At 51.3% G+C, this 70,882-nt stretch overlaps 2 protein-coding genes across 2 annotated transcripts in view; one reads left to right on the top strand and one right to left on the bottom strand.

Moving 5' to 3' along the window:
• Nucleotides 1-24,238: 24,238 nt before the first annotated feature.
• On the bottom strand, nucleotides 24,239-54,737 carry LRRC74A (leucine rich repeat containing 74A; the record flags this gene model as incomplete). Its single annotated transcript, XM_080809762.1, has 14 exons — nucleotides 24,239-24,257; nucleotides 24,952-25,034; nucleotides 25,523-25,630; nucleotides 29,066-29,212; nucleotides 31,687-31,782; nucleotides 35,085-35,279; nucleotides 35,735-35,820; nucleotides 40,849-40,930; nucleotides 41,304-41,353; nucleotides 46,309-46,405; nucleotides 47,596-47,703; nucleotides 49,657-49,829; nucleotides 52,965-53,093; nucleotides 54,701-54,737. 14 exons carry the CDS (start codon nucleotides 54,735-54,737, stop codon nucleotides 24,239-24,241), a joined length of 1,410 nt encoding a protein of 469 aa, XP_080665888.1.
• A 12,098-nt stretch (nucleotides 54,738-66,835) lies between these two features.
• Nucleotides 66,836-70,882, top strand: part of ANGEL1 (angel homolog 1) — a 25,921-nt gene continuing 21,874 nt past the window's right edge. The window contains exons 1-2 of the mRNA XM_080809506.1: nucleotides 66,836-66,944; nucleotides 69,947-70,522. Coding sequence (XP_080665632.1) covers nucleotides 66,881-66,944; nucleotides 69,947-70,522 — 640 coding nt within the window. The 5' untranslated portion in view covers nucleotides 66,836-66,880. The remainder of the gene's footprint in view (nucleotides 66,945-69,946; nucleotides 70,523-70,882) is intronic.

Genomic DNA, 70,882 nt, shown 5'->3' on the forward strand with positions numbered 1-70,882 from the left:
TGGGATTTGAACAAAGAGAATCGAGCCAAAGGGGGAGAGTGGGGAGGGTAGCTAGAAATGAATTCCTGTTCAGAAGCCCTTTGTGACTCATCCCCAAGATAACCAGGAGATACTGGGTGGTTGGGGCGCGCTGACTCGTTGCTCTGTAATTGCTTTCGAGTCAGCTCATGCTTGTGCATCTTATTTCCATGCAAGCTCCGCGGCGAAAACTATTCATTTTGCCCCTTCTTCCTCTGCTCTGCCTGTTCCACCCTCTCTTCCTGATCAGTGCCCTCCTGCATCCGGGGTGTGCCCGCCCTGTGGACGCAGAGGGAGAGCTGGCTGGGGAGGGCTGGGTGGCTTGCCGACTCAGGAAGGAGACCCACCCTCTCTGCTCCCCCACCCGTCACAAGCAGCCTTGTTCCCCGCTGTCTTAGGTCGGGTTGCCTAGCAGCCACGTGAGGTGGGGATTCTTGCACAAATGAGTTCTGGAGGGAGGGTTGTCGGTGAGATCGAGAGGGAGCGACGGGAGCAGAAGAGGGCGGGGAGGATGCTTGGCGTCTCGGTGGGTTCGGCTGACGTGTCGTGTCACCTGTTTCTTTGGGGAGCTCTGGAGTATGAGCAGCGCCACAAAATTGTCACCTCTTGAGGCAGGGAGGCTGGCCTTACGTGTTCCGGTCTTGTTCGGTCATGGCCGAACTGGGCTCAGCACTGGGGAACAACCAGCATTCCAGGTTGGGCTGCTCCAGTAGGCCGCGGTGGGGGTCACTTCTCAGAAGGGGTCCGTGAGGAGCATCTGACACTCTCTGCTGCTGTAGGTGGGGTTGCCATCCTGGTGCAAGGATCTGGGTCACTGTGCCCAGCACCTTGGATGTGCCCCTCCTGGCCTGATGCTGCCCCTCTGGGTCCACGGGCACCCAAGGTTCAGGCTCCCAGAAGCCCAAGGTTTGGGGTTGGTGGCCCAAACAGTCCTAGAGTTTACCCAAGGAACCGTTTGCAGAAGAAGGCTTTGTAGGGGGCTGAAGAGGGTCCCTCCCACATTTGCAGCCACCTGGAACACCAGAACGTGACCTCATTTGGAAACAGGGTCTTTGCAGATGTAATAAGTTAAAGATCTCCAGGTATAATTGTCCTGGATTTAGGACGGGCCCTAAATCCAATAGCTAGTGTCCTCATACGAAGAGAAGACACACAGAGACACACAGGAAAGGCGGCCACGTGACAAGGGCAGAGATCAGAGTCATGTGTCTACATGGCGAGGAATGCTAGGAACCATCAGACTGGAAGAGGCAAGGAAAGACACAGCCACCTCTCACCTCCCAACCCTTCCCCTGGGGCCTTCAGAAGGAGAACGGCCTTGCCAGCATCTTGATTTTGGACTGTTGGCTTCCTTTTTCGTTTGTTTGTTTTAAGATTTATTTATTTATTAATTTGACAGAGACAGATCACCTAGGATCATGACCTGAGTGGAACAAAGGCAGATGCTTAGCCGGCTGAGACACCCAGTTGCCCCTGTAGGTTTTCAATTTTTTTACCTTCTACATGTATAACTTAAAAAAAAAAATCAACATGTTTTATTTATTTATTTTTAAAGATTTTATTTATTTATTTGACAGAAAGAGAGATCACAAGTAGGCAAGAGACAGGGAGTGGGGGGGGAAGCAGGCTCCCTGCTGAGCAGAGAGCCCGATGCGGGACTCAATCCCAGGACCCTGAGATCATGACCTGAGCCAAAGGCAGCGGCTCAACCCACTGAGCCACCCAGGTGCCCCATCAACACATTTTAAAACAAAAAGAAAAATGTTCTGGTGCTTGAAGATAAACATGGGAAGAAGGGAAAGGAGTTTCTTTACTCCGCCCTGGGCACTTCCCCTGGGAGGCTTTTCATCTGTTTGCGTATCTCCCTCCAGCAGCACCCCGTGCCCAACAGGGCGGGATGCTAAGGGTGGCAGGTGAGCTCAGCAGCGCCCCTGGAGCCTGGAAGCCAGGAGTGGGAGAGTCCAGGCACAAGCAGTCACGTGTGGGCCGCAGAGGCTGAAAGCTTAGCCGCACAAGCCGACACACAGAGGCCGGCTGGAAGAGTTGCGTGTTCAATTTCATAGCACAAGGCCTTGCACTGGATTTTTTTCCTTAATTAGCTAAATCACCAAGTGGGTGGGGGAGACAGAACCCCTTCCAGGTGAGGAGAGAGGGCTATGAATGGGCAGCAGGGAGGGCTTGGCCAAGGGTGGGAGCCGGGGGCGGGTGAAATTCTGATCTGGGCAGCTGACAGCTGAGCTGTGGCGGGGAGCTGACCAGGGTCAGGTGCGGTGCTGGGTCGTGGGAACGGGGCGTCCCGTGCCTCCTGGGCACCAGCTCTCTAAGCGACACATGTTAACGTAATATGTTGGTGTGAGGGTTTCTAAGACCAAGATGAAAAATCATCCGGAGCAGAACTTCCCCAACTCTCTGCGGTCAAGAACCAATTGTTTTCTTAATGTCTAGTCCATGATGGGCCGTTTCTTTTGTGAAATATAACACAAGAGAATTGCTGGAAAAAAGGAAATGAACAAAGGACATAACATACAAGCCAAAAAAATTTTTTTTTATTAGATTCAAGGGACATAAAACAATTCTGTCGAGTTGCCATGAAAGGATCTAAATGCTTGGGGACAGTTGCAATACTTACCCGGATCTGAGCACGCAGCTTGCACAGGGGGCCCGAGCCCAATTTGAGTAGCCCTGCTCCAGAGGGAGCCTCGGGGAACAAGACGGTGAGAGCTTCAGAGAAGAGGATGGCCAAAGACTGGGGCCTTGAGCGCAGTGTCCCAGCCACCCCCTCCCCGGCCCCTACCCCTTCCAGGCTTCTCCCACATCCTGGTCTGGGACACTCCTGGGAGGAGAAGGCCCTGGGGAAGCAGGCAGGCCAGGCTGGGATCAGTGATGTCCTGGCATGTTCATTCATCAGAAGGCCTACATATTGTGTTATTTAAGTGTTTGTTCAACATTTATTTGGGGGAGAGGCTGGGCTCTGCCTGGGGTGCAGAGTTGCAGGAGGGGAGGCTGTGGGAGGCTTCGGTTTCTCCCTGACTCCCCTGGGCAGTGTGGCCCTGCTCCCGGTGGCTGACCTCCTCTCTTTCCCCACAAACCCCCTGCCAGAGACAGGACCATCCTCTTTGGAAGGAGGCTCAGGAAAGAGCCCTGGATGGAGAATGTTCCTGGGCGGCAGTCTCTCCCCACCCCTGCAGGCAGCTTGTCGCTTTGCTTCCATGGGCCCCGAGGAAGGTCTCCAGCCCTTCCCAGAGAGGTGCTGGAGAATTGGGCTCACTCAGTCCTGTTAGGACTGGCCATGTTTTAGCAACCAGCGTGGGATCCTCCTCCTGGCTTAGTATCTGGACAGCTGCCCGGCAGGCCTCCTTTAATTAGCTCTGTGAGGGAGCAGGTTATTAACCTGTTTCCCTGCTGCGATGGGACAAGGATAATAGGAATAAAAATAGCCACCCTCTCTGCCTCTGAGCCGGCCGCAGGGCTCCGCACCTCACGTGCATGCTCTCCTCTCAGTCTCACAGCCCTGGGACGGGATGTGTGCACCATGCTCCCATTTTGCAGATTAGCAAACCGTGGCTCAAAATTTTAAGCAAGCTGCTGGGGTTGCACAGGTGGAGCTGCGAGAGGTTGAGAGAGCCAGGTCTGTCCTGCTCTGGGCCCACGTTCTGCATGGGGGCCTCGAATGAGCGGTGGGGAAGAAGAGCCCAAAGTGAGATCTAGGAGTTTGTCTGGAAGGAGCCGGGCCAGTGGGGATACAGAAAGCTGAGCTGCAAGGTAGCTGGGGCAGGTCGGGTCCATCTGGGCTCTGGGGAGGGGCAGGGCTCCGAGCAACCATCATCTTCTCCAACCCCATGGATGGGGCGTGGGGGCGGGGGGATGGGAGCGGGCAGCCGGCAGCTAGCTCTGGGCTGAAGGGACGCTGGTGGGTGCCCATTGCTGGGCCTGGCTTCTGCAGGCGCTTTCCACCCAGCCCTCTCCCGGGGCTACACGGTGCCAGGCAGGCATTCGCCAGTGGTTTTACCCTAGGACACTCCACAGCTGTCCCGAAGCAAGACAGTGAATCCACTTGGGGCTTTGACATTTTTTTAAAGATTAAAAAAAAAGGAAATGATTTGGGGTATATGACCAGGCAAGACTAATGACCCCTTCCTTTGCGCCTTTTCCCAGGAAGACCCGGAAAGAGAAGGTCTTCAGATCAGAGGGAAAGAAGGCAGCTGCTGTGAGACAGCTACCATCTGGGCCGGATGCGGGGTGGGGAACTCTGCCTAGACCGTGTCACCTCTTCCTAGCAGCACTGAATTCTTAGCAGGGCAGACATGAGAAGCCCCACTTAGGTCTGGATCAAGAGTAGAGGGACGGGTGCTCTGCTTTCCAGCTGTAGCTCTGGGAGGTCCGCCAGCCCCGGAGATGTCGTGACGGCTGCATGGGGTCCTTGGGTGGCCTCACCCGGAGTCCCCACCCTCCCCCCATGAGGTGCACCCCAAGGCTTTTCTGCATGATTGAGGATCGTACAAAAATGAGGCTAAGGGCTGGAGGGCCCTGATGAGGGAGGCAGGCCACGGGGATGGAGGGTGAGCCCACACAGGGCAGATCCACACTGAGCCATGAACCCCAAAACACCGACCCTGGACAATCAGCCCGAGAGAGGAGGAGGATAAGAAGAGAAATCCTGATTTTATTGGAGTTTAAACAAGAAGCAACTTAGAGATCATTGCAATTACTAAGTTTATCTGAAAGTTATCAGATTAAATGTTATCTGAGATAATATGGGGCTGAATGCAGCTTATGATAAAAATAAGCTGAATAATGAGAAAAAGAAAACTCACATGTTTGCCTGTCAAAGCATGAGGAATGTAGAATGATGTCCCTGGAAGACTGAGGCCAGCCTTCTCCACGGATCCTCGAGGCTGAGCTCCCGCTCAGCCCCAGGACAACCGCCCTGGCCTCCCTGTGGATCTCCTGAAGCCAAGGGAACTTCTGAGGAGCTAAGCTAAGGGTTCCCCCATGATTCTTTCCGGCAAGCTGTAGGGGAGGCTTTCTGGCCCCCAGGGGAAGGAGAGAGTGACCATCCCACAGGGGGACGCCTCAGTAAATCTGTCCCTCAGGAACTCACATGTCATGGCAGCCCCCGGAGAGAAACCTAACGCATCACTGCGTTTCAGAACCTTGCTGGACTCCACGTGACCTCAATCCTCACAGATCACGGGCGTCGCAGACAACGTAAAGGTTATGAAGCAAAATCAACAAATGCCACAGGGGAACTCACCACCTCACTTGAGGACCGCGCACCGCATCTACTCCTCGCCACAACCTGTGAGGTCCCATTTCACAGATGGAGAAACAGAAGCTCAGTGAGGTCGAGGTCACAGGAACCAGTGAGTGGCTGAGTCAGGATTTACACCCTGTTGGTTTGTGCCCTTCCTGCCCCCTTAACTCTCTCACGAGGGGTCTGAGTTCCCTGCCCAGGCCCTCTGTGCCCTCATTTTCTGGAGGACTGTAGGCTCCCCCCACCCAGGTGTCTGCATCCCCCTGCATCACAGAGCTTGAACGGAGCTCCCCCACCATGTTGAGCTGAGTCACCCCAGCCTCTGGGCACCCCCCCCAGCGTCAGGACAGCAGAGGAGCCCGCAAGGTCTCACTCAGCACCCCCTCAGCAGCCTCACGGGGAAGCCAGGATTGCCCAGAGTTGAGAACACCCGGTTTATCAGTTGTTTCCAGGCCGAACACACAAAGCGGCTGCTGGCCACAGAGAAAGGAAGGCTGGGGCTTGGATGGTCCGTTGGTGGGAGACCTGGCCAGGTACCCAGAAGCTAAAGGCTTGTCCCTGTCATTTGATTTCTCTCATCTCCTCCCTCACCCCATGTAAATGGCAAGCCAGGGCCTCGGTTCCCAGAGAGGGTGGGAAGTGTCGCACTTACCTTCCCAAGGGACCTGTTCTAAAGGGTGAGGTGGGGAGGGGCGTCTGGGCGGCTCAGTCGGTTCAGATCTGCCTGCGGCTCAGGTCATGGTTCCAGGGTCCTGGGATCCAGCCCCGCGTCGGGCTCCCTGCTCAGCGGGGGCCGGCTTCTCCCCTTCCCTCTGCTTCTCCCCCTGCTTGTGCTCTCTCACTCTCTGTTAAATAAATAAATTATGTCTTAAAAAAAATAAATAAATGGAGGGTGCTGGGGCTTTCCTACCCTTGGCTCCCCTGGTTAACATTTAACTGGCATGGCATTGAAATCCTTGCCACCCCCCAACTCCAAACCCTCCCACTATTGTCCCAGTCACTCCCCCGGGAACCTGAGGACCTCTCCCAGATCCCACAACTACAGGGACACCTCTGGGGCCTCCAGGACTCTGACCCCATGCCAAGGACAATGCCCCATTCTGACTACTGAGCCTGTGCCCTTGGGGTCGATAAAGTATTTGAATATCACCCCTCGTGGGACCTACTGTCTCAGTGTTGAGACAACACCATTTTGAGGAAAGTTAGGGACTCTGACTTTAAGCTCTGTCACCAGTGAACAATGTGACCTTGGACACACAGTCTTTCTCCTTTCTGGGTCTCAGTTTCTTAATCTGTAAAATGAGGGCGCTGGATCAGGGGAGCTCTGAAGGCTTTGCTAGAACCCTGTGATTCCATCTCCCCGAAGCCGGTGTGTACGTATGTGGGGGGTGGCGAATCCCCACTTTCCTTGCCACGGAGCCTCATCGCCAAGAGGGACAAGACCCGCTGCCTTCCATACCTTCAGGCTTTCAAACGAGGTGACCCCTGGTGTGATGGTCCCTGAACCCCTTTCTATGTCCCCTCCCCATCCCCCGGGGCCAGTTCACAACCGCAAGCGCCTCAGATCCTCTGTCTGCTTCGAGGGCTTCCCCAGGCAGAGCCACAGAGCCGGGCAGGCCTGCTTCCCCCTGAGCAGCTCCCCTTCCTCACTGTCACCTACCTTCTCCCCCAGGCCCAGTCCCAGGCTCAGCCCCGCCAGATCCCAGCTGGGGAGCCCCCAGTGAGCACAAAGATCAGAGGCTCCCAGAATGCGGGCTCAGATGAGGGTGGACTGGAGGGACATGACCAACTACGAAGGAGCGCTGGTGTGTGGCAGCGCGAGGGGAAGACTGGAGGGGGCAGATGGCCCCTTCCCTCACCCTCCTGAGCAGGCTGTCCTGGGGTGCTGGCAGAGACCTAACTCCTAGCTCCTCTGTTCCATGAAAGCCAGGCAAGTCAGGTGGTCCTGCCTTCACCTTTCCATGAGAAGCCCCAAGTCCCACTGTCCAGGAGACAGTGGGCTTTCCCATGGGAAGACGTGGCAAATTATGTCTGTGCCATGTCGGGGGAGGGGATCTGTGATTAGCACCCAGAGAGAAAGGGAGCCCTAACAGAAGAATCCCTGTAGATGCGGGAGCTTTCTTCACTCAAAGGGAACACCCTTGGTCTGCAGATTGGCTGTACCAGCTGGGTGTTCTGAAATGCGGACCCCTGGACCCCAGGATGGAGGGGGAAGGGATTATTCCTGCACTTTTAACAGGCTTCCCTTCCCCTCTGATTCTGATGCGCACTGAGGTTTGAGAACTTTGGAGAAAGTGAACATGTGCTCTAATAAGCTTTCCAACCTTCTCCCCTAGGACATCCAGATGGAGCTCTGTCTTTGCAGCTATAGTCTGGAATTCTCCAGCCCTGCAGAGTCCCCAGGGCCTGTTACCTCCTGCTTCCCTCTCAGCTCAGGGTGGACCCCAGATGCTCAGCAATGCTGCATGCAAACTGTGGCCTCCTTGTCCCAGAACTCGGTCTGGGGGGGCCAGCCCAGGCCAGCTCCTCCTGGTCCCTACCGCGGAGGGTCGTGCCTTCCGAACTACAACCTCACGGCGCTCTGCTTCTCTTGGTACGTAGGGCTTGGTACGTCCACGTGCCTTTGAAATTCCCATCTGGTTGTTCTTCCATGGATGATTGGAAGCTGCCTTGAGGAAGGATTCCTAACCCTGGTGGCATGCACCCCTGGGAAGTCCAAGGACGGTCTACGGAAGGCCAGGAGACTCCCTAAAATTGTATGCAAAACTGGGGGAGGGTGCATTTTTCTGGGGCACATACCCAGTTTCCATCAGATTCTCAAAAGCATCTGTGTCCCAGAACATACTAAGAAACGTGTTAAGGACAGGGACTTTCTCTTGGACAACCCTGTGCACCCCGAGGTGCCCCCTCACCGTGGAGCTCCCCATAGGACACATGTGATCATAAAGTTAGCTGGGTTTGTTTCTGGAGGGGCGATGGTCTCCGCCTTCTAGATGTGCTGACACGGGAAGGGCCATCACCATGGTAAGAAGAGAGCGGTCCTTTCTCTTTTTGAAATATCTCTAAGTCATTTTGGGGAGTAAGCATACCACACCCGGGCTTCTCCCCGAGATGGAAGGTATGGGGAGTGCGTGGACGAGAAAGAGGTCCCTGGGCAGGTCTCCCATTTAATTCATGGAAAGAAGGAGCGATCTGCCAGGCTTACAGCTCGTGTTCTGCACTGGCTTTTCACCCTGCACAGCAGTGGATGCCATCCTTGTGTCTGGAAGCTGCTACGTGGGGAAGGACATAGTACACGGGAGAGACAGAAACATGGACAGAGAGGGGGAGGGGGGGCATCAGATGGGGAATGAACATGAGATGTCTGGGATGCTGAAGGATTAAGGACTGGAGCCCCGGTGGGGAAGGAAACATGGAGGTGTGAGTCCGGGACAGGGGACGGGGCTTGGAGCCTTGGAGCAGGGCTGAGCGGTGGGAGTGTAGCAGGGTCCCAGCCTCAGCCCAAGACATGTCTGTGCAAGAAGGCCTTCTAGAAATGTGTTTGCAGGAGCAGTGGAGGGGTGTGTGGGATCTGACTCATCTCCAGGGAGAGGGTCGGGCCCCAGATGCTAGGACCTAGAGGCGTCCAGGGGTAGGGGTAATTCTGGGCGCCGGGAGGGGCGTGACAAGTGACAAGGATTCTTCTCACATTTGAGTCATGCGGAAATCTGAAGCCGACATGGAGCGGGTGTGGAAAATTACCACGGGAAGCATTCTCTTATTAAAAATGGTTGCGTCCCTGGGAGCAGAAGCAGCCCTGTTTTGGGGGGTTTTTACAGAGTGAGATGCAGCAAGGAGAGAGATTCTCCCCCCTGCAACCGGGTGTGTGGACAGCAGCACGACTGTAACTGCTGGAGGGGCGGTGTCCCTAAGAATAGGGACAGAACAGAGTTAACGCACAGGTGCCATATGGTGATGAAATGGCCTGGTCTGCAAATGCGTGCAGGATGCGTGGAAGTTTCCAGAAGTTGTTGATAAGACTTGGGGCACTTCGCAGAGGCCTTGGGTCCTGCATTAGTGACTAGAGGTGAGTACCAGGAAGATCAGGGCCTAGGTGGGAGGGGTCACCAAGTGTGTGTGTGTGAGAGAGAGAGAGAGAGATCAGATGAGTAGAGGTCGTGGTTGGAGGTCTGGGACCAAGGGTCAGGCCTCAGGCAGAAACAGAGGCCAAACCAGGAGACGTACACAATGAGGGGATGGATCAGTTTAGGGGAAACTGAGTCAGGGAGCTAGCTGAGGTTTGTGAGAAGCAGGTGGGGTGGGGGTGGTGGAGGTCAGAGGGCCAGGCCAGGGCCGCGGTCGCCGAGGATCATCTGGTCAGATGGGAAGAGCCAGCAGGGTTGTCTTCTGGGGTAAGCAGAGGACTGTGCTTTGTGCTCAGACCCTCAAAGGCTCTGGGAGATGAGGGCTCATCCAGGGGACCCCTTTTAAAATGAAAGAAGATGATGAATGAAGATCTGTGTTCTGCGGCTCTTGCAGAAATGATAGACCCAGGGACGAGTGCAGTCACCTTTGGATTCTTTCAACAATGGAAGGAGCTCGAATCAGACCTCCAGGGAGGGAAAGGGGGATGCCACTGTGTTGGTGGCCAGAGCTGCATCAGGGCCTGGGGAGCTCTTGCGAGGACAGGTTCAGATCCCCTATGGCTTGATAGGGCCAAGTCTGAGAAGAAGGCCTAGAGTAGGTGCTGGGCGTTGGAACGTGGGGGAGGCAGCTGGGTTGGGGGGCAGAGTTCTGCCACAGAAACCACCACGGAAAGGGCAGGACCTGTTGACTGAAGACTTCCCCGCAGCCAGCCCCCCTCCCCCATCACCCTTATTGAGGTCTGGGTTCACAGGATCCCCAGCAGGGGGCTGTTAGCTCTCCCCTTACAGGTAGGGGGTGTCAAGTGTTCGGCCCAAGGCCCTGAGGCCAATAAGTGGCAAAGCTGAGATCTGAGTCTAGAACTCTCCTTGGTCCTGTCCAGGGTGGCCCCCCAAGAAGCCGGCAGCAGGAGCCTTGCTCTGCACAGACACTTAGCGGTCGGCCTCACCCCGCATGTTGGGGGCTTCAACTTCCCTGTCTGCAAACACCTGGTCCCCAGGGAACCACAGTGCCAGCCTGAGCCCGGAGAAGGAAGGGGAAAGGAGGGGAGACCTGCTGTGGTTGTGAGCCTTGGGACCCGGGCCCACAGCAGGAAAGCCTGCCCGGGACACAGGTCTGAAATGGGAAAGTTCACCTCCCTTTCTGCCCATCCTTCCTCCCTTGCAAAAGCAGGTCTTCACTGCCAGTGTCACTGAAGACCTCCCTGGTCCTTTTCTCCGGCTTTTACTTGAGGCTGACCCAGCACAAGCTTCCCACAAGTGTGAAGGATGAAAGCCTGATGTGAGGCCCGCCCCTCTTTGGCCCTCTCCAGGCCTCCCAGGACAGTTTGCATTTTCATGGGAGGGGATTAGCAGCCTGGGATCTGGGGGCAATGCCAAGGAGGGAGTCTCCAGTGGCCCAGATCTCAGCCTCAGGGACAGAAGGTGGGGGTGTTGAGACAGGCGCTGCCCGGGCTCCTGGCTCCTGCCTAGCCTGGCCAGTCTTTGCCAGGGAGGGCGGACTTCTGGGCCTGGCTTCTGAGAGTCAGGCCAGCCTCCAGGCTGGGCTCCAGGCAGATCCCCGAATCTCCTTCATTCCCCCCACAACACACCCAGGGTTGGGCCCCCTCTCCACCCTCTTCTGGGGAGCCTGGATTCTCCCCAGCCCTGGCCCGGGACCCAGGGCCACTCCCCCTCCGGCCAGTTCTTTCCCGGCACCGGCTGACCCTGGACCAGCTGTGAGCGAGGTGGGGAGGCTGCTGGAGCCGCTGGCCAGCCTCTGGGAGGTGGAAACCAGCAGTCTGCCTGGACCAAGCAGGCAGGCTCAGGCTGGGGGCGGGGGGGGCAGGGCCAGCAGGCCCCGGCAGCATTCTAGAGGAATTTCTGAATTACTTACTGGCTGGAGACCAGAGGCTGGAGCAGGCCTGGGCTGGCCCTGCTGGCTGAAGACATCGAGCAGCCTTTCTCCTGGCTCTCAGGCCTGACTGCCTTCCGCCTCCTCCCTCCACGCCCTTCTGCCTGAAGCCTCCTGCAATGGCGTGTTCCAGCTGAGGGGTTCACCCGGGTGCCCCACGACCCCATTTGTGGAAGAGGCAGCCGGGGCTTGAGGAGGAGGGACTGGTCTTCCCCCGGCCCCTGCCCTTCTTTCTTCTTGGCCTTTTGGGCAACGTGTTGAAGTCAGGGCCGCTCTTGAGCTCCCCGCTCTTCTGAAAACATGTTCCATCAGTCCAAGAGACGAGGCCGCTCCAGTTTCCGCGTCTTCATTGAGTTGTTGGGGAGTGGATGGTGGCCTGGCTGTCCCCACCCCCTCCCGTTCGGTCTCCCAGACGGGGAGGCCCTTCGTGTGCAAATGTCTTCTCCCTCAGACAGGACTGGCTATGTAATTTGCAGGTCCCTTTGTCAAAAAAGTGAGCAAAGATTTTAAGATGGTGACAAGAGGCCATGAAACCAAGCCCCACGCCCTTCTGAGTACGGGGCCCCATGTGACCGCACACATTGTTCCCATAAAACCAGCCCTGCTCCCAGCACACTCTTGGCCCTCCTTGGCCCCTCCCCAGCTCCCTCCTGGACCAGGGCCTGTCTGTGGCTGGAAGACAGGTCTGAGCAGACATCCACCCACTCGGCCCCTTTATAGCTTATGCTGTCCTTAGTGGCAGTGTCTGAGGTCCCACACTCACGTTTCTCCTGGGGAAACTGAGGCAGCAAGGAGACTGGGGCCTCATGGGCCCATGCAGTGCTGCCCGTCTCAGACAGGAGGGAGGGCTTGGCAGCGACGGTTGGGCCCAGGGGCTCCCTTAGCTGCCGTATGGACCAGAGCTCTGGGCGGGGGCGAGGTCAGGTGTCCCAGAGCCTGCCCTGGCCTTCTGTCCCCCGTGAGTGGCATCCTTCCTGAGCGGCGGGAGTTGGGAGAGAGGGTGCCACTCTGGCAGCTCCAGACCAGGCCCCCGTGCAGCCCAGCTGGGTTGCTTTGTCCTTTGTCACCACTTCACAGAGGCCGACCAGCTGCCACCTGGCAGGGGCCTGGCCTTGGGGCCACGGAGTCCCCCAAGCCAGAGGAACGGTGGGCCTGGGGTCCAGGAGTGCACTGACTTGGGAGTTTTGTTTCGACTCCAGTAGCCGAAGCTCAGCTGAGGTCAGGGAGAGCAGGCAGGCCCTGCCCAGGGACAGCTGTCCCCGTCCAGCTGCACGGAAACGCCAGGCTGGAGGGGAGGAGGGCCTGAAAGGAACAGAAACCGGCGCTGCTCTGCCCTGGCAGGCCCCTAGGGCACAAGCCTGTGCAAGACCCTTCTTTTTCCGTAGCCTCATCCCCAGGCTTCCAGGCCGGCCGTGAGCCTCCTGATGGGGACAGCCGCCACCCCTCCCGTGAGGAAGCACTTGGTCAGGGCCTGGCCAGGACATTCGTGGCCTATGGGCCGTGTCCCATTTCTTCTCACAAAAGCCACAGAGGTGGGTCCTATTGTTCCAATAATGAGAGTCTGATGAGCTGAGCGACTGGCTACTGTCCCCACGGCAGCCACCTCGACCCCGGACCCTCCTCCTTGGCGGCAGCCCGGCTCGGGTGGCTCTCTGCTCCTGTGTGCCTCCCTGATTGGGGTTTAAGCTCCATGTCACGGAGAGGAGCTGCTGTTTGAATTCACATCTTGTCGGTTGTCATGCTGGTGGTGCCACACACAGGGCCTGGCATACAGTGGGACCGCCACAGAGGATGAGGGGGGAGGAGGTGAGCAAGCATTCCTGCGCAGGCCAGCCTGACACGAGGCTCTGCCCCCAGTGCTGGACTGCACCAGCTCCTCACCAGAGGTCCCCCTGACATACTCCTGCCAGGCTAATGTGGTTCCCTGCGGCAGACCCGAAGGGGGCAGGACTGAGCTTGGCATCATGGAAGGAGCTTGGGAAAAGGACTTGGGACCAGTCTGGGGTCCTTAGCACTGAGGTATCAGGGGACAGCCCACTGGGCCAGTTTGTTCCTGGCTGACTTCTTGCCCACCCCCCACCCCCCATCCCCCAGCCCTGTGAGGCAGGGGTCTTGGCTGTAGGGGTTGGATAGCAGGGTGGGTGTCAGCAGGGAGGCCTTTTCTAGAAGAAACACATGCATTTATCGCCTGCTTCCAGTCTGGACCCAGGGAGCCATTCAGTCCTCTGTTCCCCTTGGAATATCTGCTTTTTTTGGAGCTGGACCCGTGGCCTCTGGGCTGATACTCCTGTCATCTGAGGCATCTGTGGGCATGTTTACACACGGGCACTGCCAGGCTGTTGGAGGGCAATGTGTCTGCTGAGGCAGCTCTCAGGAAACCCAACAGCCGGGGTGCTGAGAGCCGGGATCCCCTCACTCTGTCTTCCATTCTTCAAATGTATCCATCAGATATCTCTGAGTCCAGATATACTCTGTCCCAGGCATGTTGCCAAGCCTGGAGATCACAGATGGGCGCACAGCCCCAGATTCAAGGGGCTCCTAGTCCCGTAGGGGAGGGACACCAGTGATAGTCGGGACAGGAAGCATGGGAAGGGTGGCCTGAGCCTCCTGGGATGCCTTGGTTCAAGTCACAAAATTCAACTCAAAGAAGCCTGGGCAGAAAGACATTTGCTGGTTCACTTCCCAGGGCGGGTGTGCGGCAGGGTTGCCTAGCAACTTAAAGATGTCATTAAAGTCAGGCTCATCCCTGTCTTTCTGCCCTGCTATCCTCAGCATTTTGGGTGACGCCACCTCCAGCCCACGTGACAGACTCTGCATCCTCGCACAGTCATGCCCAGAAGCAGAGTGGGGCGGGGTGGGGGGCAGAGTCTCCCTGTGCCTGTTTCCTTTTATCCAGGAGGAAGGATTTTCCCACAAGCCTGTAGCAGCCTGCCCTCACATCTCGCAGCCCGGCTGGGTCACGGGAGCATGGCTAGCTGCAAGGGAGGCTGGGAGAGTGTGGGCCAGAAAGTACGGTGGCAGCAGGTCTGTGGTTGTGAGGACCCGCTTCCTGGTGTGCAGGGGACCGTCTTCTCTGTCCTCCGTGGGGGAGGGGCAAGGGAGCCCGCTCTCTGGGGCTTTGTTTAGAAGGGCCTTATTCCCACGCATGAGGGCTCTACCTCATGACCTAACCATACCCAAAGGCCCCAAGGGTTTCACCTTGAGGGTTCGGATTGAAACGCCAGGACTTGGGGGCGGGACACAAACATCCCCCCATAGCAGGGCTCCTGTGTGCATCACGTGTCTGGCAGCTCCTGGGCCTCTACCTGCTCGATGCACCCTTCCCCAGGCTATGACAACCGAAAACCATCTCCGGACGTGGCCAAATGTCCTTTCGGGGATGCGGGGTCACCCCCGTTGAGAACCACGGGTCTAGTCTTTAAGCCACGCTGAGGAGACAGGGCAGGTTTGCCCTGACTGAGCTGTGGAGAAGGACGGCTTACCTGGCTGAGGAAGGTGAAGGGCCCCTCCCTCCTCCTCACTCATGTCAGGCTTCCAGCAGACAGGGAGGGCTAATCCCTCACATTTGTGTACAGCTTTATAGTTCGAAACGCGCTCTTGTTGATTTAATCTTACTTATTCCTCATCATAGTCCCGAGAAGTAAGTGCTCGCCCCTCACTTGGGGGTAAGGAAACTGAGGCTCAGAGAAGCTATGGATGGTCACACAAAGGTCTGACCTCAGCAGTTCTCCCCACTGTTCTGGGTGCTTCTGAGATGGTACAGACAATGGCATTGCTACGTGACTGATGACGGCCACTGTGGTGGGGGCCACTTTCCGGTGATGTGGGCACAGAGCCGGAGGGAGGGGTCCTGGGCAGCTCTGGCAGCCTTGGAGACTGTGAGGTTCACGACTTTTGCCTCAGATCCCCTCCCAATCTGACAGCCCACAGTCCCATTGGCTGCTGGTGTGACAGCACGGAGCTAAGACTCCTGAGGGGCCCTGGCAGATTTGCCATCGAGGACCCTCTCCTGTCCCTTTCTTCCCTGGTGGCTTTTGCCCTCGGCCTGCCTGAGCTCTCTTTGTCCTGCTCACCCACACACACTGTTCTTGGGAGAGGCCTTGGGGTGAGTCTTTTGGGCTTGACCATTTTCCTCAAGCACCCCGTGGGCCCTGCACTCTGGGGACCCCCTTCCTCCCGGCTGGGGTAGCCTCCCACAGTGCCCCGTGCCGGTTCTGCTCTCCCTCTCTTCTCTGTCCACGCTAAGACCCGAAGGGGCCTCCGCTGTTCTCCTGCCATTAAACGCCATCTGTCTGACACCCAGGCCTCCCAACACACTCCCTGCTCCTGATCCTTCCCACAGAACCCATTCTTGGATTCTGAAAGCCTGCGTGACTCCCCCTACAACAGCTCATAAACACCCCTGAATAGGGGCGCCTGGGTGGCTCAGTGGGTTAAACCGCTGCCTTCAGCTCGGGTCATGATCCCAGGGTCCTGGGATCGAGCCCCGCATCGGGCTCTCTGATCAGCAGGGAGCCTGCTTCCCTCCCTCTCTCTGCCTGCATCTCTGTCTACTTGTGATTTCTGTCAAATAAATGAATTTTTAAAAAAAATCTTAAAAAAAAAACAAAACAACACCCTTGAATAAATTCTGGATTTTCTCTCCATCCCCAACTCCCAAATCTGCTCTGTCAGAGGCTTTCCTGTGTCAGCGATGAGGACTTTATTCTTCCAGGTGTTTGGGCCCCAAATCTTGGGGCATTGCTTTCTCGCATAGTCCATATCCTCTCCATTGGGTAATCTTGTTGGCACCCCCTTTAAATACACCCGGGGTCTGGCACCCAATCAGCCCTACAGCTTCCCCCTTCAGCTCTTGCCAGTATGATTTTAATGGCCTCCCTAGTGACTCTCCTGATTCTGCTTTTGAGTCCCTAAAGTCAAGCTTAACCCAGCAGGACCCAAACACCCCTTCAAATGATGTCCAAGTGTGCCCTCTGCTGCCCCAAACTCTGCAAAGCCCTCCGTCACCCAGACCCTGTGTTCTACATAGTGGCCCTCAGGGCCCCACCTGGGCTGACCCTTCCCTCTGACCTCCTCCCATCCTCCCCATCCCCCACACCTGAGCAGTCTTCTCCTCTCTCTCTGCTCCACAGGCCTGCACAGGCCAGCTCACAGGTCCTGCCCAGGCACGCTCCTGTCTTGGGGTCCTTCCTCAGCCTAGAAACCTCTTCCCCCAGATGTTCTTCAAGTCATTGCTCAAATACTATTTCTTACCGGCCTGAAATTGTAACCTCCCCCAGTCCACTCCCCACGCCCAGCAAGGACTCTCCCGAACCCCTCCCCAGCTCATCTCCAACCCCCATAGCACTTAACATCTTCTCACACTACTGTAGGACTCACTTATTGATGTATATATTGTTTGTGGCTGGTCTCTTCCTGCTGGAGTGTAAACTCCTTGTAAGAGATGGGTTTTGTTTTATTCACTGATGTATCCCAAACATACCCACAATAGCACTGCACACAGGGGAGGCTCATAATGTTTATTGAATTCAATTGAAGTCACTTACATTTTAGTATAAACTGAAGTACATAGTCCCTCTCCCTACCCCCATCCCTCAAACTTGCATTCCCCACTAATTTTAAGAAAAGGTTATTTCTTGTAGCACAGTGTCCTTAGGAAAGTCATTCCGGGGGCTGTGAGTTCTACAATCTTTAAAGAAGGGTAGGGGGATGGAAAACCCAGTGGGAAGCCAGGACTCAAGGAGGGAGAAGCAGCGGCTGGTGCCTCAAAAGGCAGAAGGGATAGAGGAGGCAGCCTCCGGGGTGTGGCAGAAAGGGAAGGGACGGCAGCTGGCCAGGCACAAGGTCATGGTGCGGTGCTGAGACCTGGACAGGCTGCTGGCTGGAGCTGCGTCTTGCGTGTTTTCATGGCAGGATGGGCAGGAAGCTGGCTGGACTCCTCATTTGGAGGCGGCCACTCGCTGCTGGAGGAGATGCAGGCAGAGACAGAGTCCCCTGCACCCCTAAAGAAGCTGAAGAGGCTGGAGCTGCACGGACCCTCCCTCCGTGAGACCCTCCACCAGGGCCCTGGGTCCACCTGACATTCAGACCACTAAGAGCTTTTAGAAAATGTGCCTTTTGTTGTAACTGTTTCCTCATTCTAAATAAACATCCACTTGCTGTACCTCATGTTGCATTTGTAAGTGTATGTTTTAATAAAGAGGTTCCCCCAGATGGTGCAGCTCAGCCCCCACAGAACCTGCCCCTGTCCCTGGGTGGAGAAGCTTGCTCTCTGGGCAGGGTGAGAGTTCTGGCTCACGTGCCTCTGCTATGACCAGTGTCGCTGAAGCCAGCTGCACGACAGCCCTTTTTCTGGGGCATCTGAATTTGATTTCCTGGAGCCAGTCTGGGGTCCTGTGTTCTTTTTCTCTCCTCCAACCTCGGCATTAGAGACCAGCAGCTTTCCCGAGGGGGAGAACTTGTGGGGTTGGAGCGCCCTCTGCTGGGAAATTCGAGGTACAGCCAGGAGCGGTACAAGCCGGGAGTGGCTGTGAGTTGAGTTTTAGTCATAAAGATGCTGGCAACAAAGCAGGTTTGTTAGTACACAACCTGGTTAGGACGCAGGTAAGCCCTTCTTGTTGGGCACAGACACCTTCTTGTCGGTCATGCACATATTTGAGCACACACATGATGTCTCTGTAATTCAAACGTGATCATGCGTTCATGTATGCAGTTTCCATCTTCATCACACCTGGGGCTGGGGAAGCACCACCAGACTGAGCGTTGGGACTCCACAGGTTAAGCGCTTGGTCCCCCAGGCTACTTTGGATGCCAGCTGCAAGGGGGTTCCCCAGGAGAGCTGCACTTCTGATCCGCCAGCTACAACGTGGGGGTGTCCCAGGACCCCCTCAGGTTTGATAATTCCCTGGAACAACTCACAGAACTCACTGAAAGCACTATACTTAGGATTACATTTTTATTATGAAAGCTGTGGCTCGGTGGCCGGCACATGAAGATGTGTCTAAGGCAAGATCTAAAAGGCAGGCAAAGCATCCCTTCCTAGGAAGCTCCTCTGAGCCTCACTGTCCAGAGTTCTCACTGGAGTTTCATTAGGTAGGAATGACTGAACACTGGCCATGTCATTGAACTCAATCTCTAACCTCCTCTCCCATCTGCTGAAAGTCCTAACCTCTATTCCCTGCTCTGCGGTTCAGGCTACCAGCCTCCTGCAGCTGTCTAGGGGGGCCCCCTTGGGTCGCCTCATCAGCATAACAAAGACACTCCTGCCAATCAGGAAATTCCAAGAGGTGTTTTTTTGTTTTTTTAATATTATTTATTTTAGAGAGAGAGAAAGGGGGAGGGGCAAAGGGAGAGGGAGTCTCAAGCAGATTCTGGGCTGAGCGCAGAGCTGGACACGGGGCTGGATCATGACTCTTGAGAACACAACCTGAGCTGAAACCAAGAGTTGGACGCTTAACCCCCTGCATCCCACAACTGCCCTCCATGGGTTTTTTAAGTGGGTAGCAGGAACTGGGAGAAAGACCCCGTACGTTCTCGATGATAGCACAACACATGTACACACTCACAAGACTTCCATCTTCTTCATCCTGGCCACGGCGGCACCAGCTCGGCAACCCCACTCCGGCTCCCCCCCAGACTCCCTAAGGTGGGGGTCGAGCAGTCAAAGGAGCCCTCCAAGGGCCATACCACCAACCCTCCTTAAGATGCAAACCACCGGGCCTCGAGGTGGGCCTCCCAGGCCCCTGGCGTCCCTCCCCCTCCAGGACGGCTGCTTCCTGAAGGAGAAACGTTCCCTTCCTGTAGTTCAAGGCCACTGGTCTGCAGCCAGTGTTTCGGATGCAGGCTGGCCTTGCCAATCATTGTTTGATTTTGTTGAACACAAAACCCATCAAAACAAAACCAATCCCAAGCCCCTGCTTGGCAAGGCAGCCCGGTCCCCTGAGGACACGGCAGCTGTCGCCACGGCTGCACAGCGCACAGCCGGGGCTGCCGCTCCCACGGCTGACCTGCAGGCGGGCTCTGTGTCCTCACCGACCCCAGCAACATCAGGCCCGCTCTCAGGGCTCATCCGGCTGCAGTGCTGTAGCTCTTTGAGAGAATTTATGATGGGCCTTGGTGCTCTGGGATGCCGGCTCCTGAATCCAGCTCAGAGAGTCGGTGTCTGGCGTGGGCACGCTCCTGCGTCCCTGCTGCAAGTCCCAGCTGCCCCTCCTCCCAGGCGAGGCCTTCTCAGCCCAGGAAGAGGGGTTCAGACCTCAGCAGCCGAGAAAAATACTGGATGTCTACTGTGTCCCCTGCACCGTTCACACAGTGCTGCCGGTTCCTGGTCCTCCCCGCATCCCTCCAGTTCTTAAGATTCCGGACGGAGGGGGTGGGGTGGGGGGGGGGCGCCTGGGTGGCTCACTTGTTAAGCATCTGCCTTCGGCTCGGGTCATAGTCCCAGGGTCCTGGGATCGAGCCCCACATTGGGCTCCCTGCTTGGCAGGAAGCCTGCTTCTCCCTCTCCCACTCCCCCTGCTTGTGTTCCCTCTCGCTGTGTCTCTCTCTGTGTCAAATAAATAAATAAAATCTTTAAAAAAAAAAAAAAAAGGATTCCGGACAGGGGCTCCTGGGTGGCTCAGTCGGTTAAATCTGACTCCAGCTCAGGTCATGATCTCAGGGTCCTGGGATGGGGTCCTGTGTCAGGCTCCCTGCTCAGCGGGGAGTCTGCTTGTCTCCCTCCCGTACCTCTCCCCTGGCTTGTGCTCACTCTCTCTCTCTCTAATAAATAAAGTCTTGAAAAAAAAAAGATTCCGGACAAATTCTTTCGATTTTTATGCAAGTCTTAAACCAAAGCCTGAGACTAGAATGCTTCCTTGGTGTTTCAAAGGCCCAGTACTTGGATATTTCAAAGACGGCTGCTTGGTTTGGCCATTACCATGCCTGCTGGACCTAGGGTTCTTCTCATATCCCCCCTCTCTTAAAGGAACGCCCACTGTAATGAGGTCACCCTTATAAGAAGTCCTTACTGTGTGCTAGGCCTTGGGCTTGGTGTTTCACACGCATGAGCTCATTCAATCTTCACAGCCATCCCGTGGGGCGGGATGCAATTATTGTTTCTGTCCACAGATGAGGAAGTTGAGATTCAGAAAGATTGAGTGACTTGCTCAAACTCACGGAGCTGGCAAGTGGTAAAGCCAGGCAGAATTCAAACCCAGAGATGCCACATATTGGAATCTGTGTGCTTAGCCACTTTATGATGCTGGCACACCGAACTTTCCAGACACTTCCTTCTGTTCTCCCATCCTACGACCCCTGGTGCAATTCCTGAGCAATACGGGGGACAGGGAGAGCCTATCAACCTGACCCTCAGAAATCAGCTGCAATACAGCATTACCATCCGCCTTTGCCTCCCTCCCATTGGTTAGTCTAGCCTGGCCTGGAGCTCACGCTTGCTTGTGGATTTGGTTATTCCTCACTTTGTTGCAGAAGGAGTATAAACAGTGTAAGTGTGTTTCAATTTCCCTGTCTTGATCTGAAACTGCCGCTTGGAAGCCACAGAGGGGCAGGAAGCATAGTGGTTAAGACCCCAGGGAGCCACAGAGGTATCCTGAGGGTCTGATTCTCAGCCTTGAGTGAGATGCTTAACTTCTCCATGCCTCCATTTCCCCAACTGTAAAATGGGGATAAGAACAGACCTTCTATACAGGGTGTCTGGGAGGAGCAAAGAGCACACAAAGCTAATTGAGTTAGGGCAAGAAAGGAGGGTCACACTCAGGGTGCTGTTTCCGGGGGCTGCAGCCTGACCCGCTTCGGGGCCAGTCCCTCTGGGCCATTTCCACCTGCCTCTCCTACTTCTGCAAGTTTCCTCTACCTCCACCTTGGGCTCGCAGCTCCCGCCTGGGTCCTCCTGCCTACCAGCCTCCTGACTTGGCAAGCCAGTTGTCAGAGGACGAGTTCCAGGTGCAGTCTGCCCCCCGCAATGAATCACTGTCTCCTCCTGGGTCTTGCCCAGCTCCAGGGTGGGGTGACTGGGGGAGGGGACTGAATGTTTATGGTTTTTACCAGCCCCTGATCTTCCTTACAGCAAGGGAGCAAATATAAGTGTTAGAAATCTCAATTCACAAGGACGACACTGAGCCTTGGAGAGGTTTGCCCAAGTGTCAGGCTGCTGGACCCTCCGGGGCTCAGATTTCAGGTGGGGCTCTTGTGGCGGCAGAAGTTTGGGCGATCACAGAAAGTGGGTGGCAAAGCCCTCGTAACAGTCTTTAAGATTTGGAAAAGACTTGCTCACCAGGACTTCTGGAGCTGACCTGACACCTAGTGGCCACTCGTGGGAATTACTCCAATTTTGGAAAGGCTCGCAGGCGGTTACAAGGCAGGTTTTTTTGGCTTGGCAATCCTTCACCCACTTGGGGGTGGCAGTGTCAAGGGAAGGCCTGGAAGGTGGGGCGTGGTGGTAGGGGGGGATTTTAGCTTCCCTAGATCTCCATAATTCTCCCAAAGCTACCCAAACAAAAAATAACATTTGATCAGAGGATTGCTGCCTTTTCATTCTTAGATGAATTAAAAGCATCTTGAGAAAGCTTTGCTGTTTTACTGATCCATGGCCCACAGTCCTCAAATTCTGATACTTTGTGGCTTCATAATCCTCAGGGTTCCACCAGACACCAGCAATTTTTGGATGCTCAGTATGGGCAGGAGACTTGATGGAGAAATTTATAGATTATAATAAACTTAAAAGACATAGCCTGACTTCAAAGGGATTCGATTTATTTGTGGAGTCGGAGCACAAGACATCTACATACCCTGAGGAGTATGGTAGACGTGAGCTTCAGCCCTCAAATCCCTTATTGCATTTATTTTCTTTCATTATCCTCATTTTGACTCTGAGCTCCCATGCCACCCAAGCAAAGGAAATTCAACTGCAGGCTAAGACCTCTATTAAGGAAGGGAAAGGGGAAAATGCACTGTGGGGAGGAGGCATAAATTATTTCGAATAATGATTCTGCCCCATGTGCAGAGAGGCCTTGGCATCAGCTCGACCCCTGGTGACGCAAAGTGGAACCCAGGGTGGTAACTAGATGCCTAGACGCTGGTCTGGCACTCCACCAGGGCTCAAAAGTGTTGGTTCTTGGTTACCCCCCCAAGTTTCCCAGTTCCCCACCACCTGCCCAAAACAATCGCCACGCGAGTGCATTTGTCCGTTCCGTGGGTATTTATCGAGCATCTACCAAGTGCCGGGCACTGTGTGGTGCTACAGAAATGCATGCTTCGGTCCCTGCCTTTGTTCACCCACAAAGATAACTGGCGAGGTTGATCAGAACCCTTTAAGGTACCATCCCCCTACCTGTGCAGCTCAGGCTGGTCTTGACTATCCCTGCTTTTATGCTAAGCAACTCTTTTCTCCCTAGCTTCCAAGGAATTTTAGAAAAGAAATGCAGAATAATGGATTTCCCAGAACAGATTAGGAAGCCTTTAGTCCAGCTGTCCTACTTTTCAGATGGAAGCATGAGGCTCCAAGGTCAGGTGGCTGGGTAGCGCCAGGCCACGACCACATGCCAGGTCTCTGTCTCCCATCCTGGGCTCTCTCCACATGGCCCCTCAGCATTTTGCTTCCAAAGGTCCCTGATCTCGTTTTATGAGCATCTGTTTCCTCAACTGCTGCCTCCAGCATCCCAGAAATCTCTCTCCTGGACATAGTTTATGTTTACTATGATGACCACTGTTTTGCACTGATCTCCCCTGCTCCCACTCCCCGAGTTTCTCTCGCTGCCTAGCAACAACCCCATCGCATTCCCAATTTGTCTTCACAGCTCCCACCAAGGCTGCTGAAGATGCGCCTCCTGCTGGTCACCAAGACCCGGCGGTGCTGCCCCCGGGGGAAGGGCACACCACCAGCAGCCCAGAGACGCAGAGACCCAGGCAGACTTTATTGGCTCGCTCACAACCTGGCCTTGATGTGTGTCTACGGGGGTTTCAGACAGATCTCCGCCTCCTCCCCGCCACTGTCTGACTTGCCAGGACTTCTGGGTCGCCAGGACTTCTTTCCAGACCAGACTTGTTGCTATGGCTTCACCGTTTTCAGGAGACTGGTTTGAAAGGTGAGGGGATACACAGTGTCAGTGGAGGCTCGTGGCAGGCTGGTGGGAATGTCTAGGCAGACGCCGATCCACGAGAGACCATTTGTCCACCCACCCCTCCTGGTGGCAGAGGGTTGAACTCCGGTAAGTCTCCGTGCCGGCCCGGGGACGGGGCAGTGAGCTGGTTCACGTTGTTGGCAAGGGTTTGGCAGTAGGTTGAAATTCAGAACATGCACCCCCTTTGGCACAGGGATTGCATGGGATCTGCTGTACCGAGCCCTTGTGAGAGAGACTGGGGCAAACGCCATAGACAAAGGATGCTGGTTACAGTCTTATTTGTGGTGGCAAAACAATGGAAATGCCTTAAACATCCATAAAATTGAGCTTCAAGGATGAGATTTCTGTGCTATGAACTAGCACATGGCATTTAAAAAGACGGAGATGGTTCTAAATGTACAAACATGGAAAGATTGCCAAGACAGACTGGAAGGCAAAGCAAGTTCAGAGGAGCGTGATAACGTGGTTCTATTTATGAGAAATAAGAAACTGTGTGTGTATGAGGGTACAGTAATATATAAGAAAACATATGTGTCCCCTGAGCCCGCCACATGCCAGGTAACGTTCTTAATGTTTTACAGGCATTCATCCATTCTCTCCTCAAAAACTCCGATGCTGTGAGTACTATCATGAGCTTCATAGTACAGATGGGGAAACTGAAGCCCGAGGAGATTGGGTAACTTGCCCAGGAGTGGAGCTGGCCTGGGGACTCAGGTGGTCTGGCCTCGGAGCCCATTTTAAACCACAATATCACCCGCACACACGCTGATCTGGGCACAGGACAGAGGTACCCGGGGAGGGCTTATGGGGCAGGGCCAGAGGGGACCCTCGGCTAGAGCTCCCGAAGGACACTGTAAGGACACACAGCTGCGGGGCCAGACGGGACCCCTATCGGCAGGCCTCGGCGAGGAGGTCCAGCACATAGGCCTGGCTTCAAAGGCCACAGCTGCCCCGTTCTGTGTGCACACTGGGCTCCCGTGCTGCCCTTCTCCAAAGCTCAGTGTCCGTCACCACATGCAGGTGACGACAGCCGCTGTTGGGTGCTGTGAGAGGTGGGGCACCTGGGCAGGTCCAGTGGCCCGCAGAGTACAGGGCCCACGGAAAGGGCTCATAGACAGTGTCATTATCCCTATGACTGTTATCCCAGCCCCTTTCTGTCTCTTTAAGGGATGGAGACTATGTCACAAACCACGGAACCACAACAGTTCCTGCCTGAGTGATCCTCCTCTTTGGGCTCCCAGGGGACCTGCAGACCCCTCCCAACACACCAGGGTCTAGCCATGCACTCCGCTGTGTCACCTCACTGTATCCCCAGAGTCTGGCCCTGCAGCCAGCAGCCCATGGTTGAGGGGAAGCTGAGGCAGAGGGCAGACCGTGGGGCAGGCTTGGGAGCCCTGGAGAGTGCAGCCAGCTGCTTCTACAGAGGTGAGGTCGCCTCATGGAGTGCAGGGTGCACCTGGAGCTCAGCTCAGCAGGGGCGCCTGCGGGGGGGGGGGAGCTTCCCGGGCAGAAGCGGGACCAGATGGCGGCGGGGCCCACACTGACCTAAAGTTCACCATGCCTGTCTTGTCATCCAGCTTCTTTATCAGCTCCCTGACTTGGTGCAGGTTTACAGGGACCTTGTCCTGCTGAAGGGGTGGATGGACCATGCGAGGTCAGCAGAGCTCTCTGCACCCCCATCAGCAGCCCCCCAACACAGACAGAAAGACAGACATACACACAGACACACACACCCAGACAGACATGCAGACACACAGACACATGGACAGACATACAGATATGCACAGACACAGAAACACACACACACAGACACACACACACGGACCCATGCAGACGGATAGTCACACATACAGATACACAGACATATAGACAGCACAGGCACACACAGACACACACAGAGACAGACACAGAGATACACAGACACACACATGCAGACACACACACAGACACACAGATATACACAGACACACACACAAATATACACAGACACAGATAAACACAGACACAGAAACACACACATACAGACACACATGCAGACACAGACACGTGGACGGACAGACACACAGACACCATCCTCTACCACCACCCCCGGCTGTAGCCACAGGGGTCAGCACACCTGTAACATGGCCTTCCGGAAGTCCCCCACAGGCATCGTCATCATTCCTTTAGGGTTCAAGCTCTTGAAGAAGTCTAGGACTGTGATTTTGTGCTGGTCGGCATAGCTCTGAGAGAAGCAGGAGACATCAGGAGCACACACTTGACTTTAGAACACCTACTCACCACCCACCACCCCTCCCGCCGCACCCTGCCACAGGGCAGCCTGGCAAGTGGAGGGGCGGTGTACGAAGGAGACGGGGGAGCCCGAGTCTCCTGTGTGTAGCGGTTGCCTAAGCCCAGAAGCCCCGCACAGGGCGAGGCGTGGCGAGCTGCCTGCCCTGACGGCTCTGGGGGTTTGCATGGTTTCCAGGAGCCCCGACTCCACAGAGCTGGATCTCCAGGCAGCTCCAAAGAGGGAAGGATTAGAGTCTCTGGTGTTTGTTCTGTCTGTCTGTCTGTCTATCTATCATTCATTTATCATCTATTACCTGTCTCTCCATCCATCCAACATCTTCCTATTGTCCATACTTCTTTATAAAACGCATTGTACTAATACACCGTGAACACCTCTTCCGTATCATTCAAACATTCTTTTGGGGGTCTTTCTGAAGTATACTCTCGACGGGCCTTCGAGGCCCAGCTAGATTAATAGACATTCCTGCAGATAATGTGCTCACTGGGGAACTCCTCAGGGACCAGTCCTCTGTCCCCTGCTCTGGCCTTCCCACACTAACCCTTCCGGGGTGCACTGCCTCTCCCCCTGGAGGGACCCTACTTCTGCATCCTGAGCAGCTCAGCTGCTCACAAGTCCATGCTGACACCCACTGGCACCACAGGCCAACACGTCCCAGGTGACTCTCATGCAGCTTGACCCTCCCAGCGGTTGCCAGCCCTGTGGGGGACCCCACGGGTGAGCCGCCATGCGTCCCGCCCCTCCACACACTGCATGAGGCAGACACTGCAGAGCTAAATATGGACATTCCCCAACCCCCCTTTCAGCTAGGCGACTGAATGGGATGCGTTTCACCAAGCAGCCGGGGGAGGCTTGTGTGAGAGGTCTGATTCGGAGGGAGCAGGTGGGAGGCAGCTGTGGGGTGGTCCTGATTTGGCAGCTGATTCCCCACTGGGCAGCCTCCCGTTCATAGCAGAAGCTGCCTCCACACTGGCAGCCCATGTTGGGGATTTGGGGAGCCATTTCTGGAACCTAAACCAGGAGTCCGTTTCTTCAGCCCCCCTCCAACTTTCTGGGGTTGGTCTCTGGTAATATATCCCTCTTTGCTTAACCAACTAGAGTGGATTGTGTGGTCAGCAGCAAGAGCTTGGACCAACTCAAGAAGGGCCTGTGGCTCTGGTAGGTGCTACGGATACAACCCATCATCGCTCCTGCCCTGGACGGGTTCAGAGAGGGGCTAGCGCTCCCGACTAGGGAATCTGGAAGGGTTGTCCGAGGACGTGAACTTGAGTAGAGACCTAGAGGAAGAGTAGGAACGAGTGAGACACAGAAGGCGGAGGAACGGTGTTCCAGGCAGAGGAACATGTGTGTGCACCGGCCTGGGGTTGAGCGAGAACTGGCATAGATAAACAGGGAGAAATTCCGTGGGGCTTAACTGTGCAGAGCCAGCGTGGAGGGGCAGGCAGAGAGGGTGTGGCCAGAGAAGACTTTGCTTCCCCTGCCAATTTTTCTAGTCACTTGGGCTAGAACTTTCGGGTTATCTTTGGCTCTCTCCTATCACGACAAGACTTCCTTCTCCAAACACACACTCACACACACTCACACACATGCACCATGTACCCAAATATTCACCAAATCCTGGTGATGCTCCATAACGGTATCTGTTACATCAGTCCCTCCACTTCCACTTCCTCTCTCAGGCAAGGCACCATTCTAGAATGCTGTTATCATACCTAGCATATGATCACAGTGTCCTCACTGGCGTTCCCACTCTCATCTTTACCCCCTTTGGTTCATTTCCTCTCCATTGCCTGAAAAATTATCCCTCAGTCCTGCTGGATTCACATCACCCACTGCTCAGCAACTATCACTGGCTCTCTACGCCCTGTGGGATCAAACCCCAACACTGAGCCACAGCCAGCCCCAGCCTCCCTGCGCAGCCTTGACTGCCAGGCTTTGCAGGAGCCTGGAACCACGTGGTTCTTCTGCTGGAGCCGCGTGGTCCTGCCCATCCCTCAAGCACATGGTGTGTACCACCCACCCCCACCCCACCCCCCACCCACCCAGCTCCTTTGCTGGTGGGAATGCTTTTCTCAGAACTTCCTCCCTGTCACTGTCACTCACCTGAATCCTTTCTGCTCTTCAAGGCCCTTCCCCAGGACGTGTCCTTTTCTGTTTGCCTAACCCCACAGTGGCCTCTGCTCTGGACTTGGATGATATTTGCTGCCTTTGTCACTCATTTATTATTTATCATATATCTATGAAAAGTTACCGCATCTGTCCCATCCTCCCAACCAGACTGTTGCCCCCCACCCCGAGGGGAAGGACTATGTTTTACATTGCACATCAGGTTTGGTCTCTAATCTGGAATTCTTATGAGATTCCTAAAGATTTCTATGCTGTTTTTAAACACGGGGTGGGGCCCCCACTTTGCATCTCAGAACTCCATTCCTGTGGTTTTCCCTTGGTTCCATCTGATGTCATTTGACTCGTGAAGATACTTGATACCCTCTTGCCTTCTAGAACTTTCCACACAACAATATTTTGCACGCAGAGCTTTTCAATTTAGTCCTGGAGGCTAAGGCATAGAGCAGACCAACCAAGGAGCAGGAAGCAGCCCCAGCAGCACACAGCCCACAGAACTCACATTGGCTGGGCATCACCCCAGATAGCAGCCAGTGTGCACCCAGCAGGGGCCCGTCCACCCGGTCGCCGGCGAGAGTCCGGAGTGGGAATACCAGCCTGGGCTGGACGCTCTTGAGGTGATCAGACCCGATGAGCGTCCTTGCAGCTCTAAAACTGATTTCTCATTTCCATGGATTCCATCTGCCTCCCGTGATCTGAGATTTGAGCTAGGAGCAGGTGACCACGAGATAGAAAGGACCTGAGAGTCTCTCCTTAGCCAAAGCCACCCAATAGCTGTCCTCACCACAGCGGGGGTGGGGGGGCCGGGGAGCGTCTTGGCCATCCTTACCAGTTATTGGCAAGAGCTTGCGTTTGCTGGGTGCTTATTATTGGCCAGGCATGGCTCTAAGCCCTTCGTGTGTGTTTAACAGAATTGGCTCTCCACAGCCCTCCTGGAGTGAGTCGTGTTGTTCTACCCATTTTCCACGTGAAGAGATTGGGGCTCAGAGAGCGCAGCGACTTGCCTTGGTTGGAGGAGACTGGCTGGTAGAAACCATCCTGTTCCAAGACCAGCCCCCCCAACCCCCCAGCCAGGTCCCAGATGCCCCTTCCTCAGGGAGCCGGGAAGCACTGCTGGGGGAACCAACATTCACAAGGAACATTCCACGTCTGAGACGTTCCTTGTCAGAGAGGGTTGTACAGACGCTTTGGGGGAGGGGAGCCTCTGGGTCCTTGGGGGTCTCGGGGAGGAAGGCAAGGGCTCACCTGGATCAGTTTCATGGGGTTCGTCCACTGGAGGAGCGCTTTCTTGGCAGAGAAGCCTTGCACGGACTTGTACATCACGTCCAGCTGGGGGTGGATGGCACACACCCCGTCCAATATTTTTAGGAACTGCTCAGACACCAGCACATTCTAAGGCAGGAAGAGAGGGGATCCAACATGAGGAAGCCATCCACTGTACCATCTCCATGCCCTGGCCCCCTCCCCACCTCTCCGCCCCCTCAGACCAGCAGGTGCATCCAAGCCAAAAGCAGAGGTTTTAGTTTGGGGATTTTTTTTGGTCTTCTCCAGCCTGTTCGGCAGTGCTGCGCCCACTGGGGTCCTTCGTCTTTCTCAGAGCTTGCGATTTGACTTGTAAGGTTCGCACGTGATTTTGATCAGCTGTTCTGGCTGAGGGCTGGCAGCCTGCCCCACACTGTCTGCTCGGCTCTCGGAGGGTGAGCCTCAGTGTCTGCGTGTGACAGATGACACCCAGCTACGGGGGTAGGAGACGGCGCTCGAGACAAAAGCCCTGAAATGTCCACTTCTACACCATATTGGACTTTACAGCAGATGACCCGGAAGAGGATTCCTCATCCCAACTGCCCCGTCCTGGCTCAAAACCCACTGGGAACTCCCCTTTTGGGAGTGCCCTCCGAGCGGGGTGATAGGCCACGGGAGAAGACGTGTTCTGTGAAGCAGTGTTTGACCCAAGCGAGCCTCCCCTGGTTGGGTGAGCCTGTCTCATTCCTCAGATGTGGTTCTGAGGAATTATTTGCCACTTCAGATAATTAAACCCATCCTTAAGGGCTGAAGGCTTACCTCATCCCAGTTTGTAGATATTCTAGAGAAAGTTCATCTACAACGAAGGGGTTCCAACACTGTTTAGAGTTACATCAGGAGAGATGACAAAAGGGGGGGAAAAGTCTAATTCAGACCTGTCTGTGCTGGAAGGCTTGTAAGGGGGCAGGGTGATTCCAGCTCGTGGCGTCGTGTGCCCTCTGGGGTTAGCCAAATAGCACAGCTCCTAAAAGCTCCCTCAGATGCCAAGACAGTGCCTGAGGGCATGCCTTCCAGCCTGCACTGGGGCAGCCTTGGGGGGACAGCAAATGCCCCAGAGGCAGGGTGGGGTGGGGGCTAAGGCAGCATGGGGGGCGCAAGGCCAGAGCTGTTGGGTGACGGTGGGCAGAGACCCCCGAGGAGACAGACTGTGAGCAAAGGTGGACCCTGGGGCAGGGAGCATGGGGAAGAGAACAAAGGGAAAGAAAAGCAGGGGGTTTTCCAATGTTTTATAATTTGTGGCAAACCTAAGTCCAAATTTCACTTATTACTCAGTTCCAAGGAGCCTGGGCTTAAATATTCAAAATACCATCACTGATATTATCGCACAGCAATAAAATCTTGGCAAAACATTGTATTTCTGTGACATTAAAATAATGTAACATGACTTTAACACTGTCTCTTGATAGAACTCTAGAGTAAGGGGTAGAAATCCTGGGTTTACCCTTCGTCGAGTTTCTCCCTTGCCTGTGTGGTCCTGGGCAAGTGACCTAACTTCTCTGTTTCACTTTCCTTATATATAAAAGGATGAGGAAAAGTTCTTGTTATGGGTTGAACTGTGTTCCCACCAAAGAGATATTGAAGTCCTAATCCCCTATACCTGTGAAGGTGACCTTATTTGGAAATAGGGTTTTTTAGAGGAGGGAGTCAAGATGAGGTCATTGGAGTGGGCTCTAATCCGCGGTGACTGGTGTCCTTCTAAAAAGGACATTTGGATACAGAGACAGACACGCACACGGGGATCTGAAGCTGCCATCTGAAGCTGCCGGCAGAGGTCAGGGTGACGCTCTTACAAGCCAAGGAACATCTACGATGGCCAGCAAACGACCAGAAGCTGGGAGAAGCATCAAACCCTCTTCCTCACAGTCCTCGCAGGAGTCAATCCTGCCATCACCTTGATCTTGGGGCTTGGTTTACGGAACTGTGAGATAATACATTTCTACTGTGTGAGCCCCTGGACTGTGATACTGTGTTCATGGTCGCTCTGGAACATGAGTCCACTCCACCCACCTCCCAGAGTGGAGTCCGATGAGCTGGGGCATGGAAGCTCACGTTGGGGGCGGGGGGACCAGTATAAAGTGGAGGACCAGCAACCACCTGTCTGATGATTCAGGCAAGAACAACTGGCCCAGTGTCGTCTCCTCCTCGGGCCTCCCTCCTCTATCGGGGGGTTAACCCTTACCTTCTACTCTCAGGGGGCCCATGTCATGGGATACAAATACAGATTATGCGTGTGTTACTAAGCAGGTTCTAAAAGTTCTGCGATTCTGGAACCGTTCTGGAGCCAGGGCTGTCCACGAGCAGGGCTGGCGGTGAACAAAGGCTGCTCTGGGGATCCCTTCTCTGCCTCTGCTCTTTCTGCTCCCAGACCCACTTGGGCTCCGGTCTGGGATGCCACACCATGAAGTTATTGACGGAGTGGCTCCTCCTGCTAAAAGGGCCCCGAGAGAGGGCCAAGTTGTACCCCAAAAGGTGTGACCTTGTCATGGAGCACTTGTGGGAGGGATAGAGCTCTTGGTGCCCCTGGCGTGCGCCCTGGTGGGAGCAAACGCTGTCTGATCACTCACAGAAATGTCGATCTCTTCCATCTTGGATTTGGGGTTCCTCTTGATGGACAGGATAAGTGAAACAGCCCCATCCATACTCACAGGGTTCAGGAAAAGCTGTGGGAAGAGGGACAAGAGACGCGGGGGATAAGGTGGGGACAGGAGAGGCTGGCTCAGAGCATCAAATCGGCATCTCTATCTTCCACCCAGACTTCTCTGTAAGCACCTGCCTCCCTATTTGTCCAGACGTCCACCTGCTTGTCCATCTCACTGCTCATCCATCCATCCATCTGTTCGTCTGTCCATCCATCCAGCAAACCTACCATGTGCCAGTTGCTGGGAAACGTGCTAAGGGACGCACAGGCAGACAGGACACGGTCTCTGCCCTCCTGCAGCTTACAGTCTAGAGGGGGCCGCAGGCAAACGCGTGAATGGCATCAGAAGTGCAGTGAGGGCAGTGACAGAGGCACACCCTGGTACCTCGGGAGCCAGGAAAGGGGCATCCGACACCGGGGAGGGGACACTTGAGGTAAGCCTTGCAGAACTAATGGGGATTCTTCTGGTCTGGAAGAAGCGGGGGCAGGACCAGAAGAGGGAATGAGATGCACCAAAGTAGAGAGGGGTAGGCAAGTGCAGAGGTGCAGAGGTGTTTGGGCAATGGCAAACATCTCTTGAGCAGGAGCCGAAAGAACGAGGCCACAGAGCTTCACAGGGACCATGAAGGCCTAGTTGAGCAGTTAGGGCATGATCCCAAGGCAGCTGAGAGCCACTGAAGCTTGGTGTATAGTAGTTAGCAGCAAGGAACACGGAGCCCAGTGGCTCTGCGTCCTAGTTTGCTGACCTTGGATTAATTCCCTGACCACTGGGTACCTATTGCTTCGGGCCACTCTGAGGTTCCAATAAATCAATTCGAGCAAAGCATTCAAAAGAATGCTTTGTACCCAGTAAGCAGCAAATGAATGTTAGTTATCATTATTGAAGGCTTTCTGCCAGGTGGTGTCTTCATGAGGCAGCCAGAACTTTCGCTGAGCACCTACTCTGTGTCTGGTGTTTCCCCGGCTCCGACGGACTCGAGAGAGAAAACACGGACTTCGTAAGGCTTAGCTTCTAGAAGTCCTTGGTTGACTCACTTCCCTGGGGGAATCCTTATTTTTCCAAGAGTAGGGAAAGGAGGGCTGTGCTCGACGTGGAGAACAGGAGATCATTCCAGGCGCAAGATTCACGTGGCTCCCACTTATGCCCCAGCTGAGAGGTAGGTTGTAAGTTGTGTTTAAAACTTTTTCCTTTTGGGACGCCTGGGTGGCTCAGTTGGTTAAGCGACTGCCTTCAGCTCGGGTCATGATCCCGGCATCCTGGGATTGAGTCCCACATCGGGCTCCTTGCTCCGCAGGGAGCCTGCTTCTCCCTCTGCCACTCTGTCTGCCTGTGCTCTCTCTCTCTCTCTGACAAATAAATAAATAAAATCTTTAAAAACTTTTTCCTTTCATTTTAAAACATTAAACAAATTTTACATATATTTAAACACATGACAATATGTTTAAACATTTAAACAGCGACCCATAGTCATTATACAAGAAATTCAAAGAGAGGTAGAAAAAATGTTAAAATCCCCAGTACCCCACCCAGTAGAGAAAACCCCTGTTGCCATGTTGCTGAGGCAACGTTTCAATCTTTTATGATTCCGGTGCTCCAAACTTGGCTTCATGGTTCCACAGAGGCTGAGTCCCAGGCAGGCTGCATCGGTCAATATCTCTTCTCTGAGTTACTCTTCCTCTGGCTCCGGCCAGACCTCACTGCCAGCTCTCGCGGTCCCCAGCTGGTCCCCCTGCTCCCTCCACTGCTGGGAAGCTGGCTTCCTCTTTGCAGCACAGAGGTGCTTGTCCTCTGAGATGACAGTTCACTGTCACTGACTTCGAACTCCCGTCCTTCTCCACCAGCACCCCCACATCTGTGGCCCCTCGAATCACCCCCCCTCCCAACTTGAGGAATTTGGAGTTGCAGCGGGAAGCCAGGCGAGGCTGACCTCTTTGCCTCTCTCGAGCTGCAGGGCCTGAGCTGGTCACGTAGGCTCGGCTTTCCCATCTGACAGGTGGCACTCGTGGAGCCCATGCGGGGGGGCAGGGCGTGGTGGGCAAGAAGCCAGCCCCCTGATAGGCACTTGCCTCATGGCATGAGCCCCAGAAAGGGAAACTGATCATGGAAGGCCTCCTTCATCATCTGTTTTCTAACCGCCCAGGAGCTTCTATGTTAGACATTAGCATCTATAAGCCATGTATTTATCTATGTATTTATTTATTTTTAAAGATTTTATGTATTTATTTGACAGAGAGTGTGCATGCAAGCTGGGGGTGGGGGCAACAGGCAGAGGCAGACACCCCTATAAGCCAATCAATTTACAATGAAAGATGTAGGGATGGGGGTGGCTCACTTGTTAAGCATCTGCCTTTGGCTCAGGTCATGATCCTAGGGTCCTGGGATTGAGCCCCGCATCAGGCTCCCTGCTCAGTGGGAAGCCTGTTTCTCAGTCTCCCACTCCCCTGCTTGTGTTCCCTCTCTCCCTGTCTCTCTGTGTCAAATAAATACATAAAATCTTTAAAAAAATAAAATGAGAGATGTATTCATTCGTTCATTAATGGACATTCATTGGGCATCTATTATGTGCCAATAGGTACAAGGGGTAAAATAATGGGCAGAAGAAAACACCGTCTTTGGTCTGGTGCAGCTCTCACGCCAGTGGGGGTGACCAGATAGTCAGCGAGTCACTGAAACGAGAGTCTGAGGAGGAACCAGGCAAGTTCTGCATGAAGGGGTGGGCTGCGATCTGAGGGTCCGTGAGGACGGCTGCCGGATCAGGGCACTGAGCTGGGGCAGTGACTCAGGTAGGGGCAGGGAACAGTGGGGGAGAGCACTACAGGGGAGGCTGAGCCGAGGCCACCGGGAGAGCTGGGCCCTGGGACGGGGGAGATGAAAGCAGCGAGGGAGAGCACTGGGTAAACTGAGTCCGGAGAAGCACACCGAGAGGAGAGAACCGGCTCTGAACCACAGGAAGCTAGGCGGGGGTCTAAGCCAAAGGGGACTAGACAGGGGTGGGTGTGGAAGTCAGACTTATGCTCAAAACGCACACTCTGGCTTCAGTGTGGAGCGAAGTCCCAGGTGGGAGGAAGGAAGACGGGTTGGGAGATGAGCCCATGCGCCAGGTGACAGCAGAGGGTGACATTAGGGTTGTGAAGCACAAGGTGAATTTTCCCCACAACTCTCCCCAGCAATATGCAACCCCATCACCCTGCCGCCCCCGCCCAACACACAAAGATATATACACACACACAGACGGATGCACGCACACACACCTGAACGCGCGTGCGCACACACACGGACACACACATAAAACGCCCTGCTCCCAGCTTAAGTAAAGACTTCACCTTCAGAACTTTGAGGCTCTCATTGACCTCCAGCCCTTTGCTGATTTTGGAGACTCCGTCGTTGGCGATGTCATTGCAGCTGATGTCTAGGTAGACCAGGGAGTTGTTGAGTCTGAGGACCTCCCCCAGGGCTGTAGCCCCCTCGTTCCCAAAGCCGTTCATAGAAAGATCCAGTTTCTGCAGGGTTGTATTAACCTCCAAGGAGGGGAGAGAACAGTGCCAGCAGCAAGGCTGTGTGTGACTCCACCAGCCACCAGGCCCTGGTTTCTCTCCCCTGCTGCTGTCCAGTTTGGGTGCCCAGTGGTCTCCAGGAGGGAGAGCTCTGCCAGAACTTTCCAGATCCCTTCTGGTGCAGGGAGTCAGGACCTGGTCATTCCCTACCCTCTAATGAAACTGCCCTCTTGAAGTATTCCCAAAGATGCCACCGAGACCCCAGCAAGGTGAATTTGCCAAAGTAGGATTTATACTAAAGAATAAAGCACATCCAGGAATTGTGGGAGGGACGTTAACAATGGGAGCGCATTGGATGAGAGCTTAACCATGGGGTGTGCTCATCCATGGGGTCATGAGGAAGAGGCTCAAGATGGTGGGATGGGAGGCCCTGGACGTCCTCAGTGGCCTCAACACACCACTGCCAGAGAGCGACTTACCCGGAGACCATTGCACAAGGCCACAGCTCCCAGTACGTGGAAGTGATTCCAGCTCAGATCCAGTGACTGGAGCCCTATATTGAGGGCTGGGGGAGGGAGGGAGTCATCTTAGTGTTCCCCAAATCCCAGGGAACCCATTCTCAGAGTTGACAGATGTTCATGACATCGGGGAATAAGGACTACTCAACGATCATGTGAAGTAAGATACTGGGACAATAATGTTTCAGTTATTCATTGAAAGACAAAATTGTAAAAGGATTCCCGAAGCTGGCAACAACATAGTAAAACAATCCCACTCCTATATTGCAGGTGGCAAGCAATGGCTACAATCTATTTGGCAAATGTGATCTGGTCACAGATATTTGGCTCTTGGACTGTGAGTGCCCTATCACACAAGCAATGTCACCTCTGAGACTCTTCCTAAGGAGACGGTGCAGGATATGAGAAGAGTCCCATGCTTGTAGGTGTTTAACCGTGGACTCACTTAGAAAAGTAACATTCGTGACTCACAGGGGAAGGGTCAAGTACATAATAAACATCCATCTGGTGGAATGTAATGCAGCCATTCAACTAATAGAGATGGTTGGAACCCAAGGGTTGTAGTTACACAGGGAGGCGGTGATGGCCTATTACAACAATGCGATGTGTTTTTCTTGGAGAACTACGGAGCAGAGGAGGCTCCGGAAAGCTTTGGGGACACTATCAGTTCTAAGTGGTGAGGCACCAGGCTTATCTAGGAGCTAGTTTGCATAGAAGTTGTACTTTTTTTAACTTAAAAATATTTTGGGGGTGCCTGGGTGGCACAATCCATTAAGCGTCTGACTCTTGGTTTCAGCTCAGGTCATGATCTCAGGGTCGTGAGTTCGAGCCCTGCTTTGGGCTCCGCACTCAGCGGGGGAGTCTGCTTGGGACTCTCTCCCTCTCCCTCTGCCCTTCGCCAGCTCTTTCTCTCTCTAAAATCAATAAATAAATCTTTAAAAAAATATTTTTGCTTACGTGCTACCTAGGGTTGGGAAAACATCCCCTTGAAACTCGTGATCACGGTTATTTGTACTGGGGGAGGGCGGCTATGCGGAGGACACTGTTGGAAAGGGGCTGAAGAGCCCTTGAAACTTGGCTGGGCGGGAGGGAGGGCCTTCACCCTCAGACCCAGGAAAATGTCTGACACGATGTTCTTTTCCATGGTCGGTGCGCTATGTATGATTGTCTCTTGTGTCAACCACCAGGACGGGCTTTGAGTAAAGTGCATGACACCTTACACCGTTTTGAGAACAAACTTCCCCCCTTCATTCTCTTCTTACCCTACTCCCTCTTCTCTGCCAGTTCCCTCCCTGACTGTGCCTTGTACACCCACATCGCTTTGATGGCCACACAATTTAAATGTGACTTCTGTTCTCACCCGTGACTAGCTGTGTGACCTCGACCAGGCTCCTTATTCTTCCCTTACTTCTGTTTTCTTAGCTGTGAAGGTGGAGGTAGTAACCCATACAAGGTTTTGGGGGAAATGGATGTAAAATGTCTAGCAGGATGCCTATCCCATGACAGTCACTTAATCACTGGCAGCCTTAATAATAATACTTTTTTAAAAGCTCATACACAATATGAGTCTGTCTCACTTTAAAGTTGTTTTAAAATTTAGGGTTTTTTATTTATTTATTGTTTAAAAATATTTTATTTATTTATTTGAGAGAGAGCGTGTGCACACAAGCAGGGGGAAGGGGCAGAGGGAGAGGGAGAAGCAGACTCCCTGCTGAGCAGAGAGCCCTAGGCTGGGCTGGTCCTGGGATGCTGAGATCATGACCTGAGGTGAAGGCAGACACTTAACCAACTGAGACACCCAGGCACCCCAAATTGTAGTTTTTTAAAAACGATTTTATTTTTAAGTCATCTCTACACCCAACATGGGGCTCAAACTCACAACCTCAAGATCAAGAATTACAGGCTCCACCAACTGAGCCAGCCAGGTGCCCCTAAAATTTAGTTTTAAAGTATTTGAAAATCGGGTTTCAGATGGACTCAAACTGCCCCACAAGGCTGGTGCACTTTGCTCCTCCTCTCTGACCTGTCGGCCTGGACCCCTCTCTCGGGGAAGATGTCGCTCACACCTCAGTGAGCAGGTGGCAGCAGTGACATGGGAAAGCTCTACCCTCCACTCCCGACCCCTTCTATCTGACCCCCCCCTCACCTCAAGCACACACCTCCGGGCTCTTGCTCTCTCAACACATTTCTCAGAGGCTATCCCTGCCCCTTTGTTCCTCACTCCATGGCTGTCAGCATTTTCTTTCTTTCTTTTCTAATTTAGATTCAGTTAATTAACTTACAGTGAATTACTAGTTTCAGAGGTAGAGGTCAGTGAATCATCAGTTGTATGTAACACCCAGTGCTCATGACATCACGTTCCCGCCCATCACCCGGTTACCGCATCCCTCCCCGCCTCGCCCCTCCAGCAACCCACAGTTTGTTTCCCAGGATTAAGAGTCTCTTATGGTTTGTCTCCCTCTCTGGTTTTGTCTGGTTTTATTGTCGCCTCCCTTCCCCAGGGCTCTCTGGTGGCTTCTCAAGGACTCTGTCCTGCAACTCTCTCCTCTTCCTCTCTCTCTTCTTCTTTCCTTCCTGTGAGTATTTCCCATCGTTACGAGCCTTCCTGCCCCCACGTCACCCATCTTTCTGCCCCAGCCTCATCTCCGAGAAGCTCCTGGAAGTGCCCACATTGTCATTTCACTTCTTTGCAGCCCATTTTCAATTCCGCCTTCTCTAGTCAGGTCTTCATACACATGTCCTTCACCAACACAGGTCTTGTCAAGGTCACCAATTACCTTCATGCTGCCGGGTCCTGTAGTCACTTTTCTGACCTCATCTTATGTGATGACTACGCAGCACTTGACCCACCTGAGACCACTTTCTCCTTCCTGAAAGCGTCTCTTACTTGGCTCCTTGATACCTCACCTTTCCCCTACTTAGCTGACCACTCCTGCTCAGGCTCCCCCTCCCCCTCTGGGACACGTGAAGGTGTCAGACTGGTCCAATGGCCACCATCTTAACTCCATCTACACTCCTTGCCTAGAGGATCTCATCTTGTTCCATGGTTTTGAATACGTTGCAATGCCTCTAACTCCCAGGTCCAGATCTCCAGTCCTGACCTGTTCACCAAGTTCTAAACCCATGTAGCAAACCCCATGTCTCACCGTGGATGACAGACATGGCAACCATCACATGACCAAAACGGAAGTCTTGGCTCCTGACTCCTGTCCCTCTGTAACATTTACTCCCCGAGTTTCCCCTTCTAAGTAAATGGCACCACCATCCAACCAGTTCCTGAAACAAAATAACCAGGCATGTATCTTTCTTGCTCCCTTTCCTTCATTCTCCACATCTGCAAGTCTTTTTGGCTTTACTTCCAAAGTCCATTCTGGATCCTTCCGCTCCCCTCTATTACTACCTTTTCTCTCAGCTCCAGCTATGGTCCCCTCTTGCCTGGACTACAGTATTAGTCTCCTAACTGACCTTCTTTCTTACATTTTTTCTTTTTAATTAAAGTGCAATTAGCATACAGTATTATGTTAGTTTCAGGTGTATGACATATCAATCCAACCATTCTATATATTACCTAGCACTCACTATGGCAAGTGTCGCCCGAGTGACACCATAGTGACAACTCTGTTAAGATACTATTGACAATGTTCTCTATGCTATACTTTTCATCTCCATGACTTATTTGTTTTATAACTGGCCATTTGTACCTCTCAGTTCCCTCCACCCAGCTCACCCGTGCCCCCGACCCCCATCCCAGCAGCCACCAGTTTGTTCTCTGTATTTAAGAGTCTGGTGGTCCTCAGCTGTGTTCTTCATAAAACTGCATCAACTTCACAAAACGGTTCCTCTAAACTGCAAAGCCAGCCATGTCATGTCACTCCCCGATGCTAACACCCTGAGCCGACTTCTCATCACATGGGGAATGGGATGATGAACACGACTTCATGCGTGTCTTAGCCCACCAAGCCCCGGCTGAGCAGCGGCAGGCCACCTCGCTGACCTCCTCCTTCCATTCGCTTCCCCTGCCCGCTCTCCTCCCCTCTCCCCTGCCTGCTCTGCCGCAGTCACACTGCCCCCCTCCCTCAGACTTGCCAGGCTCTGCTCCTTCCGCCTGGCATGCTGAGCTTCCAGAACCTGGTTCTTCTTTGATAGTCAGGTTTCAACAAAAAGTCACCTTCCCTGTGGTGCTTTTTCTCACCACCCCACCTAGAGTAGCATCTCTCCCGCTAATGGTGATCCCCTTTTCTACTCATTTCCCCTGGGAATGAACATTTAGTTCCTTTCTTTTTTTTCTTATAACAAATCTGCAATGAGGCTCCTCAGACATCTCTGTCTATGTACATGTGGGAGCGTCGCTGAGACATGCACAGGCGAATTGTTGTATCATGGAATATATACATTTTCAATTTTACTAGATACTGTCAAACTCCTCCCCAAAACTGGTGGCTTCAGAGAGTTCTCCCCTGGGTTCAAGGCACTGGATATTCTCTGACTTGAAATTTCTGCAGCTTTGGTAGAGGACAAGGGGGATATTTTCATTGTTTTATTTTGCATTTCTCTAATTGCTGGAGAGTTTAGGCATTTAGCTTTCTTTTTGCACTGCCTGTAGGATCATTGTTTTACTGGGAGTGTTCATCATTGCCCAAGGATCTGTAGGATCTTTTATCAATATTCTGAACACAAATCTTGTATATGATAGGATGCTGCAAGTGTGTGCTCTCTATCTGTTGCTTGTCTTTTCACATTGTCCCATAACATCTTTTATCAGAGGCAAGTTTTAAACTTATCGTTGTCAAACAAATGAATCATTTTGGTTACAGTTTTCGCCTGCTGTGCCTATTCAATCACCCTTAGCCTCCCTGAGGTCAGCAAGTTATTCCTTCTTATGTTTTTCTGATCTTTGTAAAGTGTTACTTCCCACATTCAGATGTCGGCTCCACTTAAAAATGTCTGGGCTTCCATCACTTTATGATCTGAACATTCAATAACCATAAAAACAGGGGGGTGCAGCCCTGACAGGCGACCCACCGACTGCCAAATGCCTCTCCTTTGCTGGACCCTTCCCTCGGTGGGGGACTCACCCAGCATCTGGCCCACGTACTCGCCTCCCTTATCAGAGAACTGGTTGTGGCTGAGATCCAGCGTCTTGATTTGGTAATTGGCCTGGGAAAGAAACCGTGGAGAGAGTTGATTTTTGTCTTCTCTATGGCTGCAAATACCTCTTTCATCTCAGGGCCGTGTGATGGAGGGCTCCCACGCACCCAAAATCGGGTGGACCAGAGTATTTAGACGGAAGATATTCTCTTGCACATTTTGTGTAACGGTTGATGACCCCTGGGAGGGTCTCGTCCTATCCAAACAGCCCTGCTGCTGCTGTGGCTGTTGTCAGGCTCGGCAGAGTCCAGACCCTTCCCAGCTCCCCAGACTTCCCAGAGGAACTCACTTTTCTCTGCCCGGAGCCACCCGCCAGGCCCCCCACATGGCCCAGGGCCATGGCCCACCGGGCTCTCAGTGGCACCCGCCCCTCACTTCTTACCGACAAGGCTTGGCACAACAGTTCTGCGGATTCGTCCCTGAAGTTATTTCCTGCAGTGAAGGGGAGGGGAGGGGGGCGTTTGCAAGGCTGTCCAGACTAGGGCTCCCTTGCCCTCCCGAGTCCTGGCCCTGCCAGGCTCTTCCTTTTGGAACAATGAACCATAAGAAAGGTGGCAAGTCCTTAAAGCAAATGTATGGATACGCTCTCTCTGCCTTGATAGGGCAACGCGTTCCAGGAGCCCGCGCACCGGCCCCTGTGCGCCCCCTGGTGGCGCCAAACCCTACTTTGGTGCCTAAAGTTAGTCGTGTGATAAAAAATAAGACTACAGCCGCGGGGCCAGGACCAGAGCAGGCCAAGCGAGGTGAGCCCTTTGCATGCAAAATCTCAGCTCCCTAAGCGCAATGAACAATATTTCTATTCACAAAAGAATTTTTAGAAATATTGCAATATTTCTAAAAATGCAATATTTCTAAAAATAAAAATCAATGCAACACTTCTAGGATGAACAAAGTTTTAAAATTTTAATTAAAGGTAGGATCTGACCCTGCCCTTGGCATGGCTAGGCCTCACTCACCTCACCACAATCTGTTCCTTTTGGATCTTGTTTTATATTGGAAATGTTGATGTTTTGTTCAGCACAGACTTTTTTTTTTTTTAACATCTTTTTTGACTTTTACAAACATTGCAACACAGTATTATATACTTGGTTACTGAGCTTTTCTGTGCCCCTTAAATTCTGGGACTGAAGCATGTGCCCTCCTTATTTTACTCTCAGCCCAGCACTGCTAGGCAGTTTAAAAGATTTCTGGAAAATTGGGGCACATGGGTGACTCAATTGGTTGAATGTCTTGACTCTTGATTTTGGTTCCAGTCATGATCTTGGGGTTCTGGGATCGAGCCCTGCATCAGGCTCTGTGCGCATCAGGGGGTCTGCTTGAGGATTCTCTCCCTCTTCCCCTTCTCCTCCACTCACACTCTCTCAAGTGAATAAATCTTAAAAAAAAAAAAAGGTTTCTGGAAAATAAGTGATATAGAAGCTTATCCCCAAATTTCTCCTTTAAACCTTTCATAATTTTTGTATTTTTAACACCCAAATAGTGCTTGGAACCTAACAGTGTTCTGTAAACATTTACTGAATGAATGAATGAATCTACTGAGACACAAATGCTTCCTGGTTGCATCTGTACCACTGCAATTAAATGAGATAATAAGCTTGTCTAGATATAAAATTAGGTTTCTAGCTATTCAAATTATTTTTACATCAATGGTTACAAATAGTAGAGCTGGCTGTAAGTTTGATAAAATATAGATGCCTAGATCCCTTTCTTTAAAGACTGATTCAGCAGCCTGGAGTAGGACTGGGTAATTTGTGTTTTTACAGAGCTTTCTGTATTAGGTTAACGTTATATTAGAGGTCTTAGCTGATGCAACTAGAAAAGTCACTGGGAGCTATAAATACTGGAAAGAAGAGACAAAACTCCCATTATTTGCAGACATGATCACCTACCTAAATAATCCAAGAAAATTAACTGATGAAAATGTTAGGACTAGTAAGATAACTCGATAAAGTGACTGGGTGGGGGTGAGGTTTGCACCTGAGTGGCTCAGTCAGTTAAGCGTCTGTTCTTGATTTCGGCTCAGGTCATGATCTCGGGGTGCTGAGCCTCATGTCAGGCTCTGCGCTGAGTGAGGAGCCTGCTTCAGATTCTCTCTCTCCCTCTCTCTCTCTTCTCCTCTCCTCCCCACCACTTGCACTCTCTAAGTAAATGAATGAATGAATGAATGAATAAATAAAGTGACTGGATATAGTATCAATCTACAGAAATTAATAGCTCTCAGACATATCCATAATAACCACTTAGAATATATGATAGAAAAGGCATTCTGTTCATGCAGGAATAAAATGATAAAACACCTGGATCTGATATGAAATGTGCAAGATTTCTAATGGAATAAAAGCATACTACTTTACTGAAGAAGATAAAGACTTGAAGAAATAGAGACAAACCTAGTGCTTGGGATTTGTTCCCAAGCACTGACTTCAACATCCATACATTTAATCATCCTCATTTAAAAAAAAAAAAGATTTTATTTATTTATTTGACAGACGGATATCACAAGTAGGCAGAGAGGCAGGCGGGGGGCCAGGGAAAGCAGGCTCCCCACTGAGCAGAGAGCCCGATGTGGGGCTCGATCCCAGGACCCTGGGATTGTCAGGACCCTGGGATCATAATCCGAGCCGAAGGCAGAGGCTTAACCCACTGAGCCACCCAGGCGCCCCCTGCTACTGTCTTCTTAAGTGAAGACATTAAATAACTCGAATACATCAATTCTTTCCTAAATTAATCTAGAACATTAAATATAACCCCAAGCAAAATTGCAACAGTTTGGGTTTTTTTGTTTTTGTTTTTTTTTGTTTTTTGGGTTTTTTTGTTGGAACTTGACAAGATGATTCTAAAATTCAGCTGGGGGAGAAATTGCACGAGAATAGCCAAGATTACTTTGAAAAAGAAGGTCAGAATTTGTCCACTCAAATACAACACATATTGTGTCATATAATATAATTATACAGCTAATATATTACATACTGTATACTTGATATATTTTATTAATTACAACTAATCATTAAATTAAAACACATGGCATATAATTTTAATATTCTAAACAAATATTAAACCCGTGTGGTGTTGACAAAGATACAGACCAGAGATTAATGAAATGGAAAAGAAAATCTAGAAAGAAACCTGTATTTATAGGGAAGTTTAATATAAAATAAAGGTGACATTTCAGATTAGCCAGTAAAGACTAGATTATTCAGTTGATGATGCTGGGGCACCTGGCTATTGGTTTTGGAAATACAGTGTTCCATTCTTCCTCTACCTCATGCCATGAACAACAACAAGTTCCAGATATACTGAAGATTAGGGATGAAAAAACAAAATCACAAAAACATCTGAAGAACATTAAGGAAAACATTTTTAAAATTCAAAGTAGAAAACAGTTTTTTGAGCAGGACTATAAAAATAAAATCTATTAAAAAAGTATGATGAACTTTTTTTTTTTTTTTTTTAAAGAATTGACAATGGTGGGGCGCCTGGGTGGCTCAGTGGGTTAAGCCTCTGCCTTCGGCTCAGGTCATAATCTCAGGGTCCTGGGATCGAGCCCCGCATCAGGCTCTCTGCTCAGCGAGGAGCCTGCCTCTCCCTCCCTCTCTGCCTGCCTCTCTGCCTACTTGTGACCTCTCTCTCTCTGTCAAATAAATAAATCAAATCTTTAAAAAATCACTTAAGAAAAAGAATTGACAACAGTAAAAAATACAAACTTAATAAGAAATCTGTATAAGAAAACACCATAAGCAAAGCCATATGTAACATTCTAACATTCAAGTGTGAATATGAATTAACATATAGTTTCTAACACTCGATAATACAAACAATCCCGTAGAACAATTGACATTTCATAGAGGAAAATAAAAATGGAAATGAGCATCTGGAAAAGATGTTTTATTTCAGTAGTATTGTGGGAATGTAATAAAGATAGTAACAGCGATGAACTCTTACTGAATTCTTAGGTCCTAGGTATTGTTCTAGGTGTTCTAAATTTTAATTCACTTCATCTCAGCAGTCACTGTCTGAAGTAGGTAATATTATTCTCCCTCGTTTATAAATGAGAAAAATGAATCACAGAAGGGCTATATAACTTGCCTTGTGTCAAAGCCAGGATTTGCACCCACCTACTGTGACTTCAACATCTATATACTCAATTATTCTGATTCACCAAAAACTTGCTAATAACCAGGAATTCACAAAAAACTTGCTAATAACCAGGAAACAGATATTCCATTGGTGGAATTATAACTTGGTATAGTCTTCTTGTTTGTTTGTTTTTAGATTTTTTTTTTTTAAGTACTCTAGACCCCCGATGTGGGGCTCTAACTCGCGACCCTGAGATAAAGAGTTGCATGCTCTATTGACTTAGCCAGCCAGGTGCCCCTGGCATGATCCTCTTCTTCTTCATCTTTTTTAAAAAAGATTTATTTATTTATTTTAGAGACAGAGAGAGAGTGCACCCATGAGTGGGGGAGGGGCAGAGGGACAGCGAGAAGCAGATTCCCCACCGAGCAGGGCGCCTGATGTGGGGCTCCATCCCAGGACCCCAGGACCATGACCTGAGCTGAAGATAGACGCTTAACCGACTGAGCCACCCAAGCGCCCCAATTTCTAATAATTCTATTTTCTCAAGTTCTTGATGCTGCCACTTATTAGAATCGGACTGCTTTCACGGTGTTTTGTTTCCTTGCTTTGCAATTTTGGACTGTGAGCCCATCTTTAGTGGAGTTTTATCTGTGAGAATCCCAAACAGCCTGGAGCCTGGGTCAAGGGATTGTTCCTCCAATGGGGTGTTCTCTTTGGTCCTGTTGCCTGCCCCAGGGCATTACCAGCATGGGAACACTTAGGTTGAGTTCCAGGACCCTGAAGATAATATAAACCCAAACCACAAACCTGAGTGAGGACAAGTCTGTGGGTGCTAGAGTTCTCAAATGAGTTTTTTTTTTTTTCTTCTGTGAGAGAGACAGATAAACAGACTAATTACAAACGGAGTGTACAATGGGGATCAGGTAGCAATAAATGCTGTTAAGAAAAACCTAGCAGGGAAACAGGACAGTGATGGAGATGGAGGGAGGTCAGGGAAGTCCCCTGTAATGAGAGGACATTTGAACAGAGGCATGAATAAAGCAACAGAGTGAGCCTTGCAGATACCTCGGGTAGAGACTTTTCAAGCAAAGGCTGGCATGCTGCCAAGTGAGTCAGAAGTCTCTTGTCTGGGAGAGCCAGGAAGCCAGTGTGGCCATGGGGTGGGGAAAGGATGACCAGAGGGCTTAGCAGGGTGCAGACACAGTGTTCTGGAACCTGGTCTGGCTCAGTTAGACCCTGGATTCTCTACTCTACCCCTTCTCTCCTTTTCATCCCCTTGTCCTCTCCTGCCTTGTCTTCCATGGGCTCACCTGAAAGCTGGAGGTTCCAGAGCGAAGAGATATTTCTCTGAAGGAATTCTGAGATGATTCTGGCCCCCTTCAAGCCAAGATCATTGTCGGAAACATTCTAAAAAGCAAGAACACCCTTATGTGTGTGTTGAGGGCCCTCATTAACAAATGGTGTCTGGGAGGGGCTTACCTGAGACCTGCACTGGGGAGTAGGGCTGGGTGGGGAGAGGGGCAGGGGAGAAAGGGTAGGAAGGATTGGGAAGAGCAAAGGAGCACAGGACGATGAGAATTCAGCGTCCCTAACGCCTGGCTGGGAGGCCCGCCTGCTGGTCTCAGTTTTCTCTGGAGCTGGGTTTGGTGACTCCCCACTTCTCTGGATTAGCTCTAGTACTTTATGGTTTTGTTTTTTTTTTAAGATTTTATTTTATTTGACAGAGAGAGACACAGCGAGAGAGGGAGCACAAGCAGGGGAGGGTGGGAGAGGGAGAAGCAGGCTTCCTGCCGAGCAGGGAGCCCAATGTGGGGCTCTCGATCCCGGGACCCTGGGATCACAACACGAGCGGAAGGCAGACGCCTGACAACGGAGCCATCCAGGCACCTCAGCCCTAGTACTTTAGATAAACTTACTGTACATTTTTTTGAAACCTAAGACAGCTTTATTAGGAGAGTTCGGCATAAAGCAATTGAAAGATTTGTTCAGAGTAATTCATCATTGTAAATTTCACTCACTGATTTGTGAAACATGAATGGCTGTGCCGGGAACACGCAGGGATGCAAATGGACACAGTCCTTTTGGGCTTGTGGGAGGGACCTTTATACAAACCAGCCCTTATGATCTTAATTGCTTCTCCTCTTTTTCCCCCCATTTCTAAATTATGGTAAACTAGACATAACACAACATTTACCGTCTTAACTATTCCTAAGGGTACTGTGCTGTGGTCTGAAGTATGTTCACATGCTTATGCAACCCTCGCCATCATCTGTCTCCAGACACATTGTGTTTGATGAAAGTATTTTGTGCCTTCATTTTCTCTAAGTTCACTTTAAAGTGACTCTGCGGAAGGGCTTATAAGGTCCAGACAGAACTGGTTTCTTAGAGTTTCCTTGGGCCACGGGGAACACAACCCCCTGGCCAGCCTTTGACGCGCGGCCCTCCTCTGAGAAGTCACCTCTGGGGGAGAGGGGCCTCCAGGCCCATCGCAGGAAGCTGGAGGCTGGCCGGGGCCGGGGCGGGGGTCTCTGGACCATCCCAGGTGGGGTCGAGAGCCCGGGTGCGGGGGGTGGGAGCCGGCAAAGGGGCCACAGTACCATCTCCTGCAGGTAGTAATTCTCTTGCAGCATCTCCACCAGGCTCAGGAGGCCCTCCTCCATGAGACAGTTGTCTGCCAGCTCCAGGGTGACCACACTCGTGTTGGACTTCAGCCGCCACAAGAGGAGGGGGAGAAAGACAGAGGGAGTCGGTGACCCGATCAGTTCCCTGCCCTTGCCCAGAGCCTGTCCTTTCCCTTAACATCCCAGCCTTTTTGGAGGGCACAGAGCTGCAGGCTAGCACTTCTGGAGAATGGACAGGAGCAGGAGGACGCCCGGGGAAGAGCCATCCTGCCGAGGTGTGCTGGGACGGTATGCTTATTCTGGGCACCTCCACCAAAGGGGGCTCTGCAGGGGAATTTAGAAAGAGGTTATTAAAACGATGAAGTCCCTGAAAAATGCGGGGCACAGGGATGAGCTAAACAGAGTGTAGATATTTAGGCTGGAGGAGAGAAGCTGTGACCTACTCTAAGATTAGGGAGAAATTGATGCATTTAATCAGGGTATTAGAACAGAAGGCATCTACTGGGCCTGCTTCCTGCAGAGGTCTTGCTCAGGCTCTGGCTTATCTGGCACGTTTCTTTAGTCAGAAAGTGGCCCCAGGGCTGCTTGGAAGGACCTGGACTTCAGTCTTAAATATCTACATCCAAGCCAGTCGGCATGCCCACAGGCAGCAAGGTCAGAGCAAGTGACTCGCAGAAAGAGGGCCAGGGGTCCTCTCTAAGCAGCACTGTTTGCTCTTCTCCCCTTCCGCACCTCGGGGGTCCCGGTGCAACGTGGTGCAGCAGACAGCCCCCCATCCAAGGCTTATCCACATTCATCTCACCCAGGCCAGCAGCCATTGGTTACTCTTTGTGCCCACTGCTGCAGAAACAAGCGTGAGAGAGCAGGGAACACCCCTGCACCCCACCAAGTCCAAGGGCGCGGAGGCGGGCAGGGGAGGGAGGGACGAGACCCATGAAACACAACCACTACTGTCAGGGTGCTTTTAAGCTAAGCCAGGAAAACATGTGCAAAGTTGAACAGTACGAAAGATAAATACCAGTTCAGTCCGCTGACGTGTCACAGTGATTAACTGTCAAATTAGTGACACAGAGAATCAGAGAACAGAAGACTCCCCCTCAAATGGAAACTGTTGTTACTAAGAGATAAGTGGCCCAAGTCCTGAGAGAATTGCATTATTATCTGTTTTTTCCCCCATGAAACTCATGAGGTAATGGTGCATTCCTAACACCTCATTAATCAGTCTTTCAACACTCAATAAATTTCGAGACGGCTTTGTTCGTTCTCTGCTCTTCCCCTCTTTCCTCCCCCCTCAGAAAGCAGCACGATCTCACATTTCATGTAGCTTCTTAATGGACACGTGCTAAATGTAAATGCTGTTCTATTTCCCAAAATGAGTGAGTGCTTTTTTTTTTTTTAATCAAACTTTACCATCTTAAATGAACAGTGTTGTCCTGACCTACAGTCGTCACGTGTTCTGTTTTTCTGGGATGCAAGGTGGTTTGTATACAATCAATTATAATTATATAAAGCCATGATGAATTCAAGGTCAAGTCCTTGGTTGCTCATGCCAAGCCGAGAGAGAGAGAGAAAGAGAGAGAGAGAGAGAATTATTCCTATGGGAAAACATGATCTACTCTACAGTGTGATCTTTTAAGAATTATAACGTTGCAAAAGGCAAACAAACAGAATAGCTCAGTAGTAAACCTACTTATAGTATCGGTGAGCTTTGGAATTGAGACTCAGTCTGACATTTCGTATTATGCACTTGCATGAGTGCCCAGCCTGGCCACTTACCCAGGGCTGTTGCCTTTGCTTCCTGAATCAGAAAGATCATAGGCTTCCAAGGCCACGGTCCCTAGTAGTCCCCTTCCCAGGAGCTAATGGGGCACACATGTCTCTGAGGTAAATCAACTGGCAGTCAAGCAGAGCCTGGGGCAGAGTGGGCATAAAGCTTGCAATCTAGGGTCTCCTGGAGGATCTCTCTGAGTCTTGGGCCCCCCACTCCATCAACCCCCACCTCTACCAGTCTCCATGTGCCCCCATCGGCATGCTCACCACCAAGGCTATAGCAATAGCCTTGGTACCGTTGGGGCCCAGCCCATGGTGGTTGAGGTTCATGTAGGACTCCTCCATGTTCCGGAGAAAGTAGGAGACAGGCACTACGCCCATCAGTTTGCAGGCCTCCAGGTAGAGCTCCCTTTGTCCGGTGGTGAAAAATTTCTCCGTATCTACACAAAAAGATGCAAATGAATGAAGTGGAGATTCTCTTTTCCCTTTGCCTTATTCCCCTCTAACCCCGGGGCCAGGTGTGCTTCTACCTGGTGTCCCCTCTGCCTGAGGATGTCCCTGTGGGTGTGTGAGCAGGAGGGCGGCTCCAATTGGGAAGGCAGCCGGAGGTGGGAGAGGGAGACCCAAACTTCAGAAGAGCCCCAGATGGACGTGTCCCTTTGGGGAAGAGACAAGGCCCCTGGTTCTAGGCCCCAAGCTTTCCGAGGAGAAGAAGTGTGCCCACGCCCACCTTCCCGGGTTGCCCACATCCGGGACTGATTATCAAGGATGCACAAAGGCCCAGCTCCCTTGCCCACCATCGGACAGCTCTGAAAGGCCAAACAGACAAGAAGCTCATTTGTGAAACGGGCAGCCTTCATTTCAGTTTCGTTTCATGACCACTGTTGATATGAGAGCCACAAGGGAAGCAGGACTGAGTGGGTGTCTCAAGGTGGCCAATCAGTGCAAGACAGAGAGATCTCCCCACCCCAAATCAGCTGAAAAGAACAAACTTGTATTTGAGGGGGTTTTCCTCTTTCGGAGACTTGCATGTCATTTTTCCTCCCAGAAAGGACAGTCATGACTCCTTTACCAATGACAAATCTAGCCCCGAATCACACAGAGCTGAGCAGAGCTAAAACCAGCTAACAGAATACGGCACTTTATCTTTCCATTCCAACCTCTTGGGGTCTTTGTTCCTTGGGCTTTAGACCGGCCTGGCTTGTGGTCAATGGGCAGTGGGCCTCCCTGGGTTCCGTACACCCTCACAGCTGTCCCCTCATTAAGTGAGCCCCTTCGATGGCAAGGCTTCCCACGGCCCGCCGGGGTCTAAAGCCTGCGTCTGTTTTTCCTTCGGATGCCAGGGCCTTTGGCCAACCCACCCCGGACATTTCTGGGGCAGACAATGAGAGCTTTGTCAGTGAAAGGACAACCCTACAAGGAAGTTGACTTTGCAGGCACAGCTCCTAACTGGCCTTCTCCTTAGGACGGCTGGAGAGCAGAGTCTCTTAAACTCAGCACTACCAAGAGAATGGAGTCGGCTAATTCTCGGGTACAAAGAGCTGTCGTGTGCCTTGAAGGATATTTAGCAGGATTCCTGGCCTCTGCCAGTGAGATGCCAGTAGCATCCTCCCCCCACCCCGCCCCGGCCCCATTTGCCAGATGTCCCCTGGGGTACAAAATCGCCTCCGAGTGACAACCACTGCGGCATAGGATAAATGGCATGTGGCAGGTGACAACTTGTCCTGCCTTCTCTCCCTCCTCCGTGACTTCGTTGCCAGCTCGCTATTGCACCCGGGCACGTGCATCGCACCTGCCCGGAAGCCCTCCCCGCCCTGTTCCCAGCACCTCAGTCCCCGAGGCAGGGACATGAGAAGCCGGAGCAGCTGGGCCCTGGGTTTCTGTCCCAGCACAGCACAGTTGCCGTTGGAGATGTCTGTTTGCCACAGCAGGGTCAGTAACCCCCACCTTTGTCCTTGGCGCTAATTCTGCTCTGTTTCGTTCTGCTGACCCTTTCTAGCTGTAGTCACATTGGTGGGATTTCATCTGATTTTTTATTTTTTTATTATTTATTTACTTATTTTAAAAATAAGTAAATTTTTATTTATTTGACAGACAGAGATCACAAGTAGGCAGAGAGGCAGGCAGAGGGAGAGAGGAGGAAGCAGGCTCCCCGCTGACCAGAGAGCCCAATGCAGGGCTCTATCCCAGGACCCTGGGATAATGACCTGAACTGGAGGCAGAGGCTTTAACCCACTGAGCCACCCAGGCACCCTCATCTGATTTTTTAAAAAGATTTTATTTATTTATTTGAGAGACAGAGCGAGAGAGAGCATGAGCTAGGGGAGCAGCCGAGGGAGAGGGAGAAACAGACATCCCGCTGAATGGGGGGCCTGGTTCAGGGCTCGATCCCAGGACCCTGAGATCACGACTTGAGCTGGAGGCAGATGCTGAACTGACTGAGCCAGTCAGGCACCAACTACCACTGTATTTTTGAGGCAGCTTGCAACAGTGTTATCTCTTGTGGGGAGTTGGGGGGTGGGGGAGGAATGGGGTGAAAGCAGGAAAATGGGAGAAAACATCCAGTTTCTCTATGTGCCACCCCCTCCAGCCAGGTAAAATTCCACGTTGAAAACAACAGTACATTAGCATGGAAAATGCTAATCAGTACGTCTTGACATGGCAAGAAGTCAGAAAAAGAGCAGCAAGACGTGGGGTGGGGTTGGGGTCAGGAAGGAGGCGTGCGTGGAGGGGAAGTTGTGTGTTGATCATGGGTGGGGAGGTTTATGAACTGGCTGACCCGGAGGCCAGAGCACAGGAGAGGAAGGCCACTGGGCTAGCCTCAGGCTGGAAGTCCCAGACTAGCCCACCAGTGGGGTGAGTGCTGTGCTCACCTTGTTTCACAGGGCTTCTGGGCACTTTCCTGCTTGGGGAAACAGAGAGGGAGAGGGTAAAGGTGTCGTTTGCTGTAACAGAATCCTTGCCGCAGCTCAGAGAGCTCCCTCCTTCCCCGTCCGCCCCCCTCCCAGGGCACACTAGCTCTGTCCAGGGCAGACTCTCAAGTAGGAGAACCGAGACCTTGAACGTGAGTAGAGAGGAAAGCCACCAGGAGGCAAGGTGGGCCACAGACACTCCGGGGGCCCCCCACAACACGGAGCAGGAAAGCAGATCAGCAGGGTGGGGTGAACAGGGGATCTGCAGATGGTAGCAGCTCTCCGTGGCCTTGGGCAACTCACACAATCTCCGTAAGCCTCAGTTTCCTCCTCTTTAAAAGGCGGGTAATAAGACTACCTCCTGGGACGCTAGCCAAGATGAGAAAAGATGCCACACGCAGAAACACTGAGAAAGCCAGAAATCCCCATTCGTGTATGGGTTTGGCTTCCAAGAAGCTGATGTGACCGCTCTGCTCACGGGGGAGGCCACGAGCACAGGGCAGCTAGAGCTGCCGGCACCCGGCCGGCCTCGAGGAGGACCCCCGGCTGCTGCCCCCTTCCTTGTGCAGGACGGCCCGCCGGCCAGAGCCATGGCCACGCAGGAGAGCAGAGCCTCCAGCTCCCGCGGAAGAGGGCGCGCCACCACCCAGGGCCCACTCTCACCTTCGATCTCCAGGTCTGTTTCTGAGCTCTCCCGGGCGGCCTTGTCTTTATCCACAGCCACGGACGCCTCGGCCTCACAGTAAAGGGTTTCATCGCTGTTCTGTGGCGCTGGCTCTGTTTCGAGTTCATCTGGAAGAAAAACTCATCTCCTGATGCTGGGGATGAAAGCTGTGGGCCTTTCACGTGGAGCCCGACCTGCGCTCCCTTGCTCTGCCAGCCGGTCCTGGCCCCAGCCTCTGACGCCCCAGCCTCACCGGTCCTGGCCCCAGCCTCTGACGCCCCAGCCTCACCGGGGCTCGGGCTGCCGAGGAACTGCAGTGCGCCTTCAGTCCCGCCAGGGGGCTCCGTTCCACGAGCCGTCCCTCCCGGACCCAGTGCTGCCCCCGGATGGCCCGCAGGGTCTTGTGTTGACCACCCGCCCCGCTCCTGCCCCGTTCCCTGCTTTGGGCGGGTCTCGGAGACTGGCTCCTCGCTCATTCTTTTCCTTCTCATTGGGTTGGGTGGGGTTCAGGGTCTGCCTCACTCTTCCCGGGAGAGGATGTGTGCCGATGCCTAGGCTTCCCCATTGGCGGGCACAAGCCATGCTGTGGAAGGCCCGGGGCGGGGCAGGGCAGGGCACGGCAGGCGACTTGGGTCAAATGTCAAATGAGGTGGTTCAGGAACAGTCCCAAGGAGAAAGAAGGATAACTTGATTCCTAAAAACTTGACCTAGCTTCTCTCCCTTCCAATCCAACATTTTAGGACCACGAAGAAGGAAGGACTTGCAAAATCTTGCTGGGGTTGAAATTAATTACGATGAGTAAGTATCTATGCCCTTCGCTTTCCTCCCACCAGTCCCTACACTCGGTTTTCTGCCAGTGGACCACTGATCTGGGATCAGCATGGGTTCCTGAAAACCTCACACAAGGGTCCAGAGCTAGACATCCCACCTCTGTGGGATGCAATGTTTGGGGGAGCCATGCTCTGCCACCAGGAGCCCATTAGAACTTGGCCAATCTACTCTTTGGGTGGGCTGAGCATTTGTGGTGGTGGTCCCAAGTTTTAACCCCCTAGGTTCTAAGATAGTGGGTTCCTAATGAGTCCATGCAGGTCTGTGTTTTCTTAGTCCTTATCCATAAACCCAAGCTCCAGTGTTCATTTGCAAGAGGGTAAGACAAGGTCCGCGTGATAATGGGTGGACAGAGCCATAGGCCAGCAGTTGGAAGACATACAGTGGCTTAGCCATCAAACTCAGCCATCAAAAAGTGATGACTTTCTGAGTCTTAATATTCTCATTAGTCCTACAATTTGAGAATTCTGTCCAATGCGTAGAATGCTAGTAGATGTTTAACTGGCTCTCGGGGGTGAGGAGGGAATAATCCTGATTTGTAGTATGAGCCAATTTGGGTGGTGTAAATATTCCCAACATGGCTGATTATCTCCACTACAGGTCATATTTGTATTCTACCCATTCTTTCACAAAATGAAAAAGAAAATCAGCCAGAGAAAAAAAAAAAAAAAGAAAAGAAAATCAGCCAGAGCTAGGACAAGTCAATTCCAGCAGATCATCACATCCTACTCTCTCACTCCCTGTTTGAGAAGCCCTGAAGCCAAGTCACTGTGACACTTCATCCCGCTTCTAGAGGAGAGGTCCTGCGTGAAGAGGGGAGGGGGCTTCGGAGTCCATGTGATCCCTTGGTATTACACTGAAACAGCCCAGAAGAGCCCGAGAGGTGAGAGATAGGATGCCTGTTCACCTTGTGTCTCAGGCTCAAGAGGCTCATCATTGTCCATGGTTCCAGGGCCCTCCTGGGGGCTGCTGTCAGGTTCTTGCCACCTCTCTGCTGCTCCCCTAAGAAGCACACCTGTCCATTCACTTCTGTCTCAAAGTCTGTGCACCCTGCCCCTCACACTGATAAATCCCAGGGGGGCCTGGAGTTATCTTTCCATCCCAGCAAGCCCTGGGGACAGTGGGCTGTGGTGGGAACAGGACAGGCATGGAGTGGACCCCAACTCTGTCTGGGAGAAGTCGCTGCTTCCCCAGAACATCAGGGAAAGTGGTACAGCCCGATTCCTGGGAGCCCCGTCGAAAGGATGCCCATCCGCCTGCGACTTTGTGACTCAGGAGCCGCTTTCATCTCACCTCTTCAACATTCCATGACCTCATGCAGTCATTGTGATCCACACGGGTGGACCTGGCAACAGCAGCCAGCCTCCCACCCTCTTGGTGGCTCTGGCAGGCCCTCTTTTCTCATATGTCCGCAGGGGCCGAGCCCAGGCTTGGCTGTGAGTGTGCAGGTGCGGTGGGCGGGCCTCTCCGTGGTGGTGTATTTCCCTCCGAGGCAGGAGCAAGCCCGAGGCCCTTAGTCAGGTGACTGTGAAGAGCGGCCACCATGTTCTTCTCTCAAGGTGGTTGTGCTTCAGGTACGAAATATTTCAATGATGGGTGAAGTCCGTTTTCTTCCACCCAGTTCTCTTTCCTTTTTTCTTTCCCCCTCGGGAGAGTGTCCTCAACCTTGGAGCAGAAGATCAAAAGCAAAGCCCGGGAAACATATGTTCTATCACTACAATTTGTTGCAGCCAAAGCACTGTTCAATCCAAATTACCGGGCTGCCTAACTTGAAACCACTCAACCATCACTCACATGCTGGGCTGTTCTCACATGCCTTGGAGTTGAAGTTCACTTGCAGTTTACTCTCAAGAGAATCTGGAGGCGTGTTTGTTCCTTCTTGATAAGCTTTCAGCACATCAACGGTCAGGTCAGTGACTGGAGGGCTGGGGGACGTTGGAAATCCCTCTTTGCCCCTCGGAAGAATGACGACAGTCTAGGAATTTGTTTAGAGAAGCCATAGTTAGAATCTTGGACAAAAAGAAACACGTATATCTGAGATGTTACTCATTCCTTCAGGGATTCAGTCTGTAAGATTTACGGAGCATCTATTATGTACGAGACACTGAGGTAGGCAACCACTGTGGAGAGGGGGTAGAGACATCATTATGGCATGGACCTTTCAGGGCAAGTATCATACAAGATAGAAATTGACACAGCGGGCGCCTGGGTGGCCCAGTGGGTTAAAGCCTCTGCCTTCAGCTCAGGTCATGATCCCAGGGACCTGGGATCGAGCCCCGCATCGGGCTCTCTGCTTGGCAGGGAGCCTGTTTCCTCCTCTCTCTTTGCCTGCCTCTCTGCCTACTTGTGGTCTCTATCTGTCAAATAAATAAATAAATAAATCTTTAAAAAAAAAAAAAAAGAAATTGACACAGCTACCCCTAGGGTGTAAGGGACATGCACAAACATTTTTGGCAGAGCTGCCATTCATAAAACAAATCTGGGTCACCCTAAATCAGCACAGCAACACCATTCTCCCATGGTTCAATATCATGTGTTTCCTTGAAACAAACACCAAGCAGACCAGGGGGAGTGCTCGGCTTCTAGGATGAACTGGTAAGCATGAGTCCTGGAGACTCTTTGACCATCTGGTATACTCCATGCTGGTGCAGGGGATACGGAAGTATCCTTAAAGGAGAAAAAAGGGGACTGGAGAGGATGTTGGTCCTGGTCTAAACTCTAGGTGTTCTGTCTGGACAGCACTACGTGGTCTCACGCACAAAGAGGGACTTAGAAATTTTGGAGGACAGCACCCTAAATAGCCACTGGGCAGAGGCACCAGGCAGTTACTGGAAATTGATTAGGGTCATGAGGGAGACTGAGTTCAAGGGAAGGAGAGGTTTCTTCAGGCTGGGGAACATTCGTGGGCTCTGGGCAAGTAGTGTCCTGGCCAGAGGCATTTCCAGGAATGCAGAATAAAGGAAGCAGCAGAGTCCCAGGTGAGTTTGGGGGAGTATAGGGTGCAGGGAGTAGCAGGGGAAAGGGAGGCAACAGATACCAGAGCAATTTCAGGGATAGATTCAATGCAGTGGAAAGTCAATGGGAAGCCACTGAAGATTTTTGAACAGGAGCGTGATTTAATCGGAGCTTCTCTTTGTGATGGTGGACAGCAATTATTTATTTATTTGGGGGAAAGAGTATTCTGGAGAAATAAAAATGTTCAATAACCATAATTTTAAAGTTTTCTTTCTTTTTAACATCATAAAATGTATCTGCAACTTCTTTTTATATGTTATTTTAAAAGTTTATTACTGAGGGGTATCCCTTTTATTTTTTTTTTTAATTTTACTTATTTATTTGAGAGCAAGAGAGAGAGCACAAGTTGGGGGATGGAGAGAGGAAGAAGCGGGCTCCTTGAGGGGCTCCATCCCAGGATCCTGAGATCATGACCTGAGTTGAAGGCAGACACTAAATGGACTGAGCCACCCAGGTGCCCCAGAGTATCCTTTTTTAAAATTAAAGTTTCAATTCTGAAATATTTAAGGGGCGCCTGGGTGGCTCAGTGGGTTAAGCCTCTGCCTTCAGCTCAGGTCATGATCTCAGGGTCCTGGGATTGAGCCCCGCATCGGGCTCTCTGCTCAGTGGGGGAGCCTGCTTCCTCCCTCTCTCTGCCTGCCTCTCTCTGCCTACTTGTGATCTCTCTCTCTCTCTGTCAAATAAATAAATAAAATCTTAAAAAAAAAAAAGAAATATTTAAGGGGAGGTGAACCATGAGAGACTATGGACTCTGAAAAACAACCTGAGGGTTTTGAAGGGGCGAGGGGTGGGAGGTAGGGGGAGCCAGGTGGTGGGTATTAAGGAGGGCACGTATTGCATGGAGCACTGGGTGCGGTGTAAAAACAATGAATACTGTTACGCTGAAAAGAAATAAAAAAAAAATTTAAGACTGTAGCAGAGTCACAAAAATAATAAGGTTCCCGTACACTCTTTATGCAGCTTCCCCTTGTCTTTACATCCTGCACAGCTAAATTATCAAAAGTAAGAAATTAACATTGGTGCAATGTTATTAACTCCACTACAGATCATATTTGTATTTTACCCATTCTTTCACTAACGCCCGTTCTTTGTCCTGGGATCCAATTCAGGATCCTACTTTGTGTTACCATGTCTTTCTCTGTCTCTCCCAAAATATGACCTTTCTTCAGTCTCTGCCTTTTATGACCTCGGCACTTCTAAAGAGTCCTGCTCAGATGGTTTGTGGAATGTCCCTCAGTTTGGGTTTGTCTGGTGTTTTGTCATGATTACTGGGAAAGGTGGCAGAGCTGATGTGCCCTTCTCAGCACATATCAGGGACACATGATGTCAATATGTATTACGTTGTTGTCTTGTTCAAGGTGGTATCTGCCAGATTTACCTACTATAAAGTTACTGTTTTCCCCTCTATAATTATTACATATTTTGGAGATGTTTTATGCAAATATCCTATTTCTGGTTAAACTTTTTGCTCAATACTTTATTTATTTTGCCCAATAATTATAGCATCCATGATCTTACTGAGGTCTTGCCTCAACCCTTACTACTGTCATGTTTCAATGGTGATTTTCTGTTTCCCACGGTCCTTCTATGTTTGCTGATTGGAAATCTTTTGTGGGAGAGAGTGGTCCCTCTCCCCTATTTGTTTGTTTATTCAGTTGTTTATCTTAACAGGGATCATGGAGGCTTATTTTATTCATACAGTGCTACCACTGTTTTGCTATTCAAGTTCCAGCTTTGGTTATGGGAGCTCATTCAGGTTCACCGCTGTGCCCTATTGACGTATACCCCGCCTTTTATTTTTATTTGTTTGATCCCTTTCTTCCCTTCTGGCACCACAGGCATCAAACACTTTCCCAAGGAGAGTGAAAGCCTAGGTCTGAGTGCTGGCATGCCCATCACTGTTGGGTTGGCACTGCTTCTAGTCCTTCCCAGTGGATAGAGCTAGGAAATACACCTCTGTCTGTCTGCATTTACACTAAGCCACACATAACACACATCTGTATTTATTTCCATACCCGTCTATCTGTATATATATTAAACAAAGCCATGAATACACCAATACACCCTGATTCCAATTCAGCACCACCACCTGTCTTCCCCCTTTTCATATTTGTCATTTCTTTCTCCTCAAGAAAACCTGCTCTCATTTTCTACAATGTATTTACTTCTTTGCTCATCTCTAGTATACATATAAAGTAATTTCACAATTGCTAAACCATAACAGGGGAAACAAATTTACCAACTAGAACACAATGTTTGTAATTATATAGTTTGTGTGTGTGTGTGTATCCTTATGTATCCAGTTAACCCCCCCCCCCCCGCCCCGGAAATTATCTGGGTCTGCTCTTCCTGACTCTTCAGTGTGGTTATTTGATTCATTTGTAACATAGGTTCACTGGTAACTGCCTGTATTTCATCCCCTCCCCATATCCTGGTTGATTTTATTTAATTTACATACAGCAACATTCACTTTGTACAGCACAGTTTTGTAGGTCTCGACAAATGCAGAGAGCCATGCTTTATTACCATGGTTCCACTCCAAACAGTTCCGTCACCTGAAAATTTCTCTCACGCTGTCCCTTTATGATTAAGCCCTTCCCAGCCTAAGCCAATGTTAGAAATCACTGTTCCATCCTTATAGGTTCATGTTCTCCGGAGTCATATAAATGAAATCATACAGGATGTAGGTTTTGGGGGGAGGGGTCTGGCGCCTTTCACTTAGTAAAATGCATTTAAGATTTATACATGTTATTGCCTGAAGCAGTAGTTTGTTCCTTCATATTTCAGAGTAATATTCTATTGTAGGATGTATCACACACTATCCTCTTACCTGCTTAGATCTTCATAGTTTCCCTTTCTTGGGGATTATGCATAAAGCCGCTATAAACAATCGGGTTTCTGTGTGAACAGAGATTTCTCTTGAGTAGATACTAGAAGTGGGATTGCTGCCTGTATGTAGCACGTACATGTTTTGCCTTGTGAGAAACCACCATGTTGTTACCCAAATTGCGAAGGAGCTTCGCTAATTTGAATTCCCCCTAGGAATATACGGTAGCATCAGCTGTTCTACATTCTTGCCAACTCTTGATGGCGTAGTATTTCCTGGCGGTTTTAATCTGCATTTCCCTAGTGACTAGTAATGTTGAGCATCCTTTCATGTACTTTTTGGTCATTCATATATCTTTCTTACTATTCAGATGTTTTGCCTATTTTAAGCTGGGTGGCTTATATTCTTACTGAGTTTTGAGAGTTCTTGATATATTCTGGGCAGAAACCCTTTGTCAGAAATGTGATTTGCAAATATTTTCTCCCAGTCTGTGGTTTAGTTTCTTACTCTTTTTTTTTTAAGATTTTATTATTTATTCATTTATTTGACAAAGAGAAAGAGAGAGAGAGAGAGAGTACAAGCATGGGGAGCAGGAGAGGGAGAAGAAGGCTTCCCGCTGAGCAGGAGGCCAGTGTGTGGTGGGGCTCAATCCCAGGACTCAGACACCATGACCTGAGCTGAAGGCAGATGCTTAACCGACTGAACCATCCAGGCACTCTTAGCTTTTCAGCCTTAACAGTGTCTTTCAGAGTATGCATTTCAATTTTTGTAAAGTTGAATAATTTTGATAATTTTTCAAAATTCATAATTTTTAAAAATTTATTCATTTGAGACAGAGAGAGACACACACAGAGATAGCATGAGCAGGGGAGAGAGGCAGAGGGAGAGAAGCAGACTCTCTGCTGAGCCAGGAGCCCAATGAAGGGCTCAATCCCAGGACCCGATTATGACCTGAGCCAAAGGCAGATGCTTAAGCATCTGAGCCACCCAGGCGCCCCTCAAAATTCATAAATGAAAAATTTTCAAAATTGATCAAAATTACCATTTTTTTCTCTTACAGATCATGTTTTTGGTATCATATCTAAACGTTCTGCCTAACCCAAGGTCGTGTTGATTTTCTCCTATATTTTATCCTAGAAGTTTTATGATTTTAGCTTTTACATTTAGGTCTACAATCCATTAAATTTTTTCTTATTGTGGTAAAATTTATATTTTAACCCTTTTAAAATGTGCAAGTCTGCGGCATTAAGTACATTAACAATGTTGTATAACCGTCGCCACCATCTGTTTCCAGTGCTTTCTCTAGGATCCATTTTGCATGAGGCATAAAAGGTACCTTCATGAGGTATGGGTGGAGATTCGTTGTGCGTGTGGATGTTCGAATGTTCCAGTACCACTTGGTGAAAATACTGTTCTTTCTCCAGTGAATTGCCTTTTTACCACTGTCAAGAGTCTGTTGACTCTATGTGTCCTTCGGGGTTATTTGTGGGGCTAGCATTTCAGAAACCATATACCCAGCGTGTGATGTCCCACCTAATCAAAATGTTGTACTTTTAAACTACTAATTTGGACGACGAGCTCCTGTGGTGCTGCGAGGTAGGCATAAGGCACTTAAAAGTTGGGAGGTAAACTGACTCAAGAGTTAATCCACAGAGCAGAGACTGTGGCTGAGAAGCCTCAGGAAGTATACAGTTCACTGAGGGGTACTGATGAGTAAAGAGACAGTGAGTAAAGAGACAGTGACAGTGTTGGGCCCAGAGTGAGCAAGGGTGTGAGAGAAGCAAAGAAGAGGAAGCTTCTGGTCCACACTGGGGGCCGTGGTGTGTTGTGTGTGGGTAGGTGCTGGGGATTTGGGAAAGCTGCCTTGAGGAAGAAATGTCTAAGTTGAGACTTGAAGGTCCATTAGGCAGTAAGCAGTGAAAACAGAAGGAGGGGCAGACCCAGGGGAGGAGGAGAGGGATTTAAGGCTGGGAAGAAAACTTCCATAAAGTCCCCGCAGCCTGCTGGAGTGGGATCCTCACCTTGGCGGTGGGGTGGGGGGTGGTGGTGATAGAAGGGAAGGGCTGAAGGAAGAGGCAAGGAAGTGGGCGGGGCCAGCAACAGAGGGCCTTCACTGCCATGCTGAGGAGTTTGGCCTGCATTTTGAAGATGGTGGGGGTTTGCAGAGAGGTTTTAGGCAGCAGTGCGACTGGCCATGATTCACAGAGTAGAATACTGCTCTGTGCAGTGTGGAAAGCAGACTGAGGACAGGAGGAAGATCAACACCAGTTAGAAGTGGTTGCAGGGGGTGCCCGGGTGGCTCAGGGGGTTAAAGCCTCTGCCTTCGGCTCGGGTCATGATCTCAGGGTCCTGGGATTGAGTCCCACATCAGGCAGAGAGCCCCGCATTGGGCTCTCTGCTCGGCAGGGAGCCTGCTTCCCCCTTTCTCTCTGTCTGCCTCTCTGCCTACCTGTGATCTCTGTCTGTCAAATAAATAAAAAATTAAAAAAAAAAAAAAAGAAGTGGCTGTGGGGTGAAGTAGACTCCCTGAATAACCATAGGGAAGGCCAAATCCCTTGGACTTGGGACAGATCAGATATGAAACTCAAAGGGAGAAGAAAAAGCCAGAGACCAGGATAACTTGATAGCGATTGTGCCATTCAGAAAGAAGAGGACAGAGGAGCCAAGGGGACAAAGGGGCTGTCGTTTTTTGGAGGATGATGGCAGAAGGTGCTGATGCACCTTTGGGCATGTTGAGTCTTTGTCTCTGGGACATCCATTGAAGAGGTCCATAGGTGAAAGGATTTATGAGTCTATGGCTCAGGAAAGGGAATAAAAACATAGATGTATGAGTTGTCAGGATGCGGATGGTATGTGAAGCAACTGGAGGGGTGAAATTTTCTCAAAGAGGGGCTTTAAAGTAAGAAGAGGAAAGAGACCAAGGATGAAATCTTAGGAACACTGTCATTGTCTACAGAGTTAGAAGGAAAACAAGAATATCACAGAAACCAAGGGAAGAGACTCTTACAAGAAGGGGGGGTTATGCAAAATTATAGAACATTCTAGAAATAATAAAGCCTGGAGGGTGCCCATTCAATCTGGCAACAAGGAAGGCACTGGGAATTTTGGTGGAGAGTTTCAGTGGAGTGATGAGGGTAGACGCTATATTTCAGTGGAATGAAGATGAATGAAAAGTAAGGAAGTATGGATATTAGGAGAAGACAACTCAAGAAGCTTGGCTGTGAGGGAGATGTGGGGAGTTGGAAGGATGGCTGGTGGGGGCCTTCGGCTGGGAGAGAGTTTCATATAGGAGAGATCCGAACCATGTTTAAATGCTGATGGGAAGGAGTCAGGAAAGAAAAGGAGAGGGGTGAGCAGGAGGAGCATAATCTCTGAGGAGGCAGGAAGGAGGGATCCCAAGCATAGTGGAGTAGTCAGCCACTGTGTTGGGAAGGAAGGAAGAAAGGTGGTTATGGACACCGGCCAGTGTACTGGTGTGGCAATAAGGAGTAGAGCATTTTCTCTTGGTGGTTCCATTTTTTTCTCTAAAGTTGACAGGGAGATGATCTCTAGAGATCAAGAAGGGAGATCATAGGACAACAAGTTAGAAAAGAATGGTCATCAAGGAAATGGGAGAGAAAGCTAATTAAGAACAAAGGATTGCTGGGGAGGGTTGAGGGCTGAAGTGTGAGGCTGGAGACCAGAACACTAACACTCCAGTCCCAGGGGTTGGTAATTGTATTCTCCAGTGCTCAGCAGCCCAGACGTCAGAGCCAGGAAGGAGAATGGTTTCACTGACCTCAACAGGTGTCATTTAAGAACAGTGGGCAGGAGAGTGGATATTGGGAACAGTGATAAAAGATGGTTCGTGGGGATTCCATAGAGGATAGAAAAAGAAATGGTTACTGAGGGGAAGCGTGAGGACAGAAGAGAGGATGCCAGGGTTTGATGGAGTTAACAGCTGAAGCAGAAGTGTGAGTGGGAGAGGCAGAAAGCCATGAGGTGATCCGATGGGGTGGGGGTCTGAACTTATGATTTCAGAGGTGGAGCAGTACTTGGCCATGATACTCCAAGGGTGTCTGAAGTGGGAATGAGGCTACTGAGGAGGTGGTGCCAGTGAGCTTCTAGGCTTTGGGATGGCTCATGAACTTTGGGCATGGGAGGACTCGAGGTAGGAAAAACTGAGTCAGGGCTAGAGTCTGCAGTGGAAGAGGAGGAGGAGGCCTGAGGTCAAGAAAAATCAAGGTGAGGTTGGGATAAACACCGATGAGTGCTTGACAAAGGTCTGATGAATACACAAGTCCAGGAATCAGTGAATATGTGAATGCATCAACTCAGACCAATCTGGCACATTCTGGGAATATCTAGCGGTAAATCTCGAGATCCCAGGGGAAACACTAGGATTACGGAGGCCCGGTTAGGAGGAGTGTACGGGTCTCAGGTTATCATAAGAGTTAAAGATAAGCAATTCTTTTCAGTCTATCCTATCTAAGAGGCTGTTTGAGTCCTCTAGACCTGCCCGTCCAAACAGATAGCTACTAACCCCTTGTAGCTATTGAGCACTTGAATTGTGTCTAGTCTAAATCAAGATGTGCTGTCCACATAAAACACACCAGATTTCAAAGACTTGGTACAAAAAAAGAAAAAAAAAAGAACATAAAATAGCTCATTTTAAAGTATTGATGATGTTGAAATCCCAATTTTGGGGAATCGATGCATTTAAATAAATAAAACATTATTAAACATTACTAAAATGAATAAACATTATTAAACATTATTAAATAAATAAAACATTATTAAAATGAATTTCACCTGTTTTTCCCCCCCTTTGCATATGAGGCTACTAAAAAATTTTAAATTACAGATGTGGTTCACATTGCATTTCTCCCGAGCAGCTTGGCTCTAGGCCTTGGTCAGTAGCTTCTGCAATCCTGAAAGGAAGGATTATGCAGCCTGTGCGATGTGCATGCTCTACCAGTAAATGAATAAAGGCAGCCACCTTGAACTTCCACACATACCTGGGGGCAGGAGTACAATCTGAACCCGCAACGGCTTATGTTTCTTGTATATAGGAAATTTCACTCTAAGAAAACACTTTGTATCCCTCAAAGTATTGCAAAACCTTCCCCTGGCCCTACTAGATGGGGTCTGCGTCCTTGCAACGACCCAGTGGTTTATCATTGCCTCCACTGTTATCACAGTTCGGATAAACCGAAGGACTCATCCAGTCTCTCTTCTTGGAGTATTTCTGACATGATGAAGCTGTAGATGGTACAGGCTGTACTTTATACTTTTCCTTTGACTGGGGGAAGTCTGAGACTGTTCTCCTCCATGCCCAGTCTCCTTAGAATCTGCAGGGAGGGCTTGCTTAGCATTACGGTTTGGAAGGCCCTTATTTCTGCCAGGGATTGTAGAAGATGACCCTACATTAGCAGTAGCCAGAGCTGGTTTGGGCTAAATTAAAAAAAAAAAAAATAGCAAACACTAAGAGCTTACCCTAGGTTGGAGGAAACTGAGGCTCCAAGGGGTTCTGTAACCTGAGAGTTTCCACAGGTGTGAAGTAGGCAGAGCCAGATCTAAACTCAGGTGGTCTAACTCCAAACCTTGTGATGCTCACACCCCCTACACTTTTCAACACAGCTGATTATGGATTGGGAAACAGAAAGAGGGCAGTCTCACTTACCTGGCCCCGGGGAAAAGCCTTTTCTCCAAAAGAGTGTGGCGCCGGTTGGCCTGACACATTTTGCTCACACACGCGTTGAACAGCACAGTTGAGGGCAGGTCCTTTCCGCAGAGGTTCCCAAACTGTACACCAGAATAACTTGGTCTGTGTTAAGGGCTGCATTCCAGACCTGTTAAATCAGAACCCTGGGAGTAGGGCCTAGGAATTTGTATTTTTAAAACATTTCTAAGGGGATAAGGGAACCCTCATTTCACAAAATGATAAACATAGGCTCTAGGTAAGTACTTGATTTAGGTTCTGATTTAGAACTTGGGCTTCTGGGTGACCATTGGGACAAAGTGTAAGGAAGTTACAAGGAAGGTTTATTTCAGCCACCTGAAAAGAGTGGGTCTGGCTTTGGGGGCTCCTTAGGCAGAGCTGACATTTGTGCGCTAGGTTCTACGAGGCTTCCCAACCTTCAGATTGCCCTTGGGGCCCCTGCTTCATCTCAGGCAACGGATGAGTGCTGTTAGTTGAAGCCAGACTGACTCTCTCCTTCTTCTTGCTTTTAGCCTTTCAGTGTTATGATGTACCCAGCTGGTCCTGGATCTGGTGACTCCCCAGAGGGCTTTCCCGAGCAACCGAGGCTGCAGCCACAAATCGGAAATCACACAGCTCAGACACTAGGTACTGAATTTGGGAGTATTAAACAGTACTTGCTTTCCGGCGTGGCTGGGGTAGACTGAGGGTGAGGTGGGGGAAGAGAGACTCAGAGAGGTCTTCGGGTAGCACAGAATCCACAGAAGACCCGGCCTTCATTTAGTGACATGTGCTTTGTTCCATCAACAAAGATTTGGTCCCTACTGTGTGCCTGGCACCGTTGTAGGCACTAGAGAGACATCTCAATGAAAACCAATCAACCAACCAACCAGACCCAGCGCCTGCCTTGTGGAGATTTTCCCTCAGCCTCCTCTGACTCCCTTCCCAATGGGACACCCCCTTTTTTCCAGATTAGGTTAAAAGAGGGCCCATTCGGAATAGGATGCGAAAGGAGACGAAGGTGTAGATTTAATTTGTGACCTAGAATCTGAGCTGGGGAAGACTGAGCAGAGTCAGGAAAAGAAAACAAATGGGGAAGAAGGCGCTCTCTTCTCTGGGATGAGAAGAGAGAGATTGTAGAAGTCAGGGCTGTGTGAGGCTTTAGGGAAAGTCCAGCGCCTCATTTGACACGTGAGGAAACTGCGGGACACAGAGGGTATAGTGGACCCCAAGGGGACCCCTCGTTAGGTGGCAAAAGTGGGAATGAAACTGTGGCCCTGGAATGATACTATGCAGCCTCCAGCGAGGCGCTCAATTTTCACACTGGGCGCCTGGATGGCTTCTGGGAGCTAGGCCCGGCCGTTGCCACGGGGAACAGGTTCCCCGCCCTCGCGGGCCCCTGCGCTCCCAATAAAGTTTTTGTTGAAGCGCAGCTGTACCACGTGAGCCGGCCCGGGGGCGGAGTCGGGGGCGGGGTCGGGGTCGGGGCCGGGCTCAGAGACCCAGCGGGAGGCCTTGAGGAGGGGAGGCGGGCGCGAGTGGGAGCGCGAGCGCGGCGGCTGGCCATGATCGCGTCGTGCCTGTGTTACCTGCTGCTGCCGGCCGCGCGCCTCTTCCGTGCCCTCTCAGGTACTGGCCCCGCGTCCTGGCAGGCGGGTGCCAGGCCCGGGCCCACGTCGGCGGGGTCCCGCGGGGCCCGGGGCGGTGTGCGGCGCGTCGGGCCTCACGACCACTCTTCCCCGGCCAAGGTGTGGGGAGGCGGCCCTCGGTCCCCGGTGCCCGCACTGGACCCCACGGGGCCCCGGGCCTGGCCGACGACCCTCGCGGGCGCCCCTCCTCTCCCCGCGCCTGTGGCCTGGTGGCGTCGGGCCACAGTTAATGCGGGAGGGGGACGGTGAAGGGGGCAGGAGCCGTCCTTCCCGGGCCCCGGGGGTTTACAGGTTTCAGGGGTCCGCCGAGTCACTGCCCTGGGGGCTCGGCGAGGGTTGGCAACTCGGGTCCAGGCGAACGCCCGAATTGTCGGGGGCGGGGGGGGGGTGTCTGTGGGCCGAATACCCGCACGCACCTGCCCTCCTCCGGGTTACTCCACGCTCGCCTTTCCCAGTCGCCTCCGCTCGCTCTCCAGCCGCGTCTTTCGTTGAAACACTGGTGCTCACAACCCAGAGACCTTTTTCGCCCCAGCTTTGAAGCAGCCTCCCCTGCCCTTAGAGATGCGGCGGGGTGGAGCCAATGCCCAGCTGGTTGGTACTTTAGAGGGGGAAGGGAGCTATTCTTTCACTTTTTCATGATCTGCCTGCGCTGCCATTCCTGGTCTTAGAAATTCCCGAGGCTCTTAGGACACCATCACTTCCCACCGAACTCCCAAAATGTTCTCTGGCAATTTAGAGGGGGGGACAGACCAAGAGCTACTTTCTTGGAAATAAGCAGTCAACTGCATTCTGTGCTTTTCCTTTCTAGAACTTTACACGTGTGTGTGTGTGTGTGTGTGTGTGTGTGTGTGTGTGTCTAAATCCATTTATCTAGTTATTTGTGTGTCTGCCTCTGGAATGCAAGCTCCAGGAGGGCAGGGCCATGTCTGCTTTGCCCCCTGTATCTCTAGAGCTAGCACACTGCCCAGAACGTAATAGACACTTGATTCAGAATGAGAAACTCCACGGAAGTAATTGTTTTCAGAGAATTAAAGCATATTCCTCTATCCATGTTGCTGTCATTTCTGGAGCTCTTCCGATGTCCACCATGGTAGTCTCAGTGACATATACTAGTCCACAGTTTTCTAGGCCTGCGGTCTGCGTTTAGAGATCTCAGAGGAGGGACCACTTCCCTCCCTCCCCCATTAAAGTCGTACCACTTTTTAAAAACTTTGTGTGTTTGGTTTTTGCAGAAGGTTTTCTTTCTTTCCCTCCCTCCCTTCTTTCCTTCCTATAAAACAATTCTGTTGAAAAACCAACCAACCACCACTACCACCACCAAAAATCTGCTAAATCTGAAACCAAGTATCCTCACACATGTAAACCAGAAAGCCTCTGCCATCTGGTATGCAGAGGATGTTTCAAGGGACAGGGAATTAGCAAATCCCTGAGATTAAAGCCAGCAACACAGTTTATGGGTTTAAAGCAGGGTTTCCAATCTCAACACTATTGACATTTGGGCCTAGATAATTTGTTGTGGGGCTGTCCTCTGCACCGTAGGATGTCCAGCAGTATCCTTTTCCACTAACCTCTAGATGCCAGCAGCATCCCTGCAGTTTTGACAACCACTGTTTCCAGATAATACCAAATGTCCCCTGAGGGCAAAATTACCCCTTGTTGAAAACCACTGGTTGAGGGGGACATAGACTATAGATCCACATAGACTATAAATAAGATCATATCTTTCAACATTTGAACCATTTTGACGCTTTCCTTGCCTTTTGAAAAAATAGAGCTGATAAAATGAATCTCTGGTGATTGAGGGTGAGCGTGTCACTTGTCCTGTGCTGTAAATAAGTGATTTAGTGAATGTGGGTGTTTGCTTGCACCAAAATAATGTGCTTGAAGTTTGGGGGGCTCCAATTTTAGAGTTTTCCCACTCGCTGTCTTGCCTGTTAGCTGTCATTTGTGGCTGCTATAGCAAAGAGATGACAGCTGTCTCTTATTGTCACTCATTGGCACCTTCCAATTTACAGCCTCTGGTGTGTTATGGAATGGGAAGGCTGATAATGAAGTTTGTGAAGATTTATGAATAGAATATATAGCTTTGAGAAAAAGAACAAGGACCTTTGCAAAGAAATAAATTGTATAGCTTTTGAGACACCCTTTTTGTCTACTTCAGGACATTTTCTTTTCTTTTTTTTTTTTTTTAAAGATTTTACTTATTCATTTGACAGACAGAGATCACAAATAAGCAGAGAGGCAGGCAGAGAGAGAGGAGAAAGCAGGCTCTCCACGGAGCAGAGAGCCCGATGCGGGGCTCCATCCCAGGACCCTGGGATCATGACCTGAGCCGAAGGCAGAGGCTTTAACCCACTGAGCCACCCAGGTGCCCCCAGGACATTTTCTTTTGGAATATATTCATAGATTAGGGGATTTATAGAACTAGAAAGGCTCTTGGAGATTATGTTGTTCAAACTTTCCCTTTCCCCCCTTTAGAGTCAAGAGTGAGTCCATCTCACCAGGGGCTTTGTCCAAGGTCACATGGTTTGTTAGTTTCAGTGCTCGGTCATAACCCACAGTTCTGATTCATGGGCAAGTGGTGGTTCCAATGTAATGTGACCCTTAGAACCAGAAAGTTGATGCTTAATAAGAGTCGTGACCTCTAGACAGAAGAGGGGGTGGTGGTTATATGTGACCATCTCCGTCCTAGGTTATGTGGGACAGCCATTCTTTCATTCATGCACTGAATATATATCAGATCACTACCATACAAATTAGTTCATACTTGTAAAGCGCTTAGAATAGCACCTGGCACATAAAGCACTTTATGCTAATGATAATTGTGTTCCGGGCCCTAAAAAGGGCAGGCTCGGTGATGGTAAACAATGGGCAAGGTGCATATGATTCTTGTTTGTATGGGACTTTCATTCTAGTTGGGAGAAGAGTATGGGTTGGGGCATGTTGTCATCTTATAACACAGTATTTTGGCTTGCTTCTTAGATGCTTTCTTCACATGTCGAAAAAATGCCCTCCTGGCGAAGAGCTCGTCCACCCAGGTAGAGGGCGACTTTGCCATGGCCCCTCGGGGGCCCGACCAGGAGGAGTGTGAGGGCCTGCTACAGCAGTGGCGAGAAGAAGGGTCGAGCCAGGTGCTCTCAACTTCGAGTGAGGGTCCCCTTGTAGATAAGGGACTAGCCCAGAGCAGCCTGGCGCTCCTGATGGATAATCCTGGAGAACAGGATGCTGCTTCAGAGGACAAGTGGTCCAGCAGGCAGCTGAGTGACCTGCGGGCAGCAGAGAACCTGGAGGAGCCTTTCCCCGAGGTGCTAGGAGAGGAGCCACTGCCAGAGGTCGAGGGCCCAATGTGGGCAGCTGTCCCCATGCAGACCGGCCCCCAATATGCAGACTGTGCTGTCCTCCCAATGGGTGCCCTGGCTGCAGAGCAGTGGGAAGAGGACCCTGCAGTGGTGGCCTGGAGCATAGCACCTGAGCCTTTGCCCCAGGAAGAGGCTCCCATCTGGCCTTTTGATGGCCTGGGGCAGTTGCAGCCTCCCCCAATGGAAATCCCGTATCATGGTGAGTCCAACAACTGGCTGAGTGAGCCTGGGCAACAGCTTGTCTCCAGTGTGAGCAGAGCCTCTGCTAAAGAGAAGATTCTCTGACAGGGAGCTCTGTTGTTGCATTCTGTTTTTGTGAGAATCTTACAGTATCAGATCTAGAGGGGCCTTAGAGATTGTCTCATCCAGCCCCATGGTTTTTTGAAATAGATGATAAAATAGCCATGGTGCAGAGACGTGGCAAGACATGCCTGAAGTCACACAGCTAAGTAGAGGCAGAACTGAAAGCTCACCCTTGTTCTGATTCTCCACTCTCTAGCAATTGTGGTGGAAAGATCTCAGGGCCTCCACACCCTGACTCAATCAGAATTTTATCTTC

The sequence above is a fragment of the Martes martes genome (assembly GCF_963455335.1).
Source record: "Martes martes genome assembly, chromosome: 7".
In the NCBI taxonomy this organism is placed as follows: Eukaryota; Metazoa; Chordata; class Mammalia; order Carnivora; family Mustelidae; genus Martes; species Martes martes.